The sequence below is a fragment of the Patagioenas fasciata genome, chromosome 5, assembly GCF_037038585.1.
Source record: "Patagioenas fasciata isolate bPatFas1 chromosome 5, bPatFas1.hap1, whole genome shotgun sequence".
Classification (NCBI taxonomy): Eukaryota; Metazoa; Chordata; class Aves; order Columbiformes; family Columbidae; genus Patagioenas; species Patagioenas fasciata.
In genome coordinates this window covers 49976127-50048215 of record NC_092524.1, presented here as the reverse complement: position 1 = coordinate 50048215, position 72089 = coordinate 49976127, and positions in this window count along the sequence as shown.

Sequence of the window (72089 nt, the reverse complement as noted above, 5' to 3'; positions counted from 1 at the left end):
GGAATTTGAAAGTCCATCACTCTTCTTCTGAGTAGAATTTTTTTTTTTTTTTTAAGAAACCCTTCCTTTATGTGAAAATAAGCTTTTATAGTGATTGTTCTTGATTTTGCATTTGAGATGCTTCTACCTGTTTCGCACATTTGATACCTGTGATACCTTTTTGGATCTCTCGTTTTTTTTAACAGGAATCATGAGCAACAATAACACCCTTCATGACCACTAGCGATAGACACCAAGATGAAACTCTTGTGATGGCACTGAATTTACCATGTCTAACTCAGGCATGTTTGAGTTTGCTAAGAGTTGGCAGATTTTGAGAAATGTATGTACCTTGGTCACAGAATCACAGAATGTTAGTGATTGGAAGGGACCTCAAAAGACCATCTAGTCCAATCCCCCTGCTGGAGCAGGAACACCTAGATGAGGTTACACAGGAACACGTCCTGGCAACTTTTGAAGAAGAAGACTCCACAACCTCCCTGGGCAGCCTGTTCCAGTGTTGTGTTACCCTCACTGTGAAGAAGTTTCTTCTCATATTTCAGTGGAACCTCCTATGTTCCAGTTTGAACCCACTGACACTTGTCCTACCATTGGTTGTCACCAAGAAGAGCCTGGCTCCATCCTCCTGACACTCACCCTTCACATATTTATAAACATTAATGAGGTCACCCCTCAGTCTCCTCTTCTCCAAGCTAGAGACCCAGCTCTCTCAGCCTTTCCTCATAAGGGAGATGCTCCACTCCCTTAATAGTCTTTGTGGCTCTGCGCTGGACTCTCTCCAGCAGTTCCCTGTCCTTCTTGAACTGAGGGGCCCAGAACTGGACACAATATTCCAGGTGTCGTCTCACCAGGGCAGAGTAAAGGTGAAGGAGAACCTCTCGCGACCTACTAACCACAACCCTTCTAGTACACCTCAGGATGCCATTTGCCTTCTTGGTCACAAGGACACAGTGCTGGCTCATGGTCATCCTGCTGTCCACCAGGACCCCCAGGTCCCTTTCCTCTGTCAGCCACTCCTCGCTATTTGGAGTCATCAGCGAACTTGCTGATAGTACACTCTATTCCCTCATCCAAGTCATTGATGAATATGTTGAATAGTACTGGTCCTAGAACTGACCCCTGAGGCACTCCACTAGATACAGGCCTCCAACTAGACTCTGCCCCACTGAACACAACCCTCTGGCTTCTTTCCTTCAGCCAGTTCACAGTTCACCTCACTACGCGATCATCGAGGCCACACTTCCTCAGTTTAGCAGCCAGGATGCTGTGGGAGACGGTGTCAAATGGTAGACAGCATCCACTGCTTTGCCATCATCTATCCACCTGGTCATGTCCTCATAAAAGGCTATGAGGTTGGCGAAGCACAACTTCCTCTTGGTGAAGCCATTTTGACTGCCCTAATGACCCTCTTCTCCTTGATATGCCTTGAGTGGCACAAGGATAAGTTGTTCCATCACTTTCCCAGGGATGGAGGTAAGCACCAACCCTATCATTTTTAGGTCAGAATTAAGTTTTGTTTCCTAAATTAATTAACAGTATTAAAAGGCTCTTCAGGGGAAAAAAAAAAATGTTTTGGAGGAATTTAGGCTGGGGTTTTGTACACTCTGTAGCATATCTTGACCTATTAATATATGTGGTTTGTACTTTGCAGATGCAAGCAAATAGTACCTTGAGTCCCTAATCTGGTACACCCAAGAGTTGAAATCTAAAGGAAAAACCTAATGCATTAGGATTGTTTGAGGAGTTTTTTTAGGTCAAATCTTATTGCGTTTTTTCCATCTTCTCACTGTCCTCCTTAGAAAGACTAGGACAGACTAGTAATTATGGTTCTGGATTGTTTTCATGGATGGATTTTTTTTACACGGTTTTGATTTAGCAGCAGTTTGAAGTTTATTGGATTAAATCACAAGTTTTTATGCATGATTTCTGATATCAATCAACAGCTGATTAATGAAGTTGTTTAAAGTAATTCAAGGGGATTTGTTATAATCAAAACAGTGACTTGATTACAGATTCAAAAATGACAAGGGTCACACTATACTTACAAAGAGAGAAATCAGATCACATAGGCATAGACACACACACAGATATAAAGATAAAAACATGCACATACAAATCTATAATACACACACCCACTCACACACATTAGACCATGGATTCTTAAATATATGTGGACACACAGGCATGTGCATTAATGCATGAATGTATGTGGAGGTATATCTATGGCAGGAGCTCCAAGAGTGATGAGGGGTGCCTTGGTGCTCTGATTCACTACACTTGCATAATAGGAGTTCTCCCTGACATGCCTCTCTCGCCCAGGTATCCAGGTGGCCCAGGGTGGGAGCTGTAACCACCAGAGCTGTCAAACTCACATATAAAAGAAGAGGATGTTGAATTTAGCATAGTAGTTGTCAGGGCTACATCCATCTATGAAGATTATGTAACTGAAGAAACTCTATGCTAGTTCTAGTGTTTTGTTTGAAAATCTCTGATTCCACGGTTTTACTCAGTTTTGAATCCCCATCGGCATGAAAGACATCTCAGGCTTCCTAATAATGAACCCAAGGTAATGGAGAAAGTATGAATGTGGCATGTTTTCCAAGAAATGAGCAAAATAAATGAACTTTTCCTTCAGCCACACTGTAAGTTCAGCTAAATTTAATTAGGGTTACTGACATAGTAATTTGCATTGATACCTGTGATGTGTTCCTGCTCTTTATAAAGCATTTCTTTTTGAAATTGCCATGACCTATATAAGCACATCGTGTTGTTCCTGTGGCTAGAACTTGGTTGAAGTAATAGATTGAAGTAATAGATTCACTGTGAAATTCCTGTAATTATTATTTCACTCTTATCTAGCTGAATACAGAAGCACTTTCAGGGCCCTTTTTTAAGTATATCATTGACTGTATTAGTTTTGATGATATCTCAAGACTGCTTATCTATAATGACTTATAAAATGTCAACTTAAAATAACCCTCCTTTATTCCACGTTATGTATCTTCAATGTCCAGCTGACTCTTATGGGTGGAAGCAGAGTAGTTAAAGCAGAGACACTTGCAGAAGATAAAGGATCTGGGACAACACTGCTTGTTCTGGATGCTTGATCTGCAGGGGAAACACTGATCCTTCATATGGATTAGCAAAGGAACATGATTTAGAAGGGGGTCTACCCCTTGAAGCACAAGTCTTATGAGGAGTGGTTGAAGGAACTGAGGCTATTTAGCCTGGAGAAAAAGAGGCTGAGGGGAGATCTTATTGCTGTCTATAACTATCTGAAAGGAGGTTGTAGCACAGAGCGTGTTGGTCTCTTCTCCCAAGTAGCAAGTGATAGGACAAGAGGAAATGGCCTCAAGTTGTACCAGGGGAGGTTTAGATTGGATATTAAGAAAAAACTCTTCATGGAAAGGGTTGTGAAGCTTTGGAACAGGCTGCCCGGGGAAGTGGTGGAGTCACCATCCCTGGAGGTGTTTAAAAGGCACTTAGACTGGGTTTTTAGGGACATGGTTTAGTGTTGGATATAGGTTATGGCTGGACTCGATGATTCAGAGAGTCTCTTTCAACCAAAATGATTCTATGATTCTAAGATTCTATTCTAGAAGGAAAGGGGATAAAGAAGTCAGAACAAAAAACTCTCACATTTGCCACTAGTTAGACAGAGTTACAGTTTCCTCAGTCCATATGTTTTGTCTCCGAAATAGCAAAGAAACTATTGCAAATACAAGTGAGTGCTGGGGAAACTACCTACTGCCTGTGTTTGAAAGCAACATTATCTGTGGTATGAACATTTGGCAAATCCAGGCTATTTGCAATTTACCAGAGTGCCTCCCAGACAATATGTTTATTGGTGGTATTCCATGCTGCAGATCTTACCTCAGTATATTGGAACCTAGCCTGAATTTTTTTTCTTTGGTGGACTTTTTTTTTTTTTGGTTTAAATGAATGCACAATTGTGCATTGATCTAACACAGCAGTTAGTAACAAAAAGTAAACAAATCAAAATATATATTGAACAATATCATGGACCAAGGCATCTTTCACATTACAAAATATAAAGATGTCAAAGTGAAAGCTCAGTGCAACTGTTACGTATGAAACATGGGGAATATTTGAGCCTTTCACCTTCATATTATTAGTGGACGTCCAACATAAATTACATCTGAACTGACAGCTTCCCTACAGTATAATGTAGAATCAGAGAATGGTTGATGTTGGAAAGCACCTCTGGAGGTCATCTGGCCCAACAGCCCCCGCTCAAGCAGTGTCACCTAGACCAGGTTGCTCAGGACCACATCCAGGCAGCTTTTGAATATCTCCAAGGACAGAAACTCTACAACCTCTCTGGGCAAGCTGTGCCAGTGCTCAGTCAGCCTCATAGTAAAAAACTGTTTTCTGATCTTCAGAGGGAACCTCCAGAATCTCAGTTTTTGCCTATTGTCTATTGTCCTGTCACTAGGCAGCACTGAAAAGAGCATGGCTCTCGTTTCTTTATACCCTCCCTTCACGCATTTGTACAAATTTGTAAGATCCCCACCCTGAGCTTTCTCTTCTCCAGCTGAACAGTCCCAGCTATCTCAGTGTTTCCTCACAGGAGACATGCTCCAGAACTTTCATGTTCTCAGTGGCCATTTACTGGACTCTCTGCAGTAGTTCCATATTTTGAGATTTCTTCCCACACAATATTTTTGATATTTCTGTAACATCAAATTTGAACTCTGATTCCTAAAAAAAGAACAGATAACTGCACGTGTAAAAACTGCATATGATAAAATCAGTAAAGATAATTAAAATAGTTACTATATTCATGGTCCTACTTAGCAAAACACAAACTGCCTGCTGCAAATTGTCAAACCCAGTGTATGCAAGAGTAAGAAAAAAATCACATTGAAAATGTACCACATATTTCTCTCTCACATATCTTCTCTCCTTCTCCCTCAGTATGTAATATAATTCAATCCAGTTGCTTTTGACAGCAACCTTTAACGCGGTGATTCTTTGGAGAAATTAACTTTGGAAAAATCATTTCATTCTCGACACATCTTGGCTTCAAGCATTTGTCATCATTTAGTAAAGTAGTTGAAATGTTACCAGAGGATGGGGACCATAAGAGGCTGAATGAATGCTAAATTTGCTCTGAGTCTGTTTATCCCATCATATACAGAACTGAAGATTTTTTTTTGTCTCCATAGCTATATTCAACATTTATCCATTAATACAGGAACAACTCAGTTAGTGGCTCTGTAGGGATCAGAGCATAACCCTACTATCTACAATTTAATAGTTACCATACATCATCAAGATCTAATTCCCAGGCTGAGTAGGATGTAAATGGCAGTAGCCCACAGATATATTTTTTTTAAAATCGAACTCTTTGTGGCTTAATACTCTTCCTGAAGCCCACTTGTGTTGTGCATCCTGCATTTTTTCCTATAACTCACACCTGACATCCTGCAAATTAATGTTGCTGTTTTGTGGTTACATTATTTGATTTCTTGACACAACATTAACATGAAAGGGAATTATTTGCCAACTATTATTAGTGGCAAGCTTTCTTTTTTTACGACAAGGCTTTAAAAATCTTCTGCTAATAACCCTAATCACATCAAGCACAGTTCATTTTCTGGTGAATAATATCCTAAAGGTAGAAAAAGAAAAAGGCAGAAAACTCCAAAATGCAGAAAGGCTGTCATTTAAGACCTTCTTGAAAACAAAAGGTAGGATCATGAAAACCACCTAGCATCTCCAGACTAACTGAGCTGCTTCAAATCCCACCAGTTACACTTCCTAGCAGTGCTATTGTTTAATATCTTCATCAATGGCATAGTTTGCGGTGTCAAACTCACTCAAACACCGGTCTCCTGCTCCTGCAGTGCTACGCGTGTCACATACACTGCACGTGTGACCAGCGCACTGGCAGGTGCCTGGGGACAGGGAGCTCAGCGCTGCCACCGGCTGGGAACAAAGTGTCAGGCCAGATAACACAAGGAGGTGGGCCAGATCTGGCCCACAGGCCAGGTATTTGACACCTGTAACATAGACAGTGGGATCAAGTAAAATAAGTTTCCCACAATTACTCCCGCTGATGAAATGTTGTGAATTGTTCAACAATGAGTTTGCTACATATTGGCATATCATGGGACATTGTAATATTTTTCTCCTTCATATTACTTAAATTTGAGTTTTAACGCATTCTCTGGAAAATAATTTGCAGCCAGTTTAGAATTAGATCCATTTTAATGAAAAATAATTATATTCATTGTTTTACACTCATTTAAAAATCAAAAATTTATAAACAAGAAGCATAAGTGGTAACTTACCATTATTATCTGCTGTCAGCTAAGAATTTGTGGGGACAAATTCCTCTCTGCATTCAAAGCTCTATCTACAGTTTTCATTCTTAGTGTCCTCTAATTACTTCTGAGGCTTCTCTCCACAGGAAAGGTCTGTGACTTGGTATGTTGCTGTTAAATGTGCAATAACGCTTGGAAATCATGTTTTCTAAATACTTAGTAATATTTATATATTACGAACACTGCCGCCAAACGGGTTCCAAGATATATCCTAAAGGTGTTGCTATGAATAATGAGAGTTATCACAGTACAGGATTGAAAAAAGATGGAACAAGTGCACACATACCTGCAAAGCAGTAAAAAAACACTGGAAATGCAAAGCATAAGAATTCAGGTATGAAATCTTAGCCTCATTGAAGAAAACTGCAAAAATACATTTAATTTTGGGGGGAAAGGGACAGACTTGTACTCCAAGTATAGATGGAAAAAAGAATACTTTCCAGCTCCCCAAAGCCATTTTTCTAGGTGATGCCATTTGTGCACAGTGCCAATTAACTTTTCCTTGTTAAAACTAATGATCCATAATTGCTTCTGGAGGGGCAGAGCATAATATGGATTGTAATGACCAAATTGAAAAAACAGCTAGTTCAGATTTGTGTTCAAATTTCTTAGATAATACTTATCTGGACTCTATAAGGCTAGAAGTACCTCAAGGCTAGAAGTACCTCAAGTGTTAAGATGTGAGGTTTTGTAGTTACATATGTTTGAGTAGTTTATCTAATGCCTCAAGGAGTTACTTCCGACCGCATCTATGCAGCATGATTTGAGAGCTCTTCCAGTCTCCAGGAGCCAAGTATGTTCCTTTGAAGATCCTAATATCCTGCCAAGCGACACCTCAACATGTACTATGCACCATCTGTTCCATGATGGAGACCAGGCATATGGGTCAGGAGCAAGCTATTGCACCTTTTGGCCAGGTACCAGTCTGGATTATTGAGACACATTTTAAAACTGAAATATGACCACTCAGTCCAAAATTACACAGAATATGATAAGAGATTTCCTGGGATTCATTTGTGATTTTTTCTCTTATTTAAAATTCTTTTTTCCAAGCTAGATATCCCAGAATTGTTGTAGTATGTCTCTGAGATACATCAAAAGGTGGTGAAGAATATATAAAGCAAATTACATCCAAAATAAAAATACTTTTTTTTTCAAAAAAAACCAAACCCATATTGTGTATTTTTATGCCAGTTGTCATATTTCCAAAACAGAAGTTATTGCCTATTTTAGTTTTCACCATTACCATCATATTTGGCATATCAGCTGGAAAATCCTCCTTCAAGTCTACAAATAATAATAACAACACTAACAGTTATTATAATAATAATGGTAGTAATCCTAAATTTCCAGTCTATTTAAATTAGCTTGACTAGGGCCAATGGACTGCTTAGGGAGGAAAAATATGCATATTTTATATCCTTTATTTATATTACTTTCATATATAAAATGTGTACTTATTGTTATGATTATTTAATCAAAATACACAAATGTATTTTTCCTATGAGAAAAGATGCACAAAGCACTAGACTGTTCAAGTACCTTTGTTCTTAGTTTCACAATTGTTCTGAATTCAGGACACAGAAAACATGAATTTGTTACATTTTAAGGGATAATTGCTACCAAATAATTTATGGCTGCAAAATGCTAGACATAGCAGAGAGACTACAGCTACTTTATAAGCCAGTAAATTAAAACGAAGTCTCTGTGTGCTGAGTATCTTGCATAAGATTAATTGGATAATATCAGGCTGCTCACATTATAAAGATCAAATGCAAGGAGAAAAGACATAAACTTTGTGTATGTATCAATGTAACCTCAACTCAGCAGTTGCTGATTATTTATTGGGCCTGTAAACAGCTGCAGCTAATCTTATTGTGAGAGCTATTCAGGAAGACAGAGAGAAGAAAAAAGAAAATTCCCGCTATACATAACTGATAAGATAAAAGGTATATCTTATAAAATTCTGATTAGCCTTAGATCCTTTTGACTTCAGTGACTACTCAGCACCAGGCAGGAAACAACACAGGTACAAAAAAATTATTCTGCCAGTTTTCCCCACCCTATTTCTATAAAACATGTTCTACTATAACAACACAGAACATGAAGTGACATAAATTTCTTTAATTAAAATAAAACAGAAAAGCCTTCCTTCTATCTCAGGGCCACATTATTATTGCATGCTTCATGTAAATTCTGCTATCTACCATACAGTGGAAAAGGTTGATTGTAAGCATTTGGCAAATTTTTTTCTATTGGAAAGAATATTTGTAGATGGTCAATGTGAATTTGTTTCATGTTTTCAAACCATTTATAATTTAATGTCACCATGGATTTCCAACATACTTGGGCTCTTCAGCAGTCTCCTTGAAAAGAAATCAAGTCAGTTTTTGAAAATAAAAGATTGACAGCAAATACCAAATTCAACAGCTAAATTCTGCACTCAAGTATACTCTTGTATAGCACCGTCTTGAAAGATAATATAATTTTACCTGCAGATACTCTATATATGATCTAACTCAAACTTTTAAAGTCCAATTCAAGCTACTCAAAAAATTTGTTGTTGACTTCAGCAGTGACTACTTCAGTCTTGCATAAGCAGCTACAACATAAGACCTTGTTATAAGCCTGCCACAGTGAAACCTATGGCATATCCATTACCATTCCACCTTTGTGCATTGACTTTGATGAAATTACTTTAAACATTATGTATGTATATTATAAAGCACAATTTTCATGGGCAAGATTCTTCCTATGACTACACAAACTTGGAGCAGACTTTTCTAATAATGATTTAGTGGATCGGTCCCAGTTTATCTTAAGTTGAAAAGTGTCTCCTGATCTTTGTTGTCAGGGTTTAACTGAATTAGAAAAGACTAAGTAGTGTAATGTTCCATTAGAAATTTTTGGAAAATTAATAGGTACAATGTGAGTTATAAATGCAAGCCTTTGGTAATTACTACTCCACAACAGCAACATTCACTGTGTCTGAAATGTGAGTATGCAACATAGATTGGAAAGATAATTTGTTCAGCTAGGAGTAGCAGTATTTAAATAAAAATATGCTTAAAAAAATAAAAAGGGTCATCTTCTATAAAAATAATGGGGAAAAAAATGGCATTAAAACCTTTTACAAGGTACAAAAACGCAAATGTGGGGGGTTTGGTTTTGGTTGTGTTTGTTGTTGTTTTGGTTTGGGTTTTGTTTTTTCCAGACAGATGACAGATATCAATATGACTGATTGAATTCTAATTGAAAATAAAGGTATTTTAGCCATTAGTTGTTGTTTTTTCTTTTTTTTTACTTGAGGGAGTAATTTCTTCAATTTTGATGAGAAGGACCAAGTCTTTGCTGTTGACATAGGTTATGTCTTTATAAATAATACAATTCTTGGATTTCTTACAGCTGTGGTCAGTCTACAGTTTTAACATGATAACTGAATGGCCTTGTATAACAATCACCAAATTATACATTGCTAAGTAACCACTCATTTATGAACAGACTTCTTTTAATAAACACATTAACTATCCAGTACATGCTCTGTAAAATTCTATAATTACTTGACATAATTTCCTTCCTTTTCCCACAAGTTTTACAAGACAGTTATTTTCATCTTGTTCAGAAGTCCTTTGTTGCCTCACTGGAAATGGTCTTGAAAGCCTATATCTTAGAATAAATAAGTGGAAAAATCGAAGAACAGGTATAATTGAATAATTTATCACTAATCTTTCCCATTTTGATAAATATATATGGCATTAGTTATTATTTATTTGCCTTATATGCAATAAGCATTTGAAATATTTAATGTTGTAGAAAAATGGTTGAATTATGCATTATATGGAGTCTTCTTTTTAAGGAATTAGTTTTATCAATGTATGAATGGCACTCCTGGAAACTCTGGCTATCTCAGGAGCATATTGCTTCCATCTGCCTGATAATTCAAGGTTTCATTGGACTTTTCAAAGTGTTGATTGAATGAAGCAAATATTAATTTGAGGTGATTATATTCTTCCAGAGATGGTTTCAATTTTAGCACTGTATAGATGAAAACTGTGAGAAAGTGTGCTGTGCTAACAGCTAAATAAGCCAAACTTAATGCTAAATGTAGACATTAGGTCCTAATGTCTCTATTTAAACAAAAGGAAAAAAAAAATGTGTCAGCTCTCTTTAGGCTATATGTCACATTTAACATGCTTGGAAGCACAGGAGCTTAAAAAAAAGACTTTCCAATGAACGGTTGATTTAAAAGACTCCTGAACAGTAAATGATCTAAGTATGATTCCTCCGCAACAGACTGACTGAAGGCTTAATTTCATTGCAGTTTGAACCAATGACTACTTAAGTTTGTTACTACCAAAGCTCCACTTTCCCCTCTTCCTGAGGATGTGTTCTTGAACCATCTTATTAAGAATAAGATGTGTGCAAGATTTTGGTCACAGATATGTCAGGAGCATGTGCTCAGAGCTTGAGGGCAGAATAGGTCTGAGACAAGTTTAGATTACAATGAACTGAATCCTAAAGGATGTTGGAGAACAGGGGATACTTGGTGACAAAGAAGATCACCTCTGGAAAAGTCATAAATTCTCCTAACTTACAGTTGTTATTAGAATAGTAATAATAATCAAAGAAGATCAGGAAAAAAGCAAGAGACATCTTCCCCAAGGTATAAAGGAAGTTCAGTCCTTCATTCTCAAAGATTCTGATCACAATTTCCACCCCCACCAAACTTTATTGTTTCCTTTTTTTCCCTAATTTTACTGTTAATCTCATTTGTCTTTGAATGTCTTGGTGATATCTAGGAAATCAGGACACCTCTTAAAGACTGTTTTTCTGCAGAAGTCTACATGCAATTCTGCATGTGCTAGAAAACTACATCAAGGATCAGAACACAATGAAAACCACTGGGTTATTTTCCAAAGTCAGTGTAATTTTTTCAGTGCTTCCAGGAATATATGGACTGATGTAGCTGGCATCTCATCCATATTTACTTAGAATTTGAAAGTGGAAAAAAACAGCATTGTGAAATTTAAAAAAACTCCCATTAATTAAACCTGAAATTGACTTCCCAATAATCACTGTTCTTGGCTCTAATGGCAATGGGTTTTCTCTGAATCCTGTTTTACCAGGGAGTGTGAAAAGAAGCTAAATCTCCATTGTGGTTGCTTTACTCTGTCAAGTCCATTCAACATTTCATTCATTAATTTTAATTACTGCCCTTGTAAATACTTTATGGTGTTCTGGCGATGAGCCAGGTTCCTTTGCTCAATGAGCATGTTGCCAATGACACTGATATATTTTCTCTATGGCATAATGCAGAGAATAAGCTATTTGCTTAATCTATCAATACCATTTTAATAGTCATACTATAATGACTTGAATTTGTAAGCCATTCAGAGCCTTTCATTTCAATTTTTTTCTTAGCCGTGTCAAACAAAAACTACAATACTTTGACCCATCTTCAGGAGTAGAAGATTGGAGTGTATAGGAAGCTTAGGATAATAGTGTGTCTCAGTGTCCAATGTGACCAGGCTGTTGCTGTGCATGCAGATAAATCTAAACGCTTCAGAACATCACGGAATTTCTTACGGGAGACAGCACATCTATCAAATTAATCAAAAGCATTTTGATTAACTAGTCAGTTTCTAACATTTATTTTGCCAAAGTACCTAATGCAACTCCATGCCTATATCAGCAGCTGCCCCAAAATCCAGATTCATAATATTAATATTAAGAGAAATTAGTTAATTGTAGTGTGTGGGATGGTAGTTTCTGAAGGAAGGGAAGGGAAGGGAAGGGAAGGGAAGGGAAGGGAAGGGAAGGGAAGGGAAGGGAAGGGAAGGGAAGGGAAGGGAAGGGAAGGGAAGGGAAGGGAAGGGAAGGGAAGGGAAGGGAAGGGAAGGGAAGGGAAGGGAAGGGAAGGGAAGGGAAGGGAAGGGAAGGGAAGGGAAGGGAAGGGAAGGGAAAGAACCAGTATGGAAAGCCTTAAATTTTAAAGAACCACATAGAAACTGTGTAACTGGTTGATACTGACTTCCAAAACAGGCCAAACAGTAATTTTTCTGCCATCTCTGCCTACAACAGCAGGAATAAAAAAATTGGTTCATGCTCTCACATTTCAGATACATCCCACACATTTAGGGTCTCTGACATAGTCTATTGCTTTCTTTGAAACAGTTTCTTAAGTCTGCGTGTAAATGCACAGAATTTTAAAATAATTAAATAACTTACTTTAAATTACTAAAAATAGAAAAAGCACAACAGTAAAAAGATGGTAATATGGAAGGCTATTAAAAGTAGTCCAATGTCTAATTGTATAGCTTTTTAAATAACATTTACTGTAAAACAAATATGAGTAAGATAATATTTAAACCAGTTCTGGATACAAAAAAGTGTCCTCAAATATTATCAGTTATTGGCAAAAAGATACAACTAGGTTACTTTTTTAACAACATGGCCAAAGAGGAAACAAAAAAGAGAGTTTCTGATTTTCTGCATAAAGACACATGAAAACCTAGGATGCATCATATTTGGGAGGGTTTTCCTCTGGAAAATGGTAGTGGTCAAAACTTTCAAGGGCTTCTGATGTTACACTTAAGTGCTTAAAAATCCTGGCAGAATATGCATGTGTGGCTGACATCTGAACTGAAAGGAAACACAACTCGAATTTCTCTCAGGTAATTTGTTTGGGATTATCCTACATAACTCTGGACATCTGTAACATGGACATCTACATCCTAGTACCTTTCCAGGATTCTGTTAGAGTAAATTGGGAGTAACAGACACTTTAATGGTATATTTTTCTTATGAAAGGTCAAAGTATGTCATTAAGAGGTAAACACCTCTTCAAAAAACATATTTACCTATAATCAAAAAACCTAAAATCAGATTTAAACATCTACACTGTAAAGCATAAAGTGCATTCACTCTCTTGAAATGACTAAGTCTTTTTAATCTGATAAAGTTTAAAACAAACTATTGTGTGCAGTGACGGTTTAAACTTCCAAATAGCTATGAAATGTTTTTGCCAATATCTGGAGGGCATTTAATTCTCGGTCACTGTCATTAGCTACAGTCTCAGCTTTACTCCTGAACCTGGATTCAGTATGCAAATGTGCCTAGCTGTCTCCCAACTATAAACTCATGAGATTTGTCTAATTCTTATTTCTCTTTGGTTATTATGGGAACTGAAAATGCCTCTTCAAATCTGTTTATTTTGCTAGCCATAAAACAGGTGGGTTCTTCTCAATACAAATTAATTTTTGGAAGGAGGAAAGAAGAGAATGGAAAGGCGAGTCATGGCACTGAAACAGATATTTTTGGTTATGTTAATAATTTTCTGATTTTGTGGTCTATTTTTTTTCAAATAGGAATTAAAGCAACGAAAGGGTTGTTTAAACTTAAAACATAGAAAGTAGTTTCTAAAAACCATAAACAGTAAAAGGCTGGAATAAACACGCTAAATTGGTAAGGTCTCTAATTTTTCTCAATCACAGTTGTCTGATCTCTCATCAGAGCAAGAACAGCACCCATACAGGCTTTGGCTCTGCCATTTTAAGTTAGCAAACACTCCTTTTTTGACTTGGAGAATAATCAGCTGGAAAATTAAGGTCAGAAGTCAGAAACCCAACAGAGTAGCTGAAATTACAAACTTCACACAAGGGTCTCTTACTATGGGGATGGAAACTGCTATGAAGTGAAAATGAGGAGCTATTTAAAGTTTATCCTGATTTTTCTAATTTTTATTTTGGGCAAAGCTTAAGGTATTGCAGTGTTTTAAAGTAAAAAGGACCTAACAAATGGACATTCTGGAAGTCAAACTGGATGGAGATTTAGGTAGGAACTGAAAAGATCTGTACAATGGATGTAATCTGAAGTTCAGGTGAAAATGGTGGTTTAGTACTGGAGCTGGATTTTGCACACACACTGATATAAAAGAACTCCTAGCATTTATCAGTAAAGGAAACTTTCATTAACTCCATATAAATGTGGGAAATCTTTACAAACAAATTTTTTAATGAATGATCTCTGCATTCAGGGATGATGACATGATCCAGGGTAACGTGTGCAGCAGGTAGATGGAACAAAATTGATTAAGGGAGATATCAAGGCACAATATATTAAAAGAGGAAAAAAAATAGTGCCTTTATAGGATATTAACTATCTTAAAAGTGCATCACAGCAAGACCGTTAAATTTTATCCAGACCAAATTCCTAATTATGTAGGTAAAGAGAACTTAGCTTTGCTACAAATATCCGAGAGTAAATTTGAGGTTATCTATGTATTTATCCTATGTTCTACAAAAAACAGGTATCTGACCAACAGATTATTTTCCCTATTAAAACTGTATATGTTATGGGGGTTTTTAAAGCAGTCCTTTCTATAAACAATTATTTCATATTCTCTTCAAAAAATATTTTCTTGTAAATAAACAAACATCAAGTAACATAAGTTTATTTTTAATTTTGTCTTGCTAACATGGAAGTTCATGGTCATTCTGATGTATTCCAGGTACAGGGTATACAGCTGTATAAGAAAAAAAAAAAAACAACAGTACATACCTGATTATAAATTCTTGCAAATGTGTGAGATTTTAATTTCCATAGCTTTCTTTTCTTCTGTTTATGTTTTTGTTAACTATGGAAAGAAAACAATATTTGACTACCCCAGTACTGCTAACAGAAGGTACTGTATGCAAAACCAAGTTGATGTAAAGGCCTGATTTTATTTGTGATAATGAACTTAAATATTTTGCTTTTGGAATTTATCCTGACCTTTTCTCAATGTATTTATATCACACCAAATAGTTACATTTGGATGACAAGATGTAGATAAAGCGACAGAAAGTAAACAAGATATCTGATAATTAATCAGTTACAGAAGCTTTGTACAAAATGTCAAATAATAAATTACCTTTGTGTGTCTGAAAAATGAAAGCAGATATCGCTATTTCAAATGGAAAAGTGAACTTCTACTTAAAGTACGACATGGCTCTATATCAATGCACACATTCACAGAAAGTGTGTGCATATAGATATATAGATATATATATCTATACACAGCATTGTATTAATGTCAATAGGCATTAAATCTCTACCAACTTTAAAATGCTTTAATAGCTGCAGTAATTTCTAGCTGAAGACTCTCCACTTACTAGCTGGCTTTTCAAATTCCCTATCTTGGTAAAGTTACATTCTATTACAAGTTTTGCTACTGTCTTTAAAAGGATGAACAACCCCTAGAGTCCCCTCAGAAACTTATTTAATACCTAACAATGCCAGTTAGGGCTGCTGTGTTTCTGATTGTATTTCTGTATTTTTGTCCTTTCTTATTTCTGTCCCATAAGAAACAAACTGACCTTGTGGCTGCATCAGAGAACCAGACCTGAACAAAAACAAGAGAGGCCTGAACATTTCCAAAGAACATGATCTTGGAAGAAAGCACTACACAGACAAAATGCTAAGTTTATTCCCTGTCAGTCAGATAAAAATACTCTACATGAGTCATTTCAATTTGTTGCAACATCTCTCAAACTCTGCTCTGCTTCCGCTGCCATCACAAATTCATGTTGGCTCCACAACAATGTTAAGTCAGCTCTTCACCATTGCCAGTCCAGTAGTACATCACTGGGAAATCAGATGCACACCTTCACTGCTACAAGGGCAGCTTGATCCTGCTCTGCATATTCATTAGCATAAACTGCAGAATCTGAAGACAGGTAGCCAAAACTAGAGACTTCTGCCTACTTCTCTATTTAACCCTTGTGTTATTATTTTACTCAAAGTTCATGTCATCTATCTCCAGAGAAATCTTCTCACTCTTGTCATTATTATTAGTTCACAAATCAATAGTCACAAATCATAATTCAGAAAGTGACAGAAATACAGGTACTCTTCCTACACAACTGTAAGATGACCACTCATTCATTCAGTGGCATATAGGTGGGGAGACCACTGACCAGTAATTATTGGTACATGTATTATTCACATTTAATTCACTACAAGCACCTGATAGTCAAATTTTGACCTGCAAGCAGCAGTTATTTGAATCACAGTTTTCACTGTGGTTCTTGGAGTTTAAAGGTGGAATTATTTGAGTAGAGCTTTCAGGTTTCAGGGTCAGGAAATTCCAGTATCAAATGCACAATAAATTTTTCTCTTTCTTTAAAATAATCTAGCAACAACTTAATATTTTTGCACCTGTAGAAATTCCTGCTGGTAAATTTATTCTCTGAAATTGTTGTTAGTATAATAAAAATAAAGTATAATAATAAGGATACATAATAATCTCATACTAAAGTTGTGAGTATGCATCTAAAATAAAATTTATTTAACAATACGGATAATTTCAAAAGAGTTGTTGGATTATTACTCAGCTCCAGCTGAGATGTTCCCCAGACATTTGGGTTTTGAAAAGTCACACTTTGCTGGTAATAGTAATGTTTACATCATCCATCTTCTTTCAAGTATCAGGTTTCTTTAATAGAGTAACCAAAAGTTTTTATTCTAGGGTGAAATAGTCAACTTGTTGGTTTTGCTTTAAATATACAGCTGCAATAGCAACTCAGGCATGAATTTTGTCAAGTCTGGTATATTTTCTGTCACTTTCTGGAGTTGTAGATCTATACCCATCTTTGTATTCAGGACCATTTAAAAATGAAATATCATTTAAAAACAAATACCAGAAAACAAAACAAAACAAAACAAAACACTTTATTCCCAAAATATTTAATTAATATGTGAACCAACATACTCTGGTCTGGCAAGGACAGAAAAATTCCAGCTAAAATTTAAATAAATATTAAATAGCCTCTCTTTACTGTTTATGTCCCTGAGTGGCCTTGCTTTCAAAAACTGTCTAATAGTTAACATGCTATGAAAGTGGGGAGAAGTGTTTCCCTGACTTATAGTCTTTGCTATCAGTTTAATTAAAATGGTGGGTTTCTTTTCACATAATTATTCCAACATAAAGTGGTATTGGGTGATGCTTGTGGCTGCTAGTGAGAAGTGAGATGTTGGTCTAAAATATACTTCCGTACTTCAGTGTGAACTATTAAGAACAGATTTGCTAACAAAACCAGAGAAAAAAACATAAAGGCAGCTAATAGAGGATCTATAAAAAGAGGTAATCTAAGCAATTAATAAGGTACATGTTTTATTTTCAGACAGACTAGTATAGCCCATGACATATTTTATATCTTTTGACATCTGTCATACATTTCAAGATAAAAACTTTATCCACTAAATAATAATCACAAACAAAACTTATCTCAATCACAATCTAAGAATGACTACTGAATCTAGGTTAATTTGTTAAAATTTTGCAACCCCTACTCAAAGAAAAATTGTAAAACCCAATATGTTCACTTACAAAATGTTCAGAACATAATGGTCCCATTACTAACTATAAAATTGTACTTGAGACTTAATTTAGGTCAGTTTAATTCAAAAATGGGAGAATAAATAAATAAATAAATAAAACATTTAATTTGCTAACCAAGATTTGAGAGCCTTTTGAACACTGATGTTGTTCTGTTAAGTTAAAAAAAAAAAGTAAAACTTTTCATTTCATATTATTCCATTCCCTCCATTTTTTAATTAAGTCATTGTTTTGTCTATATCTAGATGTTTTGCTCAGCAGATCTACTGCTGAAACTGTAAAACCAAATTCAGACTCTGACATTTAGAGTTTCACTGTAGATCTACTGAGTCACAACAGATACATTAGGGTGATAGTCTCTGCATGAAACTATCAAAAAAAAAAAAAGAAGAAATGCTAATTGGCTTATTGTACTACTTTGGTGAAAGGAGTTGCCTTCTTTGATCTGCAGCATAATGAGATTTATTTTGAACATCAAAGTAATCTATAAAAACTGAACAAGGAGATGAGCAGCTACATATTTTCATGTCCTCTGAGGAGCAGAGTAGGAATCAGCAATGCAAATGCCGTAGGATGAAGGAACAGTCTGAAGGAAAATGAATGCTCAAAGAAAGTAGCTGAACTTTGCATTCTGTCACAGTGCACTGAAAGACCTTGAACCATTTTTGTTTTTCTCTTACGCTGCTATAAATCTGATGGCAATCCATTGACTGCCCTGGACTTGCTATGAATTCATGTTGGTGAACTTTAGGTCAGAATCTAGTCCGTGGTCGCAGTATTTTTTCCTGGCTATATGACAGACAATTTCAACAGCAACACAGGATCTATATAGCACACGCCCTTCGCTTACCTATATCAAAAGAACCCAATATTGGGAAATAAACTTTTGAGTCTCCCACTGTCCTCAGTCAATCCACGCAGCTCTCGACACATCATTGTCATTGGCTCTTTGCAACCCCCTTTACAAAGGCTTTCTACCCAGATGTCTTTGTAAATCATTTAATTCCAAGCATGGGAAAAGGCATATAGGTAAATTCTAACTGAACGGTATTTCAGAAGCACTGTCATTTGACATTGAACATAAACAGGGCAAATTCATGGCATTTATTCAATCTGCCTGTAAAAAGTAATCTAGGAAAGGAATAACTGAAAGATACAGTAATCCCTTCTTCCAACTCTGGAGAGATTTTTCTTAGAACACACAGAAAACAGTTTGATTGTTTTAAATGTCAAAATTTGGAGGTTTTAGGATAGATTTCAAATTTATACAGTTATGACATGGTCTCAATTTTCAAACAGAATAGCATAATGCAGCACTATCTCAGATAACAATTTCTAAAGGAAAGAATGCTCCTTCTTTTAGATTCAGATGTTCAAATTAACACTATTTAAAACTAATAAATGCCTAATTAGTGCCCTTACTTGAATCTTTTTTGCATGGCAAATGGACGAAAATATTATGTAGCACAGCAGCACTGACAAATTTGTAGACAAACTTATTGCAAGGGCATGACGTTCACACAGAAATATCCTGTGTTTTCTTCCTCTTAAGTATCAATGGATCCTCTTGTGATTTCTAAAAAGCATCAAGTACCCAATTCCCACAGAGAGATAATGCTGAGTGTGCAGCACTTGTGCAAACCAGGCTATTCATATGGATCCCTAAAAATAAAGTGCTGCATGGTGGAAATGCTTTGGCTTTGGTTTGGGGGAGGAGGAAGTAATTTGATTTTTTTAATGTCTCTAAAATACCACAGCAAAATGTCTTCGCAGTAGAAATAGATCAAAAGCTTATGACAAAGGCCACTCACAAGATAAAATTAATTTAAGTGTGTAAATTTTGTATAATTCCCAGGGATAGGAGTGAGATAAATGGCATGCTGCAAATATATCATACCAAAAATCATGTTGAAAAATTCCATCTTGATGTTTTTAGGAAAAGAATTTTCTAACATCCATACTGATATGACTCTTTTCGGGTTTATACTATGAATTTTTAAACACCAATTTCAAAACTTATTCCTTCTGCTCTACTGAAAACATTCAAATTATCGAATTCCCAAAATACTTTTGTTTCAATTGAAATATTAGTGTTCCTTCCCTTCCCAGGAAGAAAACCACAAATAAGTACATGTCCACAGAAAGGGCAAATCTGGTTCCCTCACAGGTCTGCCACTAGCTTATCTTGAACGTATAGATATATATATCACTAATTTCAGTTCTGGAGCACTTTTTTGAATGGAATACTAGTGTAGCCCTATATTTTTTTTTAAGGTAGGGGTTAAGAACAGCCATTAGTTTTGATTACCCTGGTGGAGACACTCATGAAGACCCATCTAAATATCTTAATCAAGAACTTAATACCAGTTTCAAAATTTAATGCAAGCCTGAACTGAAACTAGAGATGACCGTCTCAAAGTCTGTTGATTGACAGCCAGCTGAATATGAACCAGCAGTGTGCCCACATGGCCAAAAAGGCCAAAAGCATCCTGGCTTATATCAGGAATAGTGTGTCCAGCAGGACTAGAGAAGTGGTCATGCAACTGTACTTAGCACTGGTGAGGCTGCACCTTGAATACTATGTTCAGTTTTGGGCCCTTCATCATAAGAAAGGCATTGAGGTACTAGAGAGAGTTCAGAGGAGAACGACAAAGCTGGTGAGGGGTCTGGAGCACAAGTCTGATAAGGAGCAGTTGAGAGAACTGGGGCTGTTTAGCCTGGAGAAAAGGAGGCTGAGGGGAGACCTTATTGCTGTCTACAACTACCTGAAAGGAGGTTGTAGCATGGAGGGTGTTGGTTTCTTCTTCCAAGTAGCAAGTGATAGGATGAGAGGAAATGGCCTCAACTTGCACCAGGGAAGCTTCAGATTGGCTAGTAAGAAAAATTTTTCATGGAGAGGGTTGTGAAGCAGTGGAACAGGCTGCCCAGGGGAGTGGTGGAGTCACCATCCCTGGAGGTGTTTGAAAGGCATTTAGACAAGGTTCTTAGGGACATGGTTTAGTGCTAGAGTTAGGTTATGGTTGGACTCGATGATCTTGAGGGTCTCTTCCAACTGAAATGATTCTATGATTCTAAAATTCATGCACAAAATTAATTCTGACTTTTAAAGTAATTTTAATTAATATGAATGCATTAATTAATTTAAGGATGATTATGTATTACTCTAAAAACTGTCACTATACACCATCCAACAGACCTTATATCTAGAATTACTGGCTAGAATTACTGTTTTCAGTTGCCACATTTTAACCTTTGGCTCTGACCATCTACCACCCACTTCACCCATTTCATGACCCAGCAGTGTGATGTTACGTTATGCTGTTATGTTACGTTATGCTATGTTATAGTTATGTTATGCTATACATAGTTATGTTATATACATAGTTAGTTATGTTATATACATAATTACTTACGTTATACGTATAATTATTATGTTATATAAGCCCTTATTGTATGTCCTGATAAAACCCTCACTTCTCTATAGGTCCATAGTGATCCTATTCTGATTATCTTGACTAATACCTAATTAATCTTGACTGCTTAATGAGGCGGATGTCAGTCTTAAAGGCTTAAAATAGTCTTAAAAGTGAAGTTAAACCGACATCTAGCTCTTAAATGGTTAATGCTATCAGAGAACCATTCTAGCTGAAAAGTTGCATGTGATAATGTATTAGGCAAAATTCAAAAAGTGAGGCCCTCTTTCAATTCGTATTGAATGTAATGATAGTTCCACAGTCTACATTGGCACTGGGATTGAAGCTGCTAGGTTTGATACAAGTAAAAGTAAGGGAAGCCACAAGAAGAGGCAGGCATATCTCTATATCTGTGTGTGTAGTATGTGTTTTGCACTTCTCCCAGCCCACATACTGCTGCTCATCTTGCATGGTGGGGTTTCTCACAGTGCATGTCAGGACCCATAAGCTGCGATGCCACAGCTGCCCCATCCTTATCCCCCCCACTATGTATGTTCTCTTCCCACCCTAGGACTCCATTTCAGCACAGGTTTTGCGTAGGCTGTGTCACAGGCCAATATGGGGTCACTGTTGGTGTCAAATTAAAACCTGAGGTAAATAGGTGTAAATCTGTAGCTGGTGGATTTGGTCTACTTCAGCTTCAGTTTAAAAGCGAGCCTGGGCAAACAAAGTAAAAAGAAGACTTCTCAGGAAAGAAAGGGAAGGAGTAGAAGTTAATAGATGTTTTGGCAAATCTGAACAGTTCAGAAAAGGAAAAGCATTTGAAAGGAAGTCAGGAAAAGCCATTATTTACTTATGTGATTAACCATGTTCTTGCTATTCACTGAGAGTTTTGATAAACATTCCATAAAACGTTCACAAATCAAGTAAAATACTTGCAAAGGATTTAGAATCACATAAAATAAGAAGCTCTTTGTATTTCTCTTTCTCTCATTATCAACACTAATTACAAAAAGTCACACCAAACCTCTCAGGAGATATAATTTTTCCCTCGTGTGCAATGAGCATTGTATCCCATTAGAAATATATCTCTGTTCAGTATGTCAAATGGACATTTCAGATGTTTTGTAGCTGCCAAGATAAAGTTGTCCTCGTAAGTGTGGGCAAATGTCTGGGAATTACATTTGTCAGAGAGATGTTGTAATAGAAACATAAGCATAATTGAGACATTTAAGCTGCCTCAGTGCAAGAAATCCTCTCTCTATATCGATGCTTCCTGGAACCTTAAACACCAGGGGCTTCACTGTAATTTGTCTAATACTATATTCCTGTCAGTAATGATGTCTGAGAATTATCCTGTTAATCTTTCCAATGTCAATTTCACAGAAAGTGGTCATCACAACTCTATTAAATTTCTCCAGGTGAATTCACTTTTCAGGAAGATCCTACATCAAATAGACATTACTGTGAGCAGGAAGTCCACACAGCTAAGAAACTCTCCTGGGGCAAGTGCCACAGCAAGTCCCCTGCAGCCATGTTCCTCTGTCATACAGGCACGTGTGAGTGAATCAAAGGACCTGAGTGATGGCTCTGTACTGTTTCTTAGGCAAAGCCACACCAAACCAAGTCCTGCTGTAGGACAACAGTTGTCAGACCCAGTTGGATTCAGTGCTCAATAGAATTAGCTCTGGTTCTGAAAACTCAACTTAGGGAACCCAAGGAGTCCAAAGTGGTTATATAATACTAAAGAGGCAGGACTACTTTCCAGATGTTCAGAGGCTACACTTGTTTTCAGCAATGATTGTGCAACCCTAAAAAGGAACAGAAAATCTCCCTGTTGCCAGTAACTAACTTGCTTGTTGGTGTTAGACAGCATCAGCTACAGGCAACAAAACCATACAGAATTTTTCTGATTTCATAGAGATACTATAAAAATATCAAACTCCTTGCCCTCTGATAGCCATCATAGGGGGAATACAAACCTCTCTAGCCATGAAGTGGGAGCAGAGATCGGAAAAGCTTGAAAATGTTGATAAAAGAATGTTTTCCACCTGTCCTTTTACAGTCTTCAAAGTTGTGGATGCTTCACACACTTTTTCAAGAGAAATACAAATTATTTTATTCCTTATTAACTTTTCTGGACAAATGTGATAAATTTTTATTTTACCTTCTGTCATGTCTTCACAATTATCTTCTTTATTTTGCTTGGAGGATCTACCAGAGGTGCAATGCAAGAACCAGAATTTCACTGAACGTTTCAGAACTGCCCTTTTCATTACCTATTATTTTGTATCTTCACACATGCATTGGGGCTCCAAGTGTGCGGCAGAAGGCCAAGAGTAGTTTTTAACTGTGACACTTTAAAATATGTAATTTAATAATATAAGTAATTTAATAACAGCATAATGCTGTTTTAAAAATTATCTGTTGGCCTCTAATACAGTTTGGAAGGTCCTCTGTTATTTAAACTGTGCAATTTCAGGTAATTTCTCACTTCCTCATAGCAAAATTAACAAAATTAATTTTGTTTTACTGGGCATGGAGTTTATAGGAGGGAAAGGAATTGTTTTTACTTTGTTAAGAACCTAAAAATGTTATTCATTTTCTCACTATTATTTTCAAAGTGTATTATTGTGGTGGAATGCAAAACAAACTGAATCTTGGATCTAAAATAAATATTTAGCTAAATTAAAGTATAAGACAGACATTGAAAACTACAGGCAGGCTCAAAGCAGTAGTAATTAGATTACAATCTTTGACAGCGCATAAATCCTGTAATTAAAAAGTTCAGAAACGGAACAAATGCTAAAGAAGAGACAAGTCTGGATTTCTGTATGATGCTGTAACTGGTTGAAGTGACTGAACTTTTGCCTTTGGGATCTGAGTCCTGAAAGGAAATGAAAGACTTTGTAAACAAATATTTAATATTTTTTTTCATTTTCTTCGGCACATAGTGTCATGATTGTACAACTGGAAGATTCACTTTTAAAAAAGGAACATTCTACACAAGAAGAATCTCCAGAAAGTATTATGTCAACTGTTTTTAGAGAGGTGAGAAATTGGCCTGCACGGTTTGTGAGAAAGGCTGCTGGAATTAATTAATACAGAGAGTTGCTCAAAGTGTTGGGGAGAATCGTGGACAATTCCCCCATTTGAACTGAACCAGTATTTTGACAACAGCCACAATTATCAGGAAAAACACAGATGCAAAATCTACAAATCCTTTAGCCACTGAGCATTATGAAGGAAAACTATAAATCTTTGCAACAGAGAAACAGGCACACTACCTTCTGTCTAGCTACTGGAATCCAAGAGCAAATGACGCTCCTACATGGGACACATGCTGCCATCAGCAGTGGAAGTGCTGCCCTGCCTCAGTTAAGACTCAATGATATGGGTCTGTAGACCTAAGGGTGAAAGTCATCTGGGCACGCACCTGATTTCAAGTACATTGAACTTAACTGAACCACTCATTCACATCCTTTGGGACCACACAATAATGAACTGACATTATTATTTTCTCCTTAAATATTAAAATGAGAACTTTTTTTCTTTTGAGGTTTGTTTTGGTGTGGTTTGAGTTTTTTGGAGGTTTTTTTTGTGCTTTTGTTTGTTTGTTTGTTTCTTGGTTTTTAGAACAAATATGTTAGTTTCCATTTTACTGAACAGATTCCAATTTGTTTCGCAAAAATTTCCTCTACAGTATCATTGTATTCAATAGTTCAATTCATTTTTACACCATATTGTGACATGCTGCTGTGTCCCACTAAACCACTGTTATTTTCTACCCACAGGCGATGTATTTCTGGTGGAGGGATGACATGACAGTCATCACAATTGGTTTGCTTTGTCAGAAAAAGTTCTTTGTCTATAAAGTTTTCTATGCATATGCATCATCAGTTGTCATTACAGCCCATTTTAAATTAGTCAGGATTTTTAAATTTAGGCTGCCCTTTAAAAATACTATTAGTGATCAATTGTGTATATTTATATCTCGCACATAAATGTGGCTGAGAAGACCACTCAACACAACCGTGCCCATTTATGTCTTTTGTTTAAGTGACAGCTCATAACAAATCTCTCCTTGTATACAAGAAAGGTTTTGAGAAATGGAAAATTGAAGCGTGCGGAAGAAATGAACTGGCTGACATGAACCTGGCCATGAACAAGCATCAACTACATAATACCAACATAAGTACTCAACCTGACAATATCTGTTTGCTGTCAGTCACATAAATAAACAGAAATGTTATTGTACTTGTATTTGCACAGAGACGTTTTCATTATATTAATGCTGCTAGCCCATCTTCTGCATTGGTTCTGAAAGACAGGGTGGTGCAAGGACATATAACTCCATCTCACACGAACCAATTGGAAGCAACCTCAGCTCCAGCTGCTGTGGGAAAGAGGATGGATGGGTAACTCATGAAGTCATATATTCTATTTTTTCCACTAAACTGATATGTCCTAGATATAGGCCATTACATCAGTACAGCTTAGCTTTGTCTCCCCAAAAATATTGGTTTTTGGTAAGATCTGATTTGTCCCTAGTGCTGTTCATTCAGAACACCTTCCAGTTTACCCACTGGAGAACTGATCCCTTGTCAATAGCTCAGCTTTATCTCCATTAAATTGCAGTGCTGGATCACAGACAGTAGTTATATGGATACTAAGCAAAGTAGTCTACAGATATTTTAAAACGAAATACCGTTTGGGGACAAAAATGCCTTCATTACTATACATGTGGCCATAAAAAAAAAAGTGCAAAATGTGATCATAAATTACTCAGCAATTTCTCATACTATGAAAGTATGTAAATACTGAATTGATTTTGTTATGGACATATGTGTTCGCAAAATCTTTACAGAAAAGTTCTTTCAAAGGCAAACAAGACAGCTCTATCCAATACTGAAGTAAACCAAACTCCTATTTCCTGATTGGATTCTGTGAGAACATGACTACCTGCACAGCTTCTTCACAGCCTTTCCTGATGTGAATCAGGTTTGTTATAACCTGTTTGCCTTGGATGAAAACACCCAGATCTAGACTGTAAGATGTTTAGTTATTTTCCACTGAGGAATGCTGTATTTGGGGCTCACTGCTTGTTACAAGAAAGGAAACAGCTGAAGTAACTCACTGCTCTGAAGATTTACAACCACATATGCCTGCCAGGATCTTTTGTATTTTGAACAAAGTACAATATAACTATACCTCAAACCAGTAGTTACAAGACCTGCATGAAGTGATGAGCTGCAATTCTCTCATAAAACACAGCTTCATTTTCATAAACCCACAACCTTTACAATCTTAGCCTGAGATGGTATCAGCCCAGAAGTGACCTACGGATACTTTTAAAGCCACACAACTACTATTGTATGATGTTTCAATTTAAGACCTATGATAGTGCTCTTTTCCAGTAAGAGAAATTTAGATTATGAGCAAGTATCAATCTAGTCAGTTATTACTATTTAGAATTTACTCTTGGTAACATTTGTTCATATTTTTATGAGTAATCTGACAAAATGTTTTTTGGGTTTGTTTGTTTGTTTGTTTTGTTTGGTCGGTTGTTGTTCTGGTTTTTGGTTTGGTTTGGGTTTTGGTGCTTTTTTAGAAAGGAGCTTAACAAAAATGAGAAGTGCCTGATAAAGACAATACATGGATTGATTCTAATTCCATGGAAAACTCTAGAGACATTTATTTTGATAGAGTAAATGTAAGGTCAGAATATAGGAATGAAGAACATGAGTGAAGTACACAGGATGGAAAGCTCCATCCTTGGAAGAAATAACTCTGAAAATTGATGAAATGAGATAAAGGCTTTTTATATCTGAAAACCAGGTAAAGCAAAAAAATAATTAGAAAATGACAGATTACATAATACACATACAAAATCAGGTGAATTTCCTCCTTTTCGTCAATCCTCCACCACAGCTGTTTGACTAGCTGTTGTAGCTGCTCTTCCAGACTACATGGAAAAAATTAGAATCGTTTTGCAGAAAAGAGCCATGAGAGGGAAAAAAAAAAAAAAAAAAAAAGCAAGCCACTTTGCATGAAAGACAATGCTAGAGATTTCTTTTCTGAAAAGAAGGGTTAAAATTTTAGTTAATAGTTCGGAAATGAATGTCAAAATTAGTGATTTTTTAAAACCTAATAGACAAATATTAAAAGATCCATAAGGTGGAAGTTATAACCAGACAAATGCAGATAAGACATTAGATTCACATGCAGGAAGAGAAAAGTGATCCACTAATACAATTTGAAAGGATTATAGTGAATTTTGTTGTACTGAATGATTTTTATAACAAATGCTGGGTATTTCTTCTAAAAGCAAATAGCTGTAGCTCAGCTCCAGCTATTAGAGTTGCAGCAAGTATCAGCCTGCTCATTCATTGCCCATCTTAAATTTCAAGCAAACCAAACTATAATGAGTCTAGTCACCTTCTTTAATGTTTAAGTTCTGACAAAGTATTGAATTTTTTCTGTGGCTTTCTAATGTCTTCAGTTTTTCAGGCTTTTTATTAAAATTAATATGTATTATATGGATATATTCTTAAGAATTTTTTGTTTTTAAATGAGGTAAAATTATTTTAAAATATTTAATGTCATATACTTATCAATTAAATGACTATTTTCATACTACATTTAGCAAAGAATTCGTAATCACTGTCAACAGAATGTAAGGGACTGTGTCTTGATTCTCTTTGGATTCAAGATGGACAGATGCTCTAAATTTTTGGAATATTGTGAACACTCCTTGTGTTTCTGATACATTAAAAATTTTTCTTAATCCTATTTGATATTTATTACGTTCTCTTATCTATTAGTAGCTTTACTCAAGTTCCAGTTATAAAACTTAATTCCCACAACAATTGATATATTAACAATGAATAATGTTAATTATTATCTGTGTTATTTCCCCACTGCTAAAGGTCAGGAAAAACAATCGTATCAACCATAACTTTCTCTTTTTGTTATAGCAAGCTGAAAGAGACTTGAAATCTTCCTCATGGAAAAGATGTTCTCACTTTTCAAATGCATCAGTTGAGTGGAAAGCTACTGCCAACTAAGATCAAACAAAAAGTACTAATAATGTTTACTTTCATGACAAGGTCCCTTTCATAAGCTTTAGGGAATAAGCATGAAGTCACCTGGGCAGAAACTGAGGACTCATCACTTGGTTTTCATTTTGAACAAATCAACAAGTCAAATGTCATCAGTCCAGCTACAGTAACAGAAAAACTTAAAGTAGAACAGGACACTAGTTATACCATAATAAAAGAACATTGAGGTATTCTCTGACAGTGTAATTAATGTCAAGAGATACCATTTGGGACAGAAGAAAATACATGAATGTATCAGTGTAAGTGAAATCTTCTGTTCAATTAGTAGACAATTACTCTAATTCGTTTTAATTACACACCAAAATTCAGTGCTTTTTAGACTACTAAAAAAAAAATATTGCATAGAATCTTAATGTGAGTGAACCCAAAATTGTCAAGAATGTCCAAAGAAAGAAAAATATACTTTCCATTATTATGTTATTGACTTTACCTACAGCGAGATTCAGCCAAGATGTATTTGTTATCAATACTTGGCAATATATATGTTTTAGATATTAGAGAAAATAATAATATCTAGAATATGTGCCTAAGGAACAGTGATAGTTAGCTTTAACAATGAACTTCAATAAAAGTATCTTTTTTCTGTGTGAAAGTATATGATTGAAAAAGAATACTAGCAGATGCTATTATTCTGAGCAAACATATGCATTCCATTTACCTGGAGATGTACATGCTTAGATGGTGAAAATTACTTTTTTGGTTGTTTTTGTGGTTGTCTGTTTCTTTCATGAGAACACTACATGTCAGGAAAGTATTTGATTCTAGCTGTCATCTGATACCATGTAAATTCTTAGAAAGGAGTTGGTACCTATCGAACCTCTGTCAATGGCAGGAACAAAATAGAGACATGCTGAATGTCAAAAACTTTACCAATCACTTTGTTCACCCTGCTTGCCTCTGTGAAGACTACTCCAGTTTCTGGGGCTCACTGACAGAAGTAAAATGTGGGCTGTTTTTTTCCTGTAGATTATCACCTTATTGAGCTGGATTCACAAGGTTTTGGTGCTCATCAAACTGGATTTGGTGTGCTACACATAACTAATCAACCCCCTTTCCTGGTTGCCTCTTCATATCCTTATTTCTTTGTAGTTGCAATATTTACTTTACTATATTTAAAAGTAACCTATTTTAAAAATAATCTTTGTGGAAGAGTACAAAACTATTATGTCGTCTTTTTTTTTTTTTAATTTCTGCAATCTGTGGCATTTTTTCTTAGATTCTCCAGAAATTTATTTTTTATCTAAGACGTTTTTAAAATTATTAAATATGTTTCTCAATAAAAATCGTATGTGTTGGGGAAAAAATGTAGTCCGAATAGATAAATTTGCAATTAAAGCGAGACTCTAATGAAGCAGTTACTGTATTGAAGGTGTCTTGTGACATGAACTGTGAAAGATCACTATCGTCTCAAAGTCTGAAATGGTTCAGTATCTGACCCTTGTGCATTTCTGTTTCTTAGCGTGGTTTTATTTAACATCATTGACCTAGTATGTCAAGGAAAAAGTATTTTTATGTATGTTTATTTTACTATTTTTTTTTTAGATATTTCCTTATGTTTTAATCAAAGTACTGGAGTCCTTCAGTCAACTTGCTCCTAAATGTGAAGTTTAAGATAATGAATGGAAAGGGGAGATGGGTAGTTCAGCTCACAAGGAATAACCCCATGTAAAATCTTTATTTCAGGTGAAGTCAGATCAGAAGTCAGCCCTCTCCTGATGAGAGCAGGTACTGGGAAAATCAGCAAGAGAAAACAGGTTTCTGGAAAACACCTTACATATGTGTCTCCATCAGGTTGATATGTGTTATCTGTATGTCTTATTCTCAGCAGCAGCCTCAAGACTGAGGTACTTACCAGAAAAGTGACATTTGTTATCATAAAAGCAGTATTTTCAGAAACACCAATGTCTTCAGTTATTGCATATCCTTAAGTTAGACAAGCAAAGGTTTGAAGGATCCAGACTTCGTATTTCGGCAGCTAGGTAAGTTTCCACCAGTGTTTCTGTGCACCTATATGAAATGGTTATTATTTTAATTCCAAAGGATATTGCAATTGTGACTGTCTGGAAGACTGAAAGTATAAGTTAGAAAAATAATTAAAATATAAGTAGCTTTTTGCATTTTTATCTCCACAGGTCGCTCAGTTCCCTAAAAATGCTAGTACTTTTTCTTCAGTGTACTGGAAAAAAATCTCCCAGAAAACAAACTGAAGACATCATACATACATATACCCATGCCTGCCCTATTGTCTCTGCAGTCTTGAATAGATGTGGTTTCTAAAGGATTGTTATTGCAGGTAAAAGGATTATAAATTCCATAAATTTTGATTATGGACTTGCATTTCTTTGTATTGATCCTTTTGGGGAGGCTAATTTAATAACCTAGATGAGAATGTATTTGCATTTGTTGGGAAAATTTGTTCAGAGCTATGAAAATGACTGTGAAATGGCTTGACTGGTCCTTTGCCAACATGCTTCCCATCAGGATATAAGAAGTAGCATAAGAAAAACCTCAAAATTGTTGCCCAGCCACAAAACAGCAGGTAACCATGCTGCAGAGTTTTGTCCTGTGAAATGTTGTCAATATACAGTAAATATTTTTTTTAATGCTATCATAATTACACATTATAGAGCTAATGTTTTAGGATTTTAGTTTCAAGAAGATCTCAGCATTCAAGGAGCATTGACTCTATAATTTGCTTCCTTGCAGATTATACTGAGTTTTATGCAACACAGCACATGAGGGATATATTGTCAGTGTGAAAAGGTTCTGGAACCAAATATCTCTGGGAGAGAGTGTGCTCTGCTGAAATCTGGCTTTTTCTCTCTGTCTTGCTGTTTGAGCTCCATCTGACCTTTGGCAAGTCCTTAAAAGCAGAATCGCAAATTACATAGCCGTTTAAATCCAAACCCAATATTCTCAAAGCCCTCAGCCAGGGCTCATTATAATGTTAAAATTTCCAAAGATGCCCCAATCCCTCCCTCTGGACAAGCCTAGCAACACATCTGTTCTGCCACAGTTGAGCAGCCACAGCATATACTTTCTCTGAATATAATGCAACAAGACCCCTGAAAAGCAATGTAAAGTAATATCGCGAAAGATTGAGACTACAATTTCTATGCAGCATAAGTCTGTCTGGATGACATGAGTTTGGTATCAGGCAAAGAGGCAAAACGAATCCAGGTATTGATTATCTGCATGAGCGATCCAACAGTTGATACAAAGCTGCTGTCTCTGCTAACAGTGCCTACCCACTGTTCCAGACTGTAAAGGTTTAGGAACTTGATAAGGAGAAGAAAACCATCAGTCCCATTCACAGAGCACCAGACTACGAGTTGCCTTGTGGACTACTAAGACTGTAGTCCACGTTCACATTCTCCTCCCTGATTATCTGGCTTATTAAAACAATGCACAAGGCCTCTCTAATTATGATTTACTGTAAAACACAAATCAAGTAATTTAAAGCATTTGTCTTTCTCCAGTATAACATTTTGTTTTCTCTTCTAATAAAGGCATTCAAAATTATAAAAATTTACAGAAACTGGAAATTTTTTTTCAATACTACTTATCCTAGAGTACTCATCACCAACAATCTGAAGAAGTAATGCATTTCAGCTGTTCTCATTAATAGTTCAGCAGTCACAAATGTCTCTGAACCCTGCACTGTCTTTATTACTCAACAGGAATCCTGTACGTTTTCCTAGTTGACTGCTTGTTAGTTAGAGGCACATCTAGAATTTAAACAGTTAAGTCAACTTGCTGCATCTTTCAGTTCCTCAAGATCACCTTAATGCGGACCAGTTTTGAGGACAAATTATGTACCGAGTGGAAGCTTTCACAAAGCTCTTCAAAATCACTTCCCTCCCAAACTTTCTTATGGAGTATTTGTTTCTAACATCTTTTGAATGTTTTCCTGTTTGATTAAATGTTTTATTGATAAACGTGAGTCAATATATGTAATAAAGAAATTATGGGGTCTAAGGAAGCCTTAGGAAGAACTGAGATATTTACTTGCAACAGTTCACTGCATAAATTCTAGCTGCAACTCAATACCTTGTTTCTGACTTCGACATTCCAGATGTACTTAGAATTATATAAGTAAAAGTCACATTGGACTTCCAGAGGGCAGATGTTGGCCTGTTTTGGGGTCTGGTTGACTGAATCCCTGGATGAGGCAGAGCTCCCTGGGGAGGCAGCTCTGAAGGGCAAAGGAGTCCAGGAAGGCTGAACATTCTTCAAGAAGGAAATCTTAAAGGTGCAGGAGCAGGTTGTCCCCATGCAGTGAAAGATGAACCAGGAGAGAAGATGATGAGTCTGGCTGAACAGAGCTTTGGCTGGAACTCTGGAATAAAAGGAGACATTATGACCTTTGGAAGAAGGGGCAGACAACTCAGGAGGACTACAATGATGTTGTAAGATTGTGCAGGGTGAAAATTAGAAGGGCCAAATAAATTAATCTGGCTAGTGCTGTAAAAGACAATTAAAAATATGTCTGTAAACACATCAGCAACAAAAGGAGGGCTAAGGAGAATCTCCATGCTTTATTGGATGTGGGGGGAAACACAGTGACAAAGGATGAGGAAAAGGCTGAGATACTTAATGCCTTCTTTGTCTCAGTCTTTAATGGTAAGACCAATTTTCCTCAAGATACCAAGCCTTTCGAGCTGTAAGACAGGGACAAGGAGCAGAATGAAGCCCCTATAATCCAAGAGAAATTGTTAGCAACCTGCAACACCGCTTAGATAAACACCGGTCTATAGGGCCAGATGGAATCTACCCAAGGCTTCTGAGGGAGCTGGTGGAAGTATTCACCAGGCCCCTTTCCATTATTTATCAGCTTTAGCCCTGACTAACTGGAGAGGTCCCAGTTGACTGGAGGTTAGCAACTGGGACACCCATCTACAAGAAGGGCCAGAAGGAGGATCTGGGGAATTACAAGCCTGTCAGTCTGACATTGCTGGGAAGATTATGGAGCAGATCATCTTGAGTGCCATCAGGCAACACATACAGGACAACCAGGTGATCAGGGCTAGTCAGCATGGGTTTATGAAAGGCAGGTCCTGCTTGATGGACCTGATCTTCTTCTATTACAAAGTGACCTACTTGGTGGATGAACAAAAGGCTGTGGTTGTTGTCTACCTAGTCTTTAGTAAAGCCTTTCACATTGTTTCCCACAGCATTCTCCTGGACAAACTGGCTGCTCATGGCTTGGTTGGGCATACTCTTCACTGGGTAAAAAACTGGTTGGATGACTGGGCACAAAGTGTTGTGGTGAACGGAGTCAAATCCAGTTGGCAGCTGGTCACAAGTGGTATTCCCCAGCACTCAGTTTTAGAGTCAGTTCTGTTCAATATCTTCATCAGTGATCTGGCTGAAGGGATTAAGTACACCCTCAATAAGTTTGCAGACAACACCAAGCTGGGTGGGAGTGTTGATCTGTGTGAGGGTAGTAAGGCCATACAGAGGGATCTGGACCAGCTGGATCAATGCGCTGAGGCCAGTTGCATGAAGTTCAACAAGGCCAAGTGCTGGGTCCTGCACTTGAGTCACAACAACCCAGGCAGCACTACAGGCTTAGGGAAGAGTGGCTGGAAAGCTGCCTGGCAGAAAAGGACCTGGGGGTGTTGGTCTACAGCAGCTGAACTGGAACCAGCAGTGTGCCCAGGTGGCCAAGAAGGCCAAGAGTATCCTGGCTTGTATCAGAAATACTGTGGCCAGCAGGACTAGGAAAGTGATCGTTACCTGTGCTTGGTGCTGGTGAGGCTGCACCTCAAAAACTGTGTTTGGTTTTGGGCCCCTCACTACAAGGACATTGAGGTGCTGGAGCATGTCCAAAGAAAAGTAACAAAGCTGGTAAAGTGTCTGAAGCACAAGTTTTATGAGGAGCAGCCAAGGGAACTAGGGCTGTTTAGCCTGGAGAAAAGAAAGCTGAGGGAAGACCTTTTTGCTCTCTTCAAATGCATGAAAGGAGGTTGTAGCAGGGTGAGTGTTGGTCTCTTCCCCAGGTCACAAGTTGTAGGACAAGAGAAAATGGCCTCAAGATACTTCAGGGGAGGTTTAGCTTGTATATTAGGAAAGAAGTCTTCACTGAAAGGGTTGTGAAGCATTGGAACAGGCTGCCCAGGGTAGTAGTTGAGTCGCCATCCCTGGAGATACTTAAAAGATGTGTATGTTGGGCACTTAGGGACATGGTCTAGTGGGACATGGCAATATTAGGTTTATGGTTGGACTGGATGATCTTAAAGGTCTTTTCCAGCCTAAGTGATGCTATGATTATGAAGAATTATGTAGCAGAATTTCTTAGATTTTCCCCAAATAAATTTTAATTGCCTCCCTAGCCCAGGCAATATTTATTTACAAGGGCAGAGCAGCTGGATGATTCCTTTTTGGGAGAAATATGCTCTATGTTTGCTGCAGGAAGAATTTGCTTTCATTCTAGCTCCTTTTCCTAGCTGCCAGTCTGCTTTTACCTTGCATGGATGCAGCATATCCTTAAAAATTTGAATAAAAATAGTTCGGTCTCAGCTGTCAGACCTGTAAAAAAGCAGATAGGGATATGTAACAAAAATCTAGCAGTTTAAGTATAAGTGCACTTAGTTCTTGGAATGAATGAGATAACATGGGTAATATTACATATCAGGTTGCATTTGCATTCCAGACTTAGATGAGACATATCCATTGTACATCGATACGATGTACAACGTATGTTAGCATTTCTAACGTTCACAATCATTCCATTCCTCAAAATCTTCTTTGGGGGAAGGAAATCTTCACTATGTTCCAAATTTTGGCGGGGAATGCCTAGAAGCTGTACCTTTTACAGCATATTTTCTTAGTTCACTTTACTGGTATCATTATATCAGACTGATCCATGGGACGGGCTATATCACCAAGGGCTCAATCTTGTATTCACACAGATAGTGGGATGGAAATGACCAAAGTGTGGGTTTCATAAACAAACAAGCAATTGATTTGCCCACTTTTATTGATAAAACTGTTGCCCCGCTCAAAGCCAATGAAAATCCTAAACATTTGTATCATTTTTAAAAAATGGCTTAACATTTCCAAAGTCTCTTACACATTTCAAAAAGCTTTATTGCTAGCCTAAATAAATTCAATATCTTTTATAAGGAATTCCACAACAGCCAGAAGGAGACAAATAAAATCACTTTCTCACCTATATTTTCTATGATAATTCTATAGACATGTATTACAGAAAATTTATAAATTAAGAGATATCAGTATGCAAGTCCCTTGATGCACAGACATCTTTCCAATGAAAGTTGCTTCTTCCACAGCAAAAACAGTCTTCTGATTCTGAAAGACTTTAGTCCACAGTAAACCTTGAGATATTTGCCTGCACAATCAGGTTCATGCTTAGTTGAATAGCTGACTGTAGCTGTTCTTAAACACAGCAGGCAAACAGTTTGTTGATAGCGCTAGTTAGTTCTGAGATACTGTGTAATTTCAAAATAAGTGTATGATTACTCACTGCTTTATACAATTTGCAATAAACAATTATGGAGTGATTCAGCCACATTTTTAATATCTCTTTACTAAGCACATTATAATGTTCTGTGTGATTCAATTTTTCTGAATGGATCATTTGTAATTTGAATACAGCACATTGTCTTTGTTCTTTATAAAAGTAATACAATCAAACCTAATCACCATCTACAAGGGGGGGTATCCATAACAATACTAGGTCTGGGATTTTTATTACAATTATTGCATTCAAGCTGAGATCAAAAGGTTAACTCTCAATGTGTTCCATAGTTATTCACAATTTTAGCCTATTGACTGAACTATAGATCAAGGTAACAGTTTCTCTCCAGCTAAAACGAAGAGAGTCTTATTTATTTCTCCATCATTGATTAATCCTGAGTGAAATTAATCTTTAATAGCTGCATTATTCCAGTACATGTACATTTTGACCTTCTTGTAAAAATAAACATGTACTTCAGTGGTATTATCAGTATCATTTACTTGAAGAATCTTTCTGTGTTTGGGGAGGAGTGTACTTCTAATTTCTAACAAACAATTGGTTTTTGACTTTCACAAAAACAGTCTTTGTGCCTATGTAAGTACAGATGTATTCATAAAGCACTTAGAAATTTCCATTGGTACACAGGGAAGGAAAAAATGTCACCTCTAAATATGAATAAATAAGAAAAATAATAATAATGTGAATTATGTTTGTACAGCAGCACAAATTTAATTATTAATGCAGGTACAAACATCTTTGGCATCTCCAAATTTCAAACAAAATTAAGTAGGTGACTTTCAGCATCTGTCCTCACTGTACTGCATGCCACAAATATCAGGAGCTAGCACTGCCCTTCAGCAGCTGGACCCATCTCTTCCTCAAGGGTTTGATGAAAACAGGTGAAATCTCTCACAGGTAGAAGGACTGTGATGCTAGTCGCTTTTACACTGCCAATGAGAGGCTGCCCTTAGCTGCGAGTGAATAAAGTATGGGCAATGAGTTTGGAAGTTATCTAAAGATATATGAAACACCATGATTTTCAAAAATTACTTTAGACACAGAACTCAAATTATTTGAGAAGACAGCAGTGAGGCAGCCAGTAATGTATCATTTATAATAAGAATAACCTTGTTCTATTTCACAGATCAGACCAGTCTTCCAGAAAGTGCAACATACAGAGTAAAATGCACCAAAAACTGGTGATAGAAACCAGGCTCCATCCATTTCTGAAATGATTTTTCCAGCTAAGAAGAAACCTGTCTCCCTGTATGTTCATTTAGCCCAATACTGCAAGCACAGGTGGCAGCTGGAACTGAATTTGGATAAAATGCAGTGATTAATCTGTTTCCTCACGAAGCACTTGACTAAGCTTACCAGCACACTTCACATCTCTCCCTATTCTCCACTGCTTCCTTTATGAGCTCAGAAGCAGTCACTTTAGGTGGGAACGGGAACAGCGGGCACCACAGAGCTCTCAGCCCTCCCAACAGAGCAGGATGATAAAACTCATTTCCAAGCCAGCAGAAATACAGGTTAATTTTTGGGGTATAGGTTTGCAGTTCTCTCTGACTCGTAGGCACTGAGCAGTAACAAATACAAATACTTTCAGAAAACAGAACAACTGCTATGTCTGAATTTCCACTCAAACCTGTTTCCAGGGGTTTAGTCAGAAAGGTACATCATCATCAAGACGTTTTCCTTTTGTGAATAATACATGCTTTATAAACCTTTACTCCTGAAGCATCACTACACTTTTAGAAGACAATTGTGATTGTTCCCATATTATAGAGGGAAAATGATGCATAGCTACTGTAACTGACTTTGCCAAGGTCAGGAAATTATTTAGTGGTGCAGCTCAAAATAGCAAATTCCAAGTCCTCTCTTGTAACCACTAGTCTCCATTTCCTCCATCAGGCAATGGCCTCTGGGGGAAAAGAAGATCTAAGGATGTGGGGAGAGGACATAAACACATTTTAGAGTAAATACTGATGAAATCAGGTAAAATTCTTTACTTACACTGCTCTACACTGGTTAGAAAGCCTGTCGTGCTTATCTAGATGTAATCATCATCTAACAGTTATTTCTGGCACTATCTTACAGTATCTTCTGTTACCTTTCCACTGACTGTCTTTATTTCGTATTACTTATAACGTGTGTTGCCAGCCCACCCAGCGTGCTTCTTAATTAATTATAAGTTGTAACATGTTTCTGGCAGCAGCGACAAAGAACTTTCCTGCTACCAGCAGGAGATTAGCAATCTCCTTCATTAGCAATTGTAAAGAATATTATATTATATTATCATTATTATTATTATTATTATTTACATTTTTATTACTGTTATTAACATTTATCAGCAAGCTACATGCATCAGGACTTTTGACATGGCAGGGCTTTCATTTTCATAGAGAGTCCTGCAATAAGAGCATTTCAATGATGAGTGAACATTCCTATATTTAATTCTACGTGTTTAGATATTCAGAGGTTCTCTTCACAGGAGTCTCTGGGCATTTAACCACATACTCTGTGAAGAGTGCTCTATCACATCCAGAAAGATTCTCTTTCTCAAACAGGAAAAGGTACAGACCGCTCTTTTTGTTGTTGTTGTTGTTTTGGTTTAGTTATTTTGTGTTTGCTGTATTTGCAGACTAATTGATCTTGGGCAAATTCTAACAAAGATGTGAGTTTTCACTTTTCCTTAAAGTATTTTGTTACCTTCGTGGCCTGTAAAATGGGAGACTGGACTTTAGAAGAGCTTATGAAGGACAGGTTGCTTGTCTTCCACTGTTATTACTCACCATTGTCACTGAAGGCATCTGTTTTAGTGACAGGAAATTTTTTAGATCCAAATCAGTTCTGTGGTCCAATTGCTCCTGCAGCTTCCAGGCATAATGAAAGGAATGGCATGGAGGTATGAGAAAGTGGGTGGTGTGGTATTATAGTGGCATAAAATGGTGCTACCACAGAAAGAAATGATGTGAGAGTGCACTTTCCTTTGAGAATGGTAGCTTACCTACATTGTTTCAGAAGGTTGACACATTTTTAAATATCTGTCCTTCTGGCTTCAGCATTTTCTTAAGTGTTTTCAAATGTAACGAGACAAGGAAGTAATTTTAAAAGATCTGATTTCTGTGCCCAAAACAAGCTTTAAGCTATTACCTTCTGCTTCCTTCCCCCTTGTTCTGCCATAGGAAGTGGCTCATATCTGCAGGCAGATCATACTGGAGTGGCTGAGATGGTTACTGTCATCTGTTGTCTGTCCCAGCCTTTTTGCTGGGAGTAGCACTGCAGGAGGTTTCACTGAGCAGATCAACTAACGTTTTAGGATGCCAGATACTGACATTATCTGAAATTATCCAGACCTGTGTCATTTATAGGCATCTATAAATCACATGGATTTGTCTCTTGAAAGGGATTGGTAAACTTTGGTTGAGGTTTGAGGCAGACAGCAAAAATGACAATTGTTTCATTCAGTCTAGCTAAGTCTGCTGGCATGAGTTAGAAGCACATGATGCCAGTCCAAAATCCCTTAAAGTACAGAAATGTTCTGCTGATGCAACTTGTAGAAGAAAAATAGCTTTCTTTCTTAGTCAGGACAATGACCGGTAGTAGTCACCCACAGAGTCTGCACACAATTGTAATTCACTCTCAGGGCTGATCACAGTCATTTCTGAACTGAGGATTGTCATCAAACAAGTCCTGGGGAGAGAATTGCAACCTTGTGTGTGCAGTAAGTGGCCATCTGTTGTTTCAGTGTCGTGGGTTTCCCAGAGCTCTGCTTTAACTGCCAAATTCCTTTCCAATTCTAAACAAAGACAGAACAAGTCATCATTGTTTAGTATGACACTGGCGTGTAGTCACTTGTTTAGCATGACACCATGAGTTGTTGTCACGATTAGGCCCCATTTCTAGAAATCTCCCTACCAAATCACAAAGCAACAGGGTCTTTTAGAAGTAAGAGGCATGTTTACAGAGCTGGATACAGCAAAACTGGGGTCCTCTGCCTCCATAGGGAGTTGGCTGGTCACAACATTTCTCATCTGAAAACTCTCTCTATACCCGCCCATAGGAATAGCGGTACAAGCTATATCTACATCTAGAAATATAGAGAGTTTAGAACATGAAAAATGTCAGTGTGACTATTGGCTGTTTTCATGCATTCTACAGTAGATGATAACATAAATTTTAAACTGAAGTTCCATGAAACATAAGAACATACAAATGCAATTATACAAAGCAAAACCTCATCTGGTTTATAACATACTTCATCTATTTCCCGTGTATAGAAAAACTTAATTCAAACTTATACAGACTGTAAAATAAAGCTTTCTACCTTAGTATATACATCTTAGGCTTTGGAAGGAGGAAACATTTAGGGTGGCTGGTCTGCTGCTGCTCTGATTAATATTCATCTGTCCATGGCATCCAGCAAATCAGCTATTGCAAAGTTTCTAGTTAGTCTTACATTTGGTATAATATTGGCTTAATAATGTGTAGATTTGTCATGGAGGCACCCTGAAGTTAGTTTTAGGTGGATAACAAGGTCCAAAACAAACTTTTAATTGGGTCAAAAAGGTGCAGAAAATTAACCGGTAAGGAGCGGGGTTTATGCAATCAGTTAGCACTCCAGTAACATAAATACATGTTCGAATATCAAGGAAATTATTGGGGTGCAGCAAATAATAACAATGGAGATCCACAGTGTGCATACATGTGGCTCATGAAAAACAATGCCAGAGCCGTCCCTGACTTCAGGACACAAATACATGTGCTCATATTTAAGCATGGAATACCCTCGCTTTGTCTAGTGAGGAAAAACACCTGCAAATCCTGCGAGGAAATACACGTGCCTGATTTCAGCAAGGAAAATACACTCACTTATGCAGTGAGGAACTATTAAGTAGGTTATCAATGACCCACACGGTGTGGTGAGGTAGTCCGAGTCCCAGGAGATTACCTTAGCCGGCGATCCTGCCTAAGGGGAGGGCTCTCGATGACAGCATTCTTGCCCTGCTGCTCCGAGAGGACACACACAGAGAGATGCCTCAGCGGGTAGTCCCATTTTTATAATAATGTCAGGTCTGGCTGTGGGCATTCCAGAAGCTTCTCTGCTCCCCCACTCTGGCTGTGGGCCGCCCAGAAACTTCTCGGCACCCCCCATTTTGGCTGTGGGTGCCCAGAAACGTCCCGATTGTCTGGCACCTCTTCCCCTCTCCTAGCTAACTGACAGACAGTTAAACAAGAAGAGCTGTTAACTTGCCCCATAGCAGGAGAAGCCGGAGGTGTTGGGGAAGAGGCAGGGGGTGTGCATGCACCTTCCACACTGAAAGAGGCAGGGGGAAGCTAGAGAGAGGGGGTGTGCAACTGCCACAAGATTCTTGTCCTCTACACAGAGATATATTTTATTTGGGGTTTTGCTTCTAGGAGGAAGAATCTTGACTAAATCCATTTCAAGATACTTTTGATTCTGAGCTTAGGGCAACTGAACCACCCCTCAGCTGAGAGACATCACTGTTATTCCAGGCAGAAATTGCCCTTCTTCACTCACCAGCCGCCTGTACTTGGAAGTATGACATCTGCTTCATTTGACAGAAGTACACATGAAGTGTGTACTATGAAGTGTCTTGCCCAAAAGCAGAAAGCACCTCCAAGGGATCAGCAGAACCTGTATTCTAGTTTCTAAGTTTTGAGCTCCAGTATCAGTAATTTCCTCCACTCTTAAGAATTTCACCAGTACACTATGGAATTTTACAACTTAATAAAATAGGTTTGAGAACACATTACTCCTTTCATTGATGAAGATGTAAATCACCATGTTTAACAGACCTTTAGGACCCTTTCATAGCTATTAATGGGAGCTCATTTATGATGGTGGTGATTATGGCTTCTTGAGCTGTGGTTGGATTGATCAGAATGTCTGTTCAAAGCAGGATAGGATCTGAGATAAAGATCCCAAACAGTCAGTTAAGAGAGTGGGTACAATGTGAGAGAAACAACCATAAATAAGAGAGGGAAGGAAAAAAAAAAAAACAAACCACACACACCCCAAACAAAAACCCCACTGTGGAGCTGTGCCGGATAACATCCAATCTCAGGGCAGCTGCCTTTGGAAATGATTGTTCATTTGTTTGTTTGCAACATTTTGATTTGATCAGCTAAGTCGGGTTGATTTTTTGGCAGTAAGTACATGAGAGCAAACCCTGTGATATGGCAGAGAGCTGTTTGTTATGCAGAAATTTGTATTAAGGTCAACTTATTAATTTTTACTATATACAAAGCATTTGGGAAAGGACAGCTCATAATGTCTGCAATTACAGTGAAGGCACGTCCACTCCATCTCATTACTCCTCTTTGTTACGGGTTACTCATGCTAAGTAATGGGGCAGTCTAGCACCCACGAGCCTCTTAGTGAAGACCAAGGCATCAGAGGAAGTAAGAGACTTACCCTTAAGTTCTGCAGGAGAGGCTGTCAGATTTGTGAGACTGCTCCACAGAAACAGCATTTTCTAACGTTTTGATAAACGAGGAAAGAAGGATGAAAAGAGTGACCGGAAAACTTTAGCTGTGTAGTGATGCACATGGAAAAATATAGATTTTTCTCAGTTTTATTCTCTATGTCACAATGTACTACTTTCTGGTATTTTAAGTAGATGTGCACATGCAGTTTCATCTACCTGCTGTACGATGGGAATTGTTCTCACTTTCTCGTTTATCTGAGCAAATCATATTAAATTGCATGTAGTAATGACTTTTTGAGTATATTTTGTTACTGAAAGAAACTCTGTGTCTTTGAAGATAAGTGAGAAGCTAACAGGCAAATAGGATGTGGGACAGCTTCTTCTGGTAGCACAGGCCCAAGGCAAGCTAAAGTGTTTGTGGACAGCTGCTATCAAACTAAATTAAAGTTAGAAAAGTTTTAGAGCTACTAAACAGTTACAAAACCTCTTTCTTCCTAAAATGTTCAATATAGTCAAGATCTTTTTGATTACTTTAAGGAGGTCTTGTAGCCAAATTAAGGATGCAAGCAGAGCTAAGGGACAATGACCAGTACCTTGGGGTATGACGAGCACCTTACCAGCTATCACAGGAGTGTCAGATATCAGCTGTCACAGCATGCAGTCTCCTGCAGGAACATCTCCACCTGCTGAACAACCTGGTCTCAGGTAAATCATCAGTAAGTCTCTCCTCAGTTTCCCAACACCTGCAGAAAGACAGTGGTAACACCTGCTCACCACTACTTCTCTTCAGGATTTCATTAATCAGTTAATGTCTATGAAGCATACAGGAGATGTTAACAAATATTAACAGCAATTCAGAGGTGTAAATTGGTGTTTGCTAATAGGATTTTCCACTGTGCAACACTTTGCTTACCAAAGTCTGTCACCTGATGCTATTACAGTTGATAATTGAGTCAGCCTCACCAGGAGTCTTTGAGTGTTTTGGACAGACTTTTCTTGGCAGTCTTTTCATGCTGAAATATGTTATTTTGAATGTTGCTGGTGACGTATGTTTTAGCCTTTTGTATTTCCTAGGCACTGCTCAAATCACTCTGCAGAGTCTGCTTTGAACTTAAAGGAGATGCCAGCCTGGGCCTTAGATTTTCTTTTATTAAGACTTCCTGGCATTAGGAACTTAAATTAAGACAATACTTCGTCACATACAGAATTTCCTCCTCCTCCCACCTAGGAGTAGCAAGCAAACAAGAAGAGACAATTTATGCTATTTCATTTTTATAAAATTATTCTGTGTTTTATAACTGATATGTTAGACCAAAACTATTACCTCTTCTTGCTACAAGACCAACCCACTGGATTACTGAGTCATTTCAAATTTCTCTGTTATCCAGGAAAATATATGTATTATTAATTTTTACATGTAGCGGCAGTTTCATCAGGGGAGACTGATAAAGCCCATTTTGGAACTATCCTGCATTTTTTGTGGAACAATAGGATTGAGAATTCAGAAATCTTTTACAAAGGAAGGTAGTTGAACTTCAGTCTAAATGCAGGTTCAGAGGTGCTTTTTAATTAAATTGTTTTCGCTCTTCATATACTTAGAAAATGTCTCCTACATCAGCAATGCACAGTTCATGAATATTTTGAGTAATTGTACTGTAAACTGTCAAGTTCTTGTCAAGACTTTATAGTTTGTTAATGAAGTAGAATAAAGAACATGTTGAAAATGGTTCTAAAAACTTAAATTAGTTAAGTAAAGTCATGTTCTCATAACGCAAAGTGTTTTGTGACAGCACAAGCTTAAAGTGCTACTGAGCTCATGTTAAAGCTCATCTTCTTGTCAGCTGAGTTGACAGTTTTTTAAGAGAACTCACTGTGAATCAGAAAGAGGAGCTTATCTGGCTCTCTCCTGAAAAGAAAATAAGTTATATTTTTTTGTCAGATGAATTCCCTATTCTTTTCATTACATTGCACTTCAAACAGTTATTTTGATACAAGTGGGAAGTAAAGAATGAACAAACAGTGTTGTTGATGAATAATTTGTCACACTGAGCTATGGTCTAAATCTTTTTGGTGAATCCAGTTTTATAAAACTTGTCTAAGAAGGATCAAATCCCTTTTACAGACTGCAAGAGTGTGAACCACGTCTTATTGATTCAAATGACAAACATAATTTTAATAATTGATCTAGTTTTCCCCCACATAAAACCATTCACAATGTCACCCAATATTATTATTTGATTGTAAATCTCCTGCTATTCAGTGTTCTGAAAGCTCTCACTACTTGCATTCTAGTGAAATAGTTTTCTATATTCATCCTCCTAACTTCCCCAAAAAAAACGTACCCAGTTGTCACTTCTGCAGTGACAACCAATCAACCAAGCAACTAAACAACAAAAACCCACCTTTTCGATTATTTTATTTTTTTTTAAAGGTGCTCAGGAAGAGCCAAAATATATATGCAATCAGCATGGTCTGAGGAAGCCAATGTCTGGAGGAAGAGGCAGCATCTTTGTTTTGTAATGGTTCAAAACCTTGGAATATTTCAAGTTTGGTCATGTTATGCTCGAGCCACCAAAGCTCATATGGGTTCACAGTCACTTAGAACTTCATACAAAGGCAAAACATTGCTTGTCAGGCCTCTCCAATAATGCCTTCTACAGCTCTGCAACACTCAGGGTGTATTCTAACTTTAATTCCACCCTCATCTTCTCTCCCCATCCTACTATTAAATATTTCATCCTTCTATTCACAGAATGAATTTTCTGTTCTTTATTTTTAAAATTTTCTTTATTATGAATTATATGCGTAGTAAAAATCCCTTTCCCCTAGTCACATGACTGCGGCCATTGAAAATCATATGCTACTGAGCATGTATTTACATTGTTTTAGTGTGAAAATATCAATTGTACTTCAGGAACACAAGGCAATCTGCTCGATAGTTTGAAGCCAGAAGACCTTGTTTTCAGGTATCCAGTGCTATTACACTGATTACCTTCTGTTTCTGTTGATGTTTATGTTGATTATCTTCATCTGTCTAAATTGCAGGTGTGGCTATAAAGTTCCTAGGAAAACCTGTTCAGATTCTAACACAGAATTTGTTAACAGCTATTAAAGACTCTTAGAAAATTTAAGGATATAGGCATGGGTTGAATTAACCAGTATTGCATGCATACCCTTCAGTGTTCAGGACCCCACTAAAGTGTCTCAGTGATTTAGAGACTGAGTAGTCTGTAACTGGGGGAGCTTGGCTAACATTGCTGGGCTGGATGGAATGGAGTTAATTTTATTCATAGCAGCCTGTACGGTGCTGAATTTTTGATTTGTGACTGAAACAGCATTGATAACGTACACCAATGTTTTGACTACTGTGGATAGTGCTTGCTCTCAGGATTTCTCTTTTTACCACTCTGCTACCCCTGCAGCAAACAGGCTAGGGGTAAGAAAAGCTAGAAGAGGACGCAGCTTGGAGAGCTGACTCAAAATGACCAAAGGGATATTCCAGGCTATACAATGTAATGCTCAGCAATAAAAAGAGGTGTGAGGGGAGCAGGAGTTGTTTGGCATGTGTCCATTGCTCAGGGACTTGCTGGGCATCTCTCTGCTGGTGAGAGGTGGTGAGTGATTTTATTTGCACCACTTTCTTCCCCGCCTCCTCTTTCCTTCACTTATTAAACTGTCTTTATCTTGGTCCATGAGCTTCCTCACTTTTGCTCTTCCTATTCACTCCTCCATCCCACTTGGTGGGAAGTGAGCAGCTGTGTGGTGCTTAGCTGCTTGCTGATGTGAACCCACCACAGTTAAATTTAAGAGGCCAGGAAAAAAAAAAAATATTACGGAATGCAAGCCATATTCAATTTTCACAAAAATATCAAATTACTTTTTCCATATCCAGCATTGTTCACAAATATTCATATTGTCCCTCAGTGGTGCCCATTGCTGAAATCACATTTAACACAGCTCTCAAAGGCAGCACTCCAAGACTATACATTTCCGCACAAGGCAGCTGAAATAAAGCAAATCTCATTCATGTGAAATTGGAGAAAGAGTTCCTCCCGTACTCCAGTACCTCCTGATAAATGCTGACATTTTGAGTTAATCCTCCTCATTTTCGTGTTACTCAATCACAATACTGTAGAAAGATATCTTCATCTTTCTCAGCTCACCCTGGGAAGTCCAATATCCTCCTGTTGCCCAGACACTCATAGGAAGCTAGTGTTCATCTGAAGAAGCACTGCCATGAATGAGTTTTCTCTGGTAGCCCAAAATTCATTAATATTTTCTTCATTTATTACTGTATGCTGTGACTGATCTACTTCAGCAGTACTGAGAGCTGCACACAGAATGAACATCTTTTTAGGCCTGAGATCTGTTATTTTCTGTGGCTTTGGAAATAGTTTTCAACTCAGACAGGTTGTTTAATATCTCAACAGTGCATTCAGCTGTGCTCGTAGGACTCACTGAACCACCAAATGTCTCCAGAGAGAAGCAAGAAGAGACTAAGTGAGACAGCAGGAGATAAGCAGGTCCAGGATCTTCAAAGTCTTATTTGTCCTCTTTTACCAAAGAAAAAGTCTCCTAGTACTACAAGGACTCAGAAATACATACTTTTTCTTATGTGAAACAGAAAGAATGGAATCACAGAGTCACAGAATGTTAGGGATTGGAAGGGATGTTTATTTGCATAATATGCTAGCTCATGGATACATAAATGTTGTTTTCTAAAAGCATATAGCATTGTTTTGCACAGCAGAATTGGCATCAGATACTGATTTGACAACAATAATCATCAGGTTAGATATGAAAAAGTGGAAAAATGATCCATAGGAAAAGAGATCCACATACCAGTATGTACAAAGTTGGACTGAACAGTAATTCAGGTCTGAGAATTTACTTGTTTGCAGGCTTGTCTACAGGGCTTCTCAGGTTCTATCGCATATGCCTGCAACTGATTTAGACCTGTTGCTCCACGATCATCACATCACTCTTCTTTGCATCCTGACATGTAGAATAAGACATGAAAACATTTATTCATGTGACCCTCTGAATATCTTCAAATAAGCTAGTCATTAAAAGAGCAGACAAAAGGGTATTAGAGTGTTGTGTCTTATGAGAACACTCAGAGCCAAGTTTTCTACTACTGAATTTTACTTCCAAAACCCCTGGAACCTTTCAGTGGCTTAATTTACCCAATGAAATAAAACAACCCAAGGACTGCTCCCAAATCCTGAGGCCACGTGTCATGGATAGGCTTCTAACCACATGTCTACATTTTCCACTTCCAGAACTTGGTGGCCATATCCAAGCTGCACAGTAGGAGCAGCAATTGACAGACACCATCCCATGAAATAATTCAGGTCATGGTCTATGAGGACAATAGTTGACACAAGCCAAGACCATCCCAGTGAATCTGTGTAGGCAATGATTAGGCAGTTCACAGGGTTGTGTAGCAGGGTTTCAGTCTAATCACTGGCCCCTCTTTGCTTACTAGTACTAAGTCCATTATAAGACTTCAGACTTTTAATTCCAAACATTCTGAAATCCAAGGTACTTGGATAAGAGATTTTTAATTTCTACAGGACACCCTTTTATCCACAAACAAGATACAAAAGTACTGATATGTGGAAGAAATTATAATGCTCTTGAGCAAAACACTATACCTCCTGACGAAGTGATTTACATAAACAGTTTCATAGCTTGTAAGTACTGTCTAGTGAGATTTTGTTATATCATGTGGACATTCAAGTTTGCAAGTCTGGGCAGATTTGTACTCTGACTCTACCTTCTCATCAACACTCTATTGTGCCTTTGGGGTTTTTTCCTCTCTTTTCTTGCCACTAATCTTATTTAGGGAATACTTTTTCAAAATCCCCTTTGTCAAAATAAAAGAAGGAAAAAAACAAAAGAGAGACTGAACTCAGTTTGTGACAACAAAACATTACAGCAGTGTAAGTGCATTGATCTGAGTGATGGTAGATAAGAATCAAGCCCAGGCAGCCAGTTTTCTGATCTCTAAATCATGTTGCCTGCTGTGTTACTGAAAGTTTTCTTTTCCTTATCTATGTACATTCTTTGTCCTTTTAGAATATTGAGAAATTTCTTGTTTGTGTACAACTCGCTATTGTATTTAAATTTTGTTTCCTAGAAAGTAAGTCTGTGACTAATCCATTGCGTATGCTGCCGTACTGTGGAATTAGATTGGATATTAGCACAAGGCTATAGCAAGAACAGTTTAATGAATGTGTCACAGACAAAAATGTCATATGCATATGGCTATGGCCAAAGCAGAGAAGAAACAGAAAAAACACAGCTCCGTAGTTAAACACACTGGGGACTAGACACTCCCTTCTAGAGGGAGGATTGCCCACCAGCGATGTGAAGTTTTGTGGTGTATATACATGTATATGTATATGTATATGTATATGTATATGTATATGTATATGTATATGTATATGTATATGTATATGTATATGTATATGTATATGTATATGTATATGTATATGTATATGTATATCTATGACTCTCCTCAAGATCTTTTCCACTCTGTTTCTCAAAAGAGCTCTACTGGCTTTTCTGATGTCAAAGGCACATGATGTAGCATAATCATTCAGTCTGAGGTTCTCACTCAGTAGTCATTACCTCTTTGTAAATAATCTGTGCTCTTCTCTGAGACAAATTTATCTGGAATTTGCTCTTTACTCTTGATAACATATGATTATATATTTAATATACAGACAAGCAATATGCCTTTGGTAGTTGTAAAGTATGTCATTAAATTATATAAATAAAATTCATCCATTGAGGATTCACATATCACTTTGACCATAGCTCTACACAAATCTGTTGACTTTTCCTTCATGCTTTCTCATTATTTAAGTTTAATTTCCTTAATTTATATTGCTTTTATAACTTGTTTATTTTACAAATGTTCTTTTCTCATTCATTTGATGAATATTCACTGATGATAGCAGAAGAAAACAAACCTGGGGAAGTTACATTGTCAAATGCTTTTGATTCAGCCCAGGATCAAGCAAGAAGGTGCTTAATTGAATGAGAATAACTCCACTCAGAAAGAGACAGGAGGACAGATTGCAACATCAGGTGGGAAAAGTGCTATCAACTATAGCACAGAAGATAAATCAAACGTTTCCCTTGTCTACTGGTAAGGCAGTCCGCATGTATGGTTCTGGGATGAATAAAGCCTAACTGAAGACAAATTTGTTCTTACTATGCCTCTAAATTCACTCTGCTACTAGAGAGTCTGCTCTGGTGAGACATAATTCTCTAAAATGCTTGAAAGTGAGGGATTCAGACAGAATTAGTCTGTTAGGGGTATACGTATACTTCAGAAACTATTTCTAGATCTGTTTATTAGTCTTTCCGTATATTGTACATGCCTATTTATGTCTACATTACACATATGCATGTGCATGTGTGTTCAAGAAATTGAAAGATACTTTCTGTATTTGTATGCATGCTTTTGTTTCTATACTTCCGAAGTAATCTATACAACTTAGTTTTTCATCCTGTTTTTTTTTTTAAGTCTCTTGGAAACTTGTCTCCTATGAGACAACCATGAGGCAGGTGCACCAACTGCCCCCTCCACCCTTCTCCAAAACCAGGGCTTCTAACACAGCAGCTGCTGGCTCTTTTTGCACCCTTATGTTCATACCTTTTGTGCCCCAGCATGACTATTGTCACGTACACACCTTCATCACGTGCTGACCATCATGTACCCACTGAGGTATAATGACTCCTGTCATGTAGACCCATGGGTTGGGGGAGAAAGGGAGGCAGACCCCAGGTCAACAGACAGAGTCCTCAGCCAATGGGACGTCTTGGCTCAGAGAAGCTTCCGGACCATGTCCATATATGACCACAACTTGGATCTGACCAGGCTATAAATGGGTCTCTTAGGGGAAACGTTGAGTGGTGTTCATCAGAGGAGCAGGGCTGAGACTGGGAGTTCTGCCTGTGGAACTGGGACACTGTCAAAGGCAACTTTCCAGGACTGAGTGCCTCACCTCCCACCACGGTGAGTATTTCTTCTGAATCTGTCTTTGGGTGATCCTTCAGACCTCCCTGCCACACCACCTGCCCCTACAGCCTGGGCAAGCAAATATTTCTTCTGGGTACCCTTGAGAAAGTTTCTCTTTTCTGAGAGTGTGTGCTCTTTGGATCATCATTCTTGTGTGTCACCATGTAGTAATAATAACCTGACATGTACAGTGAACTTGTAGTGGTGTGTTAAATGTTACTGGAATGCTGATTGGTTTTGGATTGTCCCTGTTTTTCATTGGTTCCTGTCCTTTGGTTTGGTGTTGTTGCAAACTAAAGTTTGTTTGAGCTGAGCCTTGGTTTGTATTAGTTTTGGCATACCTTTGTGAAAAACCAAAATCATCATCTTCTTCAAGGCCTGTGTCTTGTGATGTTTCCCACCATAATTCCTTTTAGTCAGCCTCCAAAAGTAACAGTAAGTAGGCTGTATTTCACAATACTATACATGTACCTATTATCCATTCAACTGCTGTCTCTGTTTCTCCAGGTAATGGAATCACTTTACATTTTTGTTGACCCTGTGGCTTCATTTTCAACCTGAATTCAGCAGCTCTTTGAAAGATTCATATATAGCTATGCATGTAAATATCATGTCCTAAAAAACACGAAAAATGGACAGGTAGCCATCTCCATCCCTAGAGATACGTCCCACATACTTATACCATAGGGACATGGAAAATAAAAACGTAATACTAAACAGTAAAACAACCCAATCATACATCCAACTAATGCAGATTGTAAGTGGAACTAGAGTTGTAGTCCTAGACCATGATCACTGCCTAATGTAGCAGGAGGCTTTTGGTCGTGTGACACAGCAGTGCCTGTAGTGTGCAAGATTCCTATTCTCCACTAACATATCTAACATTTATCCATCCAAATGTTGTTCATCTAGAGAATGTAAAACTGCTTTATCCACATGCATGAACATGCAATAAAATCACATAGTATAGCAGGGTGCAGAGCAGCCTCACAGTGCGTGCACCCATATACCACACAAAGCACTTCCATCCTGGGGACACACACACACTTCACGTTCAGGCAAAGAACTGCCATTCTCACAAACTTCTAAAGGACTCGTTCCCCTCAGTTCACAGGTCTGCCAAATCAGGTTTCTGCAGCCATATCTTAAAATCTATTTATTATCTTATGCACACACTTTTATTTTAAAAGGTGCTGTGCAGATGAGGGGGGGGTATTCATTTGTCTTTCTGAGTTATTTTTTTTTCATTTTTTCTCAGTTCATTTTTGATTGCTATTCCTCAAAAGCCAAAATTCAATATGTAAAATGCTTTTAAAAAGATGAATCAATTTCTAATGTCAAATTCAATAAGCTCAGCTACCACATTCACATCGCATTACTATATGAAAAGACAACGATGCCTCAAATTTCTACTATTTTCAGAAGTGCTCCAGGTTGAAAATTAAGGATAAGTTACTGAAGTGCTTAGAAACCAAATTGATATTCAGAAAATGGACCTCACATAATGATTTTTCCATCCAGTTTATTTATTCTTAATCCAATAGCCATTAATACACTCTAAACTCTGGGGAACTGAAAGCACAAATGTAGAGTTATTTTCTTTATCTTGTTTGCAGGGAAAAGCTGAATTTCAGGTCATCAGAAAGTAGCATAATTAGTTATTGTAGAACTGCTTCTTCCTGTAGCCTTGGTGCATTGTATACCTGCAGGCCTGGCATGAAAGGAGGGTCTGCTCACAGGGTCACCACTGGGAAGTGCCATCTCCCATAGGCAGAGATCCTCCTCAGGTTCCTCACAGCTCAGGAAGCAGCTCCAACAGCCCCAACCTTGGTTCCTGCAGCCCTGCTCTGTGGCTGGCAATGTCCCCACCCCAAAGATGGGTGGCTGTAATTCCTTTACAGATGAAATGATTCATGCAGTTTCAATAGTACTAGCCAATCCCCATCAGTAAACCTGGGCAAGTAATGGAAAAAACAACAAAAAACTCAGAGTGGACCGAAATGGGTTGTGGATGGAGACACTGAGGGAAGGTGTTTTGATAAAATTGAGATAGATTTATGTTGTTATAAATAATTCCATTTCATTTTCAGAGTTATTTAATATGTTTAACTAAAATTGCTTTTTAGACAACAACAACAAAAAAAATCAAATTTTCAAAAGAAAAATCAACATTTCGGGTTTTTTTACCCTGTGTTTCCAAATTGAAATTATTCAGGATGTAGTTAATTCTCTCCACTTTAGACATTAAAATATATGTGTTGAATCCTAGGTTTATAAACTTGCTTATTCTGAGACCAGGAAGATTTGTGAATAAAGCGATTATTATCTGGCAAAAAAAAAAAAAAAAAAAAAAAATTAAATGTCAGTGGGAAGGATTCATCTACGTCTATGTTAGTCTAGAGAAACAGACACTTCAGAAATCCTAATTTAGAGGAGATGGATTATTCCCTAGAGTCCCCTAGTTCTTTCTTCAGGAGCCTAGAGTGACCACCTTACTCTCAAATGTGGAGCTTTGAGACATCTATGTTAGAATAGGTGGTTTCCACCACTCAAGATTTCAGTACTCTTTGCTCCTTCAGGCATACATTATTTGCAGAATTTGAAGATTACTTTGCTCCCCCAAATCCCATTTATACTATATTTCACTTCAGTCAAAACATTTCCTCTGCTGACTTAATTTTCTCATCTGATGCAGTGAAGCATTAAGCATCTGTTTAATTCAAACCTTGTGAATATTTCTACTTGAGGTCAAAAACTATGCTACATAAAGTTTACATTTTTAAGTTGTTTCCTGAATTATGTTCATATTGCAGATCTTATTAAGAAACCAATCCAGACAGTTCATATGTTATTTATGTATTCTTTATTCAGCTCTTTTTCTGATATTCTGTATTAATAACCCGACATGTGTAGCTCCTTTATGCGTACGGCTCTTTCCCATAGTGGATATATATATCTATTAAATGCCCTGGAGCAGGAGGAAGGTTCAGTTTCAGAATGAATCATCCAGGCATGACTTATGTGAAAAATGTCCTGTTAACATTATTGGAAACTAGTTTTATTTCACTTTAAGTGATAGTCCTAATTTCAGTGGTCTTAGTTATGCGTTGTATGACTATGAGGAGCATGAAAAGAATAAGATGTGAACTATTATATGCCAGTACAGTAATTGAACTAATGTTTTCTTATAAAATAATCTCCACCAGTCATTTGAGGCTGTCCATTATATATATTTCTTCAATAGTTTTTCATACTGTTCACATGAAATAATCAACATTACAGAATTATGTCCAGTCCTTGCGAAATTGCTGTTTCCATATCAGTACATTTGGGCTCAGGTAGCAAAACTACAGCCTCCCCTTCTACTTTTCACTTTAGCATCTTAACAGAATATGTCCTGATAAAGGTAAAGATTTGTACAGAGAAAGATCAGGTGCTGCACACAGTTCATACTATAACAGTTTGATTGTTTAAGAGAACATAAACTAATGGCAGATAATTATGCAAAAGATAAATCAGCTAGCAATGTAATTGTCAGAATTATAATGATGAGGTATGGTTAAATTCTTATTGATACATTAAAATTGTGAGAAATGTTAATATATTTAATTGGCATTTAACAAGATAGCTGTAGCAAGTTAATTAGGTATCAATTCACATTCTTCATAAATGTCAGCATTTTTAACAATTGAGCCCACATTTACACTGCAGTTTATCTGTGGGTATTCCTGGATACAGTCCTGGTAGAAATAGCTATATTAGGTTTGATGGCACTTGTAAGACTTTCCCTTCAGATACCTACATCATGGTCAGGATGAAATTAGTTAGAATGAAATTCCCATTCCCCTTACCTTACCTTTCCCTTTTTATATTAACAATCAGTACTTAATAAATATGGAGTACTTGGCCCCTCTGATCTGACAAACTAGACACTAGTAGCTACTGGATACTTTTGATGTTAATATCTCAGTGCTTTACCTTCCAATCTCTAAAATACTCATTCATGCTAATGGTTTACAAATGGAAAAAAGGTCTATATTCACCATGATTGTCACTTGCCCTGATAAATTTGTGAACTGACAATGCTACAAAGTACAGAAATTAAACGTGGAAGCTCTGTAAGCCTCCAGCTAACCACCACACACATGCACACACACACACACACACAAACACACACAAAGTTATACATATCAACAGAGTCACTTCAAAAAGTCAGTTGCAAGCAAAAAAAAAGTCAAAATAGTTTACCAAGTAATTTTGTAACTCTTTTTCACTTTCAACAGAGTTTCTAAATTATAAGGATGCATAAAGATGACTATAAATATGAAGATAAGTGGACCTGTTTTTTCTTCGTCTTTCTTTTTTCTCCCAGACACTAAGATAAAAGATTGGCAAGGTTTTTCAATATACTATTAAATGAAGAGTTATGATGGTTCTCTTAGGTTTGCTTTGATGGAAGTGTTACATAACTTACAGATGTACAGTGAGAAAGATAGAGACACTTGGGTGGGAAGACCAGGAGGTGGAATGGGATACAAGGAACAGGGGAAGGCTAAGATGGGGGAAAATTCTCAATAAATCTCATGTGTTTTCTTCTGATTCATTCTCATGTGCCCCATTTGGAGACTGTTTTCTGCCAGAGGTGTTCAATATTATAGACAGGATTTCCAGAGCTTTAAGTAGCCAGATCTATTTGATATTTTAGCCAAAAGATGGCTAAAGATGTCAAAAGCATATGGCAAAAATGTGCAAAGTAATGGTCTGCATATTTCCAATAAAGCTTTTTCATTTATTTTGGTATTTTATCTAACACAAGCAGAACATGCTTTCACTGTGTTTGTCTGTCCTGATTCTAGGAAGGCAGTGCTCGCCCACCCAGAAGAGTGCACTGGGCTCCTCTCTAGAGTTTCCACGAGCTGAACTCTTGGAGTCATTGTTCTGGTTGGCTAGTAGTTAATGTTGAGGAGGACTCAGGAATAGGCAATTAAATTAACTTACTTTGGGCTATAGGTGATTCACCCAAAGTCAGCAATGAAGCCCACGTCTATTCTAGTAGGAGTTTTAGTGACTTCCATTGATTTTAACACATAGAACACCTTGCACCTATTTCTAAACCAAAAGCAGTAGAACAGGATTTATGAGACTAGTAAGACAAAGCACCACACATATAGACCAAACAGGCCACTATATATAATGAAAAGTATCCATCTCGGTAGTACTTTAGAAAGCAAAGAAAATGACAACATTCTACTCAAAGTTTGCCAAAGTTGTTTCAGTTTTTCAAGTATTTCTAAACTCAGCTAAATAGAATTCAACAATGGCAACACACTGGCAGTTAGTATGCTGACTATGTTCTTATTTTCTGCTTCTTTCTCAATCAGATTTTCATCCCTACTGGCTCAATTGCTGTTTCACCACTTCCATTTACAAAGCATTCAACAGATATACAAATTCCAGTCCTAAGAAGTTTCACCTGGTATTTCCTTTATGTTTTTCCACTTAAGATTACTCAAATAAAAGTAATGACCCAATTTCTACTTGAAACATTTACTACAGCCTTCATCTACAAAACATTTAGAGACAAAAAATTTCAGCAAATCATTATCATCCTTGTCAGCAGCCATGTTCAACCATGTTGTAATAACACCAAACATTGACTTCTGTTAATGTTTCTTTAATGGTTCCTTCAGACTCATAGTAACTCCTCATGTCCTTTCCAAGATTTCTGAGTTTTTCCGGCATCATTTAGATACCAAAGAAATGATAAGAATTATTACTAGTGGTTTAGAAAGTGGAACAAACCACTGGAAATCTATAAATCTAAACAATAAGTTATTTGCTATTTGGCTAGTGATGTGTGGATTTAGTCCTAATTAAAGCAAATTTAACTGAGAGCAGAACAGTCCCTTAAAACACAGCCTAAGTAATCAAAAAGTGTACTATATTTAGATTATTTTTATGAACTACTATTCCAGTTGCATTTTCTAAGCCAAACTCAAAACCATTAAAATCAGTAAAATCTAAATATGCTTTTTTAAATTTTATTTTTCGTAAGAAATGCCTAATAATGCCTAAAATAAAAACAATTGTGAAGGGTCACTGAACATTACTAGTACCTATTTACCAAAAAAATTAGTATGGACACTGCTGGGGTTTGGACTAGATGACCTTTGAAGGTCCTTACCAACCCAAACTATTTTATGACTGCAATTTATACCTAATGCATAAGAGTGACATATACATATACCTTTGATTTTTCTAACCCATGGTCACATTTCAAAGGACCTCTGATCAGTGTAGATGTCAGGTAGACAATAATCTGCCTGAAGAATGGACATTTTCAGCCCAGTGTTTTTCAGGTAGACATGCTCATGTGCTGTGACCATGTTACTCAGATGAGTCTAAAATTTCCTGAGGAGAAAGTATCGGAACTCAAATATACAAATGACTCACTGTAATTTGATGTATTTTAGAGCACTTCTGAAGTCATTTGCCACACAATTGCAAGACCAAGTTGTAATTTCATGCCTTTAAAAAGAAAAAAAAAAAAAAAAGGCAGTGTCTGTAGACCTGTATAGATATTCGACCTTTTCATAAAAAAAACAGAACCTCATGATACTGTCACTGGTTTAGTTATGTATTTCCCTGTACTATCAGAACAATCGTTAGTTTTGATTACAAGGTTTTCTGTAAATCCAGAGGACAAAAAGAAAAAAAGCAAAATATTATCTCTAGAGAGAGGACAGTTTGTGAGTGCATCCTGAGATTATCTGTCCTAAAAACTAAAATATCTTCTGAAACAAACCCTTGGATGATGGAAGTTATTAAGACCCTTCATATTGATTATGCTGGACCTGTAGATTAACTCTGCACTCCGATCAGTGAGACTGTTTAGAAATGTACTGATTAGCTACACAGGAAGAAAAACTGTAATATACTGTGGTTTGCTTGTAGTATATTGTGGATTCATGGTTGAAAATTGACTGCTGCCTTCTAAACATGAGTTTTGGCTGACTAGCTTGGTCCTTGACAGAGTATATCTTATAACTGAAATTGTCCAACAGACTCAGTCATCATTAAGCCAGGGAAGAATCTGACAGATGTGTACATAGGAGGATGATTTAAAAGGCTTTCCCTGCTTGGAGATAGGGAGAAACATTTTTGATCCTGACCAGGTGTAAAAGAGCAGAAAATATACTTTCAGGGGGTACTTATCTAAGGCATTCACTGAATCTAAGTATTTCACATCACACTGACTGGATAGTTTATTTACTTAGTTTTCTGTTAGCCTGTGTGGCAGAGAAAAAAATCCTCATTACAGCTCAAGTGTCATAAGCTTTCTCTCTAGCTAGTGGAGAAACATCAGTATCTTGAGAGAGTGAGTAACATCTTGGGTAGGCAGATTCACTTGCTAGGGTGCTTTGCTTCCTTAACAGTACAGGGAGCTAATAACCACACAAAATCGTAACTAAGTATTTTCAGCTAAGGAACTAAAGTGAGAAGGGATGAGACCAACCAGAAAGCCTAAAAACTGTGAGACTTGCAGCTTCTCAGGAGCTTATGCTATAAAAGTTCCTGGTTCCACTTCGGTTTTCCAGGTTCATGCACCATGGGTCTAGGCAAAATGAATCATTCCAATTTTTGGCAATTCTTTTAGCATTCTCTCTAAAGCAGAATTATTAAGCCTCTTCAGAAGTCTCTCAGGCAACAAATTGCCAGTCATCATCCATCAACTACATCCTAGTCAGCTTGTGGTAGTGGTCAAGATCTGGAAGAGTCATAGCTAAAGACTGGTTGAAAGAAGCATTCAAAATTCTGGGAGTTGTCGGAGTCTACTGAAATTGGCCAGGACTCTGTTGTGATATGGTTATCATAGAAGTTTTAGCTACTACATGTTTTACTGCATTTTTCCTCTCAGATAGCAACCACTAGTTGCATGGAAATATTGACAAAGCTTTCCCTGGATGTATTAACCTGACAAAGACCTTGCATTTTTTATTTGGTAATTGATTTGGTGGAGAAACATTATTTGTTTTCAAACCAGATTCCTTAATCCCTGTTATTCAACATCCGCATACAGTTCAGAAAAGTTATAAGAAAGGGAAAAATACATATAATAACTCAAACTCTTGTACGGTTCAACTCAGTTCTTATTCTCTTACTGAATTTATTTTTTCTATTTTTCTATATTTTTATTTATCATCATTCTGTTCAGAACACATTAATAAGTAGAGAGAATCATCCGCATTCCAACCCTAATTGGTGAGCGGATTAAGAGTTTTTGATCTGGTGCCATCAGCATAATTTGAAAACAGGTGGTATTAAACCAATTAGATTTTTTTTGATTGATTTTTGCCTTTTATGCAGTAAGGGAAATTCATTGGTGTTAATTTGGAAATGAGGTAACAATGACTTTTGAAACATTGCCAGCTCACAAAAAAATAAAGTCAATATCAATTCATTAGTAAATTAATGGGACTCATTTTATTGTAAATAGCTAACAACTGTGCAACTGGCAGCCCTGAGTTAGTAGTCATTCAAAGAGCATCAGATGCAAGTTCTGAAAGTAATGGAAAAGTTCAGACATAAATAGTCTTTCTAATCAGGAGTTTTATACTCTTCTTGCAAGTTAAATATTTTTGACCTTAAAAAAGTGTGCTACAATGACCTTATGATGTAGGCATGAAAGAGTTTATATTAGACCTAGTCTGTGTCTTTAAATACAGGCCTAAATACAGTTGAAGGAGCAATCACATTTCAAACTTAAAAACAAAAAGGAAATAATTTCAGGTGGCTGTCAAGTAATTTTTCTTCCTTACAGGAAGGAAAAAGCTCTTGAAATGTTTAAATGAACTGTATTTTTTCAAGTTGATAAATAAAGTTTTAGTTTGAGCTCTTTTCATTTGTCTTTTGCAAACAAAAACTTTGTTATCCCTACTAAAGTGAGCAACATTTTGAGTTGAAGCATCATTTTGAAATGGCAAGTGGAAACTCCTAGCGTTTTCTGGTTTTCCAACATTTTTCTAGGCTAAAACCTGAAAAATTCAAACTGAATTTGTGAATTGTTACAGGCAGATGCGTTTTTCTCAGAGAACCTGAAGAGCATCCCACAGATATAATCCTGAATAATGCATTGCAGGTAGCATTGCCCATGAGAGCACAGAGGCAATTGTACATTTCACAGATGTTCTTTAGGATGGAATCCCTGTAGAGCTCTCTTCAGATGGAAATCCCACTTTAGTCTTTAGAAAGCCCAGCACGTTCTGTTTCATCTCTGTGTTCAGCTGCTGCTCTGGGGAATAACCGAGACCAAGGCTCTATCTATTCCCTATTGCTTCTTACATTTTTTTTTTTTTTCAGTAGGACACATTAGCGTGAACAAAATGCAGCAGAGCTATTCAGCTTCCAATCGTAAACTACCTCTTGTCCATCCAGCATGATATATTGTTATAAGAAAGTGATTCTGTTTCCTTATATAAGCACTGAGAAGATCTGTGTCAGCACCTCAAAGCAGAGCCCATTTACTGCTTTTCTTATAATGCAATCATCTGTGGGGTCTCAAAACCTTTTTCCCATATAAGCCTGGCCACTCTTGTAGCATCCATTAGTGTGCCATAATGTAGCCCAATAATTATATTTTAAAAATGTCATGTGGGTTTTTCCCCTATGTAACCTGTATCTCTTTATTTCAGAGTATGTGCACAGTGAAGGCACAATTTAGCCTTTTTATTTGCTCACATTTCAAATACTAGTCTTCTGCAGTATTTCTATTATAGAGAAAACAATTGAAAAACTATGTAAAACTTACGGGAAACCTAAATGCTAAACTGCTTACCAAATATTGTATTTGGATAAGGTTTGTTTTTCTGATTGTTCCATGTGTCAGTACAATTGCTTTAGTCAAAAGCAATATTGAAATGCTTGCAGGACTAATATTTTTTTATCTATTAGGATTTGGAAAAGGATGAAGTTGCCACTCATATTTGGCATTCTTCCATTTAGCAATTTTCAGTTCTGTAATATGAAAATTTATAGTATATCTAGATATCCACTCAGTGTCCAGCACCAAACCACCTTACTAGGAGGACCTTTACTGCTAGGATCATATAAAATGACTTGTGCCTAAATTTCTTTAAGAAGACTCTAGAGAGTCCACTGGGTCAGCTTACCCTTAAAACCAAACATACAGCCCACAAGCATTTAGGTTCTTATCTGAGATCAGCATTGAAATATTTCCAAGGTTATGAGCCCATACACTCAATATCTTGACTGCTTCTGTGTAAAGCAGAACGTCAAACTCACTTTCTCCTTTATTTAGGAAGGGTGTTGTAGAGCTGCATTGAAAGGGTTACTTCTGAAAGCTGATGGGCGATAGGCAATTCAAGATTTTCCAGGCATGCTAAGAATATTGACTTTCTGAAGCTGATGAGATGATGTGAGCTACTTCCAACAATTCAATCTACTCCATTCATAGTACAGCCAGTTTATAAAGGCATGCAATCTGCAGAGGACTGTTGCAGGGTCACTGTGCTACAACCCTCTTGACACAGCCAAAACTCCTGAATAGAGGATGAGAAGTCTGATTACTGATTAGCTTCTGTGTTATTTCAATCAGTTCTCTGAAGGAAGTTAGCAATCTGCCCAGCATCCAACAAAAGATTGCTATTAAAGGGCCATTATGATGGGAACGCTCAAGCTAGGAAGGTTTTGGGTTTTTTTCCATTCTTGATAAATCTGGGTTTTGAGAAGCGCTTTGGAGTTGTTGGTTTTGGGCTCTATTTAAGTACTTCTTGATTATAAGACTCCTTTATTGAATTTATGCCTGGAAAGTACCTTTGTTTCATTTCATTTTACACTTATTGTGGCCAAGCTGAATAGTTTATTTAAATTTTATACTCAAAGGAATTTTCTCAGAGGCAGTTGTCTTCCCACAAATCAAGCAATTCTAAATTCTAAATTCAATTAATTAATTAACATGTTAGTGGTTTCTTTTTACACTAGAAATATCAAAAGGGCATTTTATCTGCTTTTGTAATAACATAAAACATCTTTAAGTGAACCTTCCCATAACAGTCCAGGTGTTCCTCATAATTTAAATACACAAAGAAACAAAACTTTTTCCTCTGTGATTCAAAATGAAAACTTTATTTTTTTCACATGCAAAAGGGAATTAAAGAAGGATGAACTAACAATCTGTCCTGGTTTTGTTTAAAACAAGACTGGTTCTATTTTAGTGACTCTTCCTTTCAGCTAAGCTCCTCTAAGTAACTGCACTTCTCTGAATTTGGCTGCATGTTTTTTCAGACACTGTTTGCTCCAGAGCTCATAATGGTAGCAATGGTATGCAGAAGAGGCCCAGTTTTAGACTTATTGCTATGGCAGCCAAGGTCACTGATAAATTTTGCACATTCCATAAATGAGAAGGGCATATTTGCAAGGAGGGGCGGAGAGAACAGGTGACCAAAATTGACCAACCAAGTATTCCATCCCATCCGCCGTATAAAAGTGGGAGGTCATGAGGGTCTTGCTCTCTTCTACCATGGCCGCCATCTGAAGAGGACCCTGCCTGCTGAGCCTGCAATCTGAGGCCTGGTTCCAGGTCCTGCATCCCTGAATCTAGTTCTGGTTTACTGCAGAGTCCAGCCCAGGACTAGCAGGTGCCTGCCCTGCAGCCGCTGGAGGCACACCAGCTCTGCCGTGGGTAGCACTGCACTTCCCCAGGAAATTCAATATAGGTTTTGTATATTTTGTATTATTTTATCTATTTATTAGCAAAGCATTTTTAATGTTTTCCAACTTGTAAGTCTCTCTCTCTTTTTCTTCTCTTACCTTTCCTTAGTGGGGAGGGCAGGAGGTTAACAGAGAGCATCTGCCATGGTTTATTGTCGCCCTGCAGTAAACGGTGACACAATCAGACTATTAATATGGAACATGGAAGAGAAAGTAAGTACCCTGCAACATCTTTTCTGTTTAACCTTAAATAAAATATTTAATATTTCAGTCTTGCTTTGATTCCCCCAGAACTGCAAAAAATTACTACATTCCTTCTCAGGAGTGTCAAGAAGATTAACACATTAATACGTCAATACACTGAGGCAATCAGATGCTGTGCTAATATAAGAAATAGAAATATCTTACCTGATTACAAAGATTTACAACTTTAAAAGTATAAAGAAACCTACTAAAAATGCAAATGCATTCAGTGTGTGCATAGTCTTAAATGTTTTAATTTGTACAGTTCAATATTCAGTTCCTCCTAATTGCTGTTGGATCAGATTCACACTTTTCAAAATGAAAAAGCTGACTTTTCTAATTATCAGTGTTGCAGGCCTGGCCTGTTGGCATGTGGATAGCTATCACATTGTTGTGTTTAAAATCACTGCTGGTAGTGTAGACCCCCAAGCTGGAACGTAGCAAACTCTTTCTTCAGTGATGTCTATAGCAACTTCAACCAGTGTAAGGACTCTGAGTTGCAAAAAAATTTCCAAATAGTTTTTTACACTACAGGGAGTAATTCTGAATTGCAAATATGACAGCAAAATATATTGAGCTAGTAAATGCTCTTTTTCTGTTACTTCTCTGCTTCAATTCTTACTGTATTTAGCAAGAAATAAAAAAGTATGGTCAAACAAGAAAAGTCAGGAGCACACTACATGGAGAAAAAATGAGTTTAAGGGAAGCTGCAGTGTAAATATTAATGTAATACAGAAGAGTTATACTCAAAATTAAGTATCATCAGGTATGAATACTATCGCCAAGCCTCAGTGCCTTCCAAAGCCACTAGTTAGAGAGGAATTCTGTCACAAGGGTGGCTGTCTGGCTGCAGGCAGGTGCAGGCTCTGCAGAGGTTTGGACAACTCTGTGATCAGAAGTGACATTTGAGTGGTAAGCAAGTTTTCCCAGTGGAAAGGTAAGCATGGTGAGATGTTAAGCATGTTCAACACCAGGCAAGAGTTTTGAGGGTATAAGTTACAGACTTAAGTGCCTTAGGTGTATCCTCTGTTTCTGCTCATGCAGTGCATGTGTTAGTTTACACTTAGGTTCTATCTGGAGCTTTCAGGGGGGAAACTGAGGTACAGTTGCAATAATTTCACTGATACTGCATCCTATTGGTAATAAAGCGTTTACTTTGTCAAACTCCAAAAAGCTTTATATTTCGATCTTTTCACCTGTCATATAAGTGAAAAAAAAAGTATTAAATTGAGACCATAATGAAGTTTGAGTCATGAGTATTTGCACAGTCTGGTTAGATGCTAAGAATAAAAGCACTACAAATATTCCAAGAGTTTAGAGTGCATATAAAAAATATTTTACTGTAAACCTTTTACAGATAGTCTTCCATATTGTTATGGTAAAAGTATCACTTAACAACTGCATCTAACAGCTAAATGTTAGCTAGCAGAAAGATGTCTCCCTGAGGCTAGTGACCCTTGCATTTGTGACAAACCAACACAAAATGCAAATACCAGAGCTGTGGGTTTTCTGATTGCAGGTGGTGGGGGTTGCAAGGAGGGAGAGGGAGCATTTTCAGAGACATTTTCCATTCTAGAGTTTTGCATTATTAATGCTTATTCATTGATAACTGCCAAAAGTCTACATATTGGTTATATTATAAGCAAGTCAGGAAATGAGAAAAAAAAAAGCTTTTATTTGGTAATAGTTCAGATGAGTTATTCCACACGAGGTAAATGATCTGGGAAGGTATTGAAGGTTAATTGTGATTCAAGCAGAAAATTATGTAGAAATAAGAATAAAACCACAATTGAAAGTACAATTGAGCAGTACATTCAAACTGTTTGAACATCACAGAACTAGTTTAGTTCCTGTAATTTAAGTTCAAATGTAGGATGGTTTATGAAGCAGGAAACCATAACGGTGGCTTTGGACTACACATTTGCATTAAAAAAAAAAAGTAACAGGTCGGGCGAGAGTGAGAGCTGCATCTTCTGTACCTTGCTGTTTCTGATTACACTTACAGTTATGCCACCACAGAATCACACTGCTCAGATTCTTCATTATAATTAACACATGGCTCTGCTGTGTGACTGTTGCATTCAGAGGAAGAACTTCTGCGAGAGGTTAATTTCACACTTGGGAAAGAGAACCACTATGCTACTGTCTAGAATCGAGTGCAGTGTAGCAAACAGAGGAAATAATTCTGTCAGTGCCCCAGAAGACCTAAGGTGTTACCTCTCCTTTGAGAGAGCAGCAGGTCAAATGTGTCATTCATCTGAAGAACAGTTTTAGAGATCAAGGTCACACTTGTTATCCAGTCATAGCAGCCTTCCAGTAAGTTTTATCTGTCCATATTGATCCTGAATCACACTACAGCACATTTAAGAGCTCCGTCAGAGATCTCAACAGATCTCTGCAAACATATTCTATTGTGTCACCATACTTAACAAATCTTTCTGGCATGCTAGTAGTCAAATTAAAAAATTTAAGCTTGATAGCCAGGGTTCCATCATGCATTTCATGGTACTATGCGAGAAATAACTTCCTGCACTAGAGAGAAGACAATACAAATAATTGAGATCATAAGGACTCAGACAAATTCTAATACAGAGTAAAACTTCATTTGCAGTTATGCTGAAAATGTAAATCCTCAATGGGAAATGTATTGGATCCCATTTATTTATTTTTGACAACATATCCCATAATGAGAAGAAATATTTCTGAACAACTCTTAACAAATGAAGGACTATCTCTGCACTTGTTTATGAGACATCTTTCATTAAGGTAAATGCAGTTAAGGTAAATGCAGTTAAGGTATATTAAATCCAGATGAATATGGAAAAGCAGAATTCACTGGTAGCAACTCACTGTTTAGAACAACAAAGTAGTGATTAAAAGTTTTGGGGAATACAATGATCAAAAGTGTGTCTAAATCAGGTTTCTACATTGGTCAACACTGTTTTGAAGTGGTCAGGAGTGCTACTTTATATAAGGAGTGGGCACTGTTTCACAGAAACATAACTGCAAGGAGTAGCACACAGAAGAGAGAAAGATAAGTGATCAAAAAGAGAAAATGGCAGAGACTAAAAAGACAAAGGTGAGAGAAAGCAAAGAACGGGACTCGTCCAGCCTGACGTCCAGCCTGACGTCCAGCAGAAAAGAAGTTTACCACTGTGAGAAAAGTAACTAAATCCTGCTGCTTTATTTCTTCTGTGGTTACAGGAACTGTATTTTATATGTTCATTGACAATAAATAGCGTGATACCAGATATATCCCCACCTTTGTCATCACTTTATTCTCCTGAAATAACCAGTCCGCAGTTTATCTGCTGTTGTTTAGCCATTACAGTCAAAAGAGTAAGTGATACTAAACAAATTTAATGAGGACTGTTTATCCATTATAAATGCTTCATGCTCTAGCTTAATTTATACAGATGACATTTTAAAAAGTACTTTTCCATAAGAATGTTTTAAATAAAAATATTTTATTAATGAAAGTAATCAAATTCACTATAGATGAACAGCTATATCAGACATTTTTCCACATTTAGCTGTTGAAACTCCAGTAATAAAGCCAATTTGCCAACATTATACATGAAGACGCTATATCATTTGACACAAAGTCAATATATAGATGACCAGATGGTTCTTTTTATCTAACACTTGACAAGTGTGTGTGGACACTTTCACTTAAGGGATAATTTGTGTTCAGCAATGTTTCCTTATTATTCTTATTGAGAAGCCATTATGTCTGTCAGTGTTTTTCTTCCGCTAAAAATGGGAATGTGAGCATGAAGTTGCCTCCATTAATAAATCAATATCTTCCTCAGTTCCTTTTTGTTTGTCTCTCTTTGTAGAAAACATAGGGTGTAGCTAGAAAGCACCTACTCAGGTTTGGATGTATGATTCTCAGTAATAATAAAGCTGACAAAAATGCAGTTTGGCTGAATTCCTGAACTCCTTTCTGAGACAGTGACTTCATTATTATCGCCTTCTCATCCATGAGATGTGTATGAGAAACTATGCATACTCTTACTCACTTACAAAGATAGGATAAGTCATTAAAATGCCTACAAATAGTTAATCCAATTTCTGGAAATCAAACTGTGTTTGTAAAATTATTCATACTTTTAACTTAAGTCCAGTGATAGAGAAAAAAATATTAGGCCTTTTTGGTTTTGTTTTAAGAATAAACACACTGAGTTTTTTGTTTGATTTTTTTTTTTTTTTTTAAATATGCATTTGTTAATATTCATTGAGAATAGTTAAGAGGATTGGGAGCTTCATAAGATGTTTTACATGCCCTTCAAATGTTATTCAGTTAAATACAAGTAATTTAGAATGTCAAATGTTATTCCGTAGTATAAATTGGTTTTCAGCCATGAAAATATTAAATTAATTTTTCAAGAAAACAAAAGCACATTCCATGGAATTTAAGTGACAAATTGCACAGCTTACATACTATCTGAAGCACATATTTAATGAATCGCTGTCTGTCGTGGTTTAACCCCAGCACCACACAGCTGCTCACTCTCTACACCTCAGTGGGGTGGAGAAGAGAATCAGAAGAGTGAAAGTGAGAAAATTAATGGGTTGAGATGAAAACAATTTAACAGGTAAATCATGCAAGCGAAGTCAAGCAAGGAATTCATTCAAGACTTCCCATCAGCAGGCAGATGTTCAGCCACTTCCAGGACAGCAGGGCTCCATCACAGATAACAGTTACTTGGGAAGACAAACACCATCTCTTAACATCCCCGCCTTCCCCTCTTCATTCAGCTTTAAACGCTGAGCATGACATCATATGGTATGAAATATTCCTTTGGTCACTTGGGGTCAACTGTCCCAGCTGTGTCCCCTGCCAGTTTCTTCTGCACCCCTAGCCTGCTCGCTGGTGGGTGGTGTGAGAAGCTGAAAAGCTCTTGGCTCTATGTAAGCCCTGCTCACCAACCCCTGACTTTTCCACCACCAGTAGAAAACACAGCCTCTTACTAGCTACTATGCAGAAAATTATCCCAGTCAAACCCATCACAGTGTTAATGCAATAGCTTGCTTAATATTCAGGAATTAAAAATTCTTATAAAAATGAGATTCATTTATGAATAATTCATAAATAAAAAGAGAGCAAAACAGAAAGCAAACATGATTTGTGTTAATTCCAATGGATCAGTCTACTAAATAGAAAAAAAAAAACAGGAAGATTTGGGAACTACCAGAAAACTATAACAGGACTCAATATCAACAAGTTGCTTTAATACAACTAGTGTCATCTAGTGAAATTACACAGTAAGTAATGATCGCAGACAGACAGACTATTCTACTGAACACTGATATTAAGTTTCCTTTAAGTGAAGAAAAGTGTGATTTACATACAAATAATTTCTGAAGTATCAGTGCTACCTTACATACCCAGTTGGTCATGAACACCTAGCTAAGGAAGTATTTGCATCCTTAGATAAGAATACACTTGCAACCAGTAATTCCCATTCATTCCATGTAATTGTTCATAAAGCCTGCTCAGAATATTGACTACACTGACATACTGTTGTGCCGGGGAAATACTGATGCCTGCTCTACAGATTGTGGTCTTTCCATGGTGTTTCCCTCCCATAGGTAAAATGAAAAATTATGAAACAGCTCTATCTCACTGCAGGGAAACAGGAGTGCTAATTCTGACACCTACTATTCTTATAAAACCAAAACATATTCTCATGAATATTTAATGATATTTAATATCAAAAGCAAACTGCTATAGCAGATCTATTTTGACGTGTATTTCAGTGTTAAACTTGGACAAATAAAACAAATGCAAACAGTGTTGTAACGATTTTATACGTCTTACAATTGAGTCCCTGTATTGAAACAATTTGCACTATTTTTTTCCTCTTTTGCTTTACCACGCGTATTCCAAGAGTTCACATTCTGTGTCTTCTTTCCCAAAGAACACTTGCATCTCTCAACATATAAAACAGAGCTGTTATTCCTAAATATATTTTTATCAGTGTGCAACGTTGAGTTACATTTATAGTGTGCTACTAACACCCTGCTCTGATGACAGAGTTTTTAATCTCTTCATGGATTTCTTTCTAGTGCTCCCTGGGAGCTCCATAAGTTTTAGCTAATCACCAGAAGCTCTGGAAGATAGTAATAGGCGTGTTTATTTGTGCATCTTCATACCTTGCATAAAGCCTGGACTTACATCCTGGCCTTGGCTTGGCCAGCGTATGATTCATGGATGACCCATATTTATATTATCTGTTGATCACCTTATGTTGATTCTGACTTTCTTTTCTTTTTCTCTGTTCCCAGATACCAAAGAGAGGTCTGAAACAAGAGCTGGAGTAAGACACCTTCACATCTGATAGCAAGAGAAAATATTTATAATTTTCTTCATTCCTGCATCTTTCCTGCATTCCCCAGGTGAGGACTCAGAAACAGCCTTCTCAGATGGCCTTTCAGGTATGACTTAATATCGTTGTCTGTTCGGATTGCAAAATTGAGCAGACCTTCTCTCAGTTTTTGTTCTAGAACTTTCCCAGATGACAAGACCGCCTCAAAGGTAATGATAGCCTAGTATTTGGGCTCACAGAATTTGAACAGAAATGAGTTAGGGATCATCCAAAGAGTTCAGATGCATATACAGTGTAAACATAACCGTCAGTTACATTTATGGATGAAGATCTAAGAGTAAAGTGTACTCACAAGTACTTGATATGTTTTGAACTTTATTATTTGGTGTATACAATATGTCATTTTATATGTGAAAAGCAGTATTGATTTTGGGGTGTATTCCCGACAGTTGAGCTCTGAATCTCTATTTGGACTCCCATAAATTTTATAATGTGCCAGATTAAATCCCTGGGAAAAAAAACAAAAATATTTAAGCAAGCTTCACAGTGCCAGGACAGTACTATGCTGTGGGATGCTCTTTGCAATCCGTTGTCTCAGTGTCACTAAAGCAGGGGTACCCAGCCACAGATCAACTGTTCACTGAATGTGTAAGGAGTCCTGTCAAAAACAAAGGTAGTTTGTTGATTTTTAAGAGAGTGGTATTGGAAGTAGATTTTTTGATTTGAGGGAGAAGCTATTTAGGCCTAACTCATCATTTTTGAAAGGAATAAATACAAAAAACCCCACCATTTTTGGCATTAGATTGGCATTTAAACAAATCAGCAGTGTAGTTGTAACTAATCCTTCTAAGAGCCTTGGAATGAAAAGCAACACCTGTAAAGCACTGAATAAAAAAAGCAGTTATTTTTTTGCCAGAGATATTAGGCAACTTTAGCAAAATACACAGACACTTCCTCTGTCCCTCCTTCTAGGTGCTCTACTTTAAAGTCATAGCTTGTTGTTACATTAACAATAGTTACAAACTCCAGTTCAGAGTTGTCAGTAATAAACCCTCAAGAATACTACAAACAGCAGGCTGGAACCTTTAGACTCACTGTAATGTGACAGGTTACCAGATTTTTTCTCAATTTTTTTTTTTTTTTAAGAAAAAGTACAAAAGAAGGTAAGACATACACTTTTTTCAGTGGCTTTTACTGTGTGCTTGCAGTAAAACAGAGGAGTCAGTAAGACATTCCATACTGAGTTGGAAATAGTTTATATTGTTCTCACAGGTATTCAAGAAGATACATGAGGATGTAGAATAGGTTGGCACCACCCACTCTTAGTCTTCACTCTGACATTTCACCTATCTTACAAGCTAGTCACATTATACACTGGAAGTCCAAGGAGGAAAAAATGTCTGCAAAATACAACCATTTGATTCAGTGTTTTTGTTTTCTGCCCATAGGTCCCAGGAATGGCAAATAGTTGGGTTAGTGTGTTCAAAGGCAGCCACAGCCTCAGTTCCACAGCTGTTTGCTTTGCATATACTGAAAATCAAACTTTAATGTACCTGTGGAAGACACACACCAATCTATTCCTTTCGCTTCCCAACCTCACTAGCTCAGCATCTGCTGCAGTCTTGCTTCTGGTATATTTTTCCATGATAAAGCACTTGCAAATCAGAAAGTTAAATACTGCTCTTACAAGCATCCATACAGATAATTTTGCAGGTAGCAGAAGGCTCACCTTATGGATGCTTCAAGGTCCAGCTAGTAAGTGAAGAATATCACGTGTGATACAAATTTAAGGAGCAATTAGGAAGGCAGAGTTTAACTGCCTATATGATAACCTTGGAACTAACTGGTTACGATTGAGACAAATATCTTGGGATCTTCTAAAAACATACACTGGGCCATCTTTTGGTTTGGTGGGGTTTTATTTTGTTTGGTTGGTTTTTCGTTTGTTTGGTTTTTTCTTCTCAAGATATAGAGGACAACTCTATACAGGAAAATGCAGAGAAATGTCCTCTGCAGAGGAAATAGGGAACTATGGAACACTTATATGAACATAGAAAGAAATAAGGAAATACTTTATCTACTAACACCTCTGCTCTTATTTCCTATTTGTGATGTCATTCAAGTCTTTGCCATGTTTAACATGGTTGCTTTTGACATCAGAAAGACCCAACACCTTTGACAGATTGGCAAACTTAGAAGACATTAATGTGTTTTAAATGGTATAGAAGTTGTTTTCTACTTCTGTTTTAGAAAGTTCAAACTGTCTTTTCTATAATTAATCATTATACTCCTAAGTGATACTTGAGAAATATTACATAATATTTAATATTTCATCTAGGAAATGTATGTATAGCTTTACTGAGTGACTCCATAAAATGATCAGAAGCATTAAAAGATTTCCTTTTGTGTGACATTTTCATATTCACAAATCTCAATTCATGTTCCGTGTAACACATGACAGGTCAGATTTAATGCATTTCATAGGATTTGCAGTCTTAAATTATTTCAGTCAGCACACTCCTTCCTGACAGCTAAAGGAAATGGCCAGACACTAACTTCAATGCACATAGCATGTATTATTATTTTAATTCTCACCACAGACACAGTAAATCATGGTAATCAGCAGGGCTGTAGAAAGCATAGAGTAGACTATCTCCTCTTGACCTGTGACATTTTATTTTAATGCATTAAATGCTTCTTCCAGCACTACTGTTTGTGCCTTTATGATTTCACAAGATTGCCTGAATTTAAGTTAAACTCTTCTGTTTCAGTCAGAAAAGTTTCGGGATGCAAACACTTTGATGCAAATGAGAGAGAGATTGCTTTGTCTAAACTGCTATTTTCAGTTTTTGTTCTTTCATTCCTTTTAACAAAGTTTCTCTATAATTGGTAATTAATTTTTAAAACCCCCTCTGAGTTGACATATTCTGTTCAATGGCACTAACTCTGAAAGAGTTAATCACATGCAGGAAGATGGAAGGGAGTAAACACTATTTCTGTAAGACTATTGAAATCGTTCACTGTGTGAGTAATTAAAGCTTCTTATAATGCACCTACATTAAGACTGGTTCAGTGGAACCTGTCAGAAAGACATCAGGATAGATGGGATCTTTTTCTCCAGTGTTTCAGCTGCAGAGCTTGGATAAGATCACTGACTTTCTCAGTCATTCTCCATCTGCATGCTGAAACCAGCAAAGTTGATTAAAACCTCTACAGAATTGAAATCTCCAGCAAAATCACTAGGATCACAGAATCACAGAACAATTAGGGTTGGAAGGGACCTCTGGAGATCATCTAGTCCAACCCACCTGCTAAAGCAGGTTCACCTAGAGCAAATCAATCACTATCACGAATCACTAGGATACAAAATGGTTTATTTGAAAAGGTCACAAATCAACCCCAAAACAATCAAACAAACAAACACCCCCAAAACAAACAAACACCACTAACAATCCAACCAGGAGAATGTAGTATAGATGGCATCTATATTATTCCAAGATATTACACTCTGATAAAGAAGTCTGTCTTGGTACATCATCTGTTACTGAGA